This window comes from Daucus carota, chromosome 7 (genome assembly GCF_001625215.2).
Source record: "Daucus carota subsp. sativus chromosome 7, DH1 v3.0, whole genome shotgun sequence".
Taxonomy (NCBI): Eukaryota; Viridiplantae; Streptophyta; class Magnoliopsida; order Apiales; family Apiaceae; genus Daucus; species Daucus carota.
The window spans coordinates 30,501,715-30,573,419 of NC_030387.2; the positions used below are offsets into that span (position 1 = coordinate 30,501,715).

At 33.1% G+C, this 71,705-nt stretch overlaps 6 protein-coding genes and 1 long non-coding RNA gene across 12 annotated transcripts in view; 3 read left to right on the forward strand and 4 right to left on the reverse strand.

The window, feature by feature from the left end:
* The first annotated feature begins 2,802 nt into the window (after positions 1-2,802).
* LOC108193759 (uncharacterized) lies at positions 2,803-8,730 on the forward strand. 3 transcript variants are annotated; one of them, XM_017360570.2, is made up of 4 exons: positions 2,803-2,912; positions 2,990-3,150; positions 4,129-4,244; positions 8,224-8,730. In XM_017360570.2, exons 2-4 carry the CDS (start codon positions 3,040-3,042, stop codon positions 8,594-8,596), a joined length of 600 nt encoding a protein of 199 aa, XP_017216059.2. In that variant the 5' UTR covers positions 2,803-2,912; positions 2,990-3,039; the 3' UTR covers positions 8,597-8,730. The 3 variants fall into 3 exon arrangements, with proteins under 3 accessions (XP_017216059.2, XP_017216060.2, XP_017216062.2); XM_017360571.2 differs by having other exon boundaries at positions 2,814-2,912; positions 2,982-3,150; XM_017360573.2 differs by having other exon boundaries at positions 2,815-2,912; positions 2,997-3,150.
* Positions 8,731-23,640: 14,910 nt separating this feature from the next.
* LOC108193868 (uncharacterized) lies at positions 23,641-26,875 on the forward strand. Of its 2 annotated transcripts, XM_017360706.2 has the most exons (3): positions 23,641-23,836; positions 25,394-26,271; positions 26,540-26,875. In XM_017360706.2, the coding sequence occupies exons 1-2, from the start codon at positions 23,767-23,769 to the stop codon at positions 26,254-26,256; spliced, it is 933 nt and encodes a 310-aa protein (XP_017216195.1). In that variant the 5' UTR covers positions 23,641-23,766; the 3' UTR covers positions 26,257-26,271; positions 26,540-26,875. The 2 variants fall into 2 exon arrangements, with proteins under 2 accessions (XP_017216195.1, XP_017216194.1); XM_017360705.2 differs by lacking the exon at positions 26,540-26,875 and having other exon boundaries at positions 23,642-23,836; positions 25,394-26,373.
* LOC108193867 (uncharacterized) lies at positions 26,587-28,837 on the reverse strand. Its single transcript, XM_017360704.2, has 7 exons — positions 28,565-28,837; positions 28,138-28,223; positions 27,631-27,777; positions 27,441-27,549; positions 27,227-27,350; positions 26,862-27,132; positions 26,587-26,727 (listed from the first exon to the last, which is right to left on the reverse strand). Exons 1-7 carry the CDS (start codon positions 28,683-28,685, stop codon positions 26,629-26,631), a joined length of 957 nt encoding a protein of 318 aa, XP_017216193.1. The 5' UTR covers positions 28,686-28,837; the 3' UTR covers positions 26,587-26,628.
* A 2,616-nt stretch (positions 28,838-31,453) lies between these two features.
* LOC108196372 (protein SEMI-ROLLED LEAF 2) lies at positions 31,454-43,123 on the reverse strand. Of its 2 annotated transcripts, XM_017363629.2 has the most exons (20): positions 42,921-43,123; positions 42,321-42,459; positions 41,679-41,753; positions 41,450-41,565; positions 39,785-39,899; positions 39,040-39,168; positions 38,854-38,901; positions 38,018-38,220; positions 37,706-37,902; positions 37,083-37,366; positions 36,859-37,002; positions 35,198-35,614; positions 34,963-35,112; positions 34,648-34,726; positions 34,433-34,557; positions 33,709-33,900; positions 33,404-33,544; positions 33,128-33,265; positions 32,121-32,327; positions 31,454-31,818 (listed from the first exon to the last, which is right to left on the reverse strand). In XM_017363629.2, the coding sequence occupies exons 2-20, from the start codon at positions 42,453-42,455 to the stop codon at positions 31,699-31,701; spliced, it is 3,015 nt and encodes a 1,004-aa protein (XP_017219118.1). In that variant the 5' UTR covers positions 42,456-42,459; positions 42,921-43,123; the 3' UTR covers positions 31,454-31,698. The 2 variants fall into 2 exon arrangements, with proteins under 2 accessions (XP_017219118.1, XP_063937421.1); XM_064081351.1 differs by lacking the exon at positions 41,679-41,753 and having other exon boundaries at positions 42,921-43,063.
* Positions 43,124-46,407: 3,284 nt separating this feature from the next.
* On the reverse strand, positions 46,408-47,988 carry LOC108195664 (uncharacterized). 2 transcript variants are annotated; one of them, XR_001801562.2, is made up of 5 exons: positions 47,709-47,985; positions 47,460-47,541; positions 47,045-47,310; positions 46,838-46,960; positions 46,408-46,747 (listed from the first exon to the last, which is right to left on the reverse strand). It is a non-coding gene; the product is annotated as an uncharacterized LOC108195664 (long non-coding RNA). The 2 variants fall into 2 exon arrangements; XR_001801561.2 differs by having other exon boundaries at positions 47,045-47,541; positions 47,709-47,988.
* Positions 47,989-55,323: 7,335 nt separating this feature from the next.
* On the reverse strand, positions 55,324-59,131 carry LOC108194279 (acyl-CoA-binding domain-containing protein 5). Its single transcript, XM_017361232.2, has 9 exons — positions 58,837-59,131; positions 57,545-58,072; positions 57,374-57,439; positions 57,115-57,281; positions 56,830-56,986; positions 56,637-56,730; positions 56,130-56,542; positions 55,916-56,020; positions 55,324-55,760 (listed from the first exon to the last, which is right to left on the reverse strand). Exons 1-9 carry the CDS (start codon positions 58,969-58,971, stop codon positions 55,461-55,463), a joined length of 1,965 nt encoding a protein of 654 aa, XP_017216721.1. The 5' UTR covers positions 58,972-59,131; the 3' UTR covers positions 55,324-55,460.
* An 11,311-nt stretch (positions 59,132-70,442) lies between these two features.
* Positions 70,443-71,705, forward strand: part of LOC108194906 (high mobility group B protein 10) — a 4,125-nt gene continuing 2,862 nt past the window's right edge. The window contains exons 1-2 of the mRNA XM_017361846.2: positions 70,443-70,624; positions 70,719-70,794. Of these exons, the coding sequence (XP_017217335.1) occupies positions 70,455-70,624; positions 70,719-70,794 (246 nt within the window). The 5' untranslated portion in view covers positions 70,443-70,454. The remainder of the gene's footprint in view (positions 70,625-70,718; positions 70,795-71,705) is intronic.

Here is a 71,705-nt window from a genome sequence, read left to right on the forward strand (position 1 = left end):
TAATTTTGTTCTCAATCTTTGAAACGTTTTAATTATAACATATTCGAAACTACGATGTAGTTTTTGTTTTTCGTTATATAGAATTAAAAAAGTTCATGCAATTTTCTTATAAAAAAGTATGAATGTGACGAAGTTAATTCTGATTTTCACAATAATTTATTATATTAATTAGAAATTTTTTTTCATTTCTATAGTTCAGAAACTTTCTTCAAATAAATATTTTTTTAAAATTGTCTTTATAGTTTCGTTTCAAACAATTCGTAAATGAAAGTAGGCGGTTTTAATTTTTTTGGTATGATATTTTAATACATTAGAAACTTGCTTACAACATATTCGAAATACAAACATTAAAAATTAATATAATATTTAAATCGTTGTTATTAATGTTTTTAGTGTTGATTAATCTCAAGAAACAACCATCCTCACCACCTTCTCTACGTTGGTCGCGCTCCGACGAGACCTTAGTTAATCCCATCCTTCACTTACAACATTTACCGCAATTTCGGAGATACCGACAGACTCTTTAGATTGTTTATTGTGATTTATCACCTGCGAAGTTGTGATGGTGAAAGAGGAAGATGGAGATGCATGTTGAAAATCGAGGTGTATGTTTAAGAGGGAGGGAAGGGTGGTGAGGGTGGTTGATGAAGATGGAAGAGATGGAGGATGGATGTTGAATAATTGGGAATAGATCTAGTAATTGCATTGTGTACTTTCACATTTCGTGCACATATCCGATCGGTTTCAAATTGGTGTACCTAATCCCATACCCATGCCCATTTCAAATTTTGTAGTTTACTTTTCGTATAGTTTTTTGGACATTTAATATTAATAAAATTTTATTAAAGTATACTTTAAAATACATTTTTTATGTACTATATAATGATATATATACATATATTAAAGTTTTATATTGGTATATAATTATGTACAAATTTATACATGTATATTATATAGGGGAATTATGTTGTATATTGTTTTTTCAATCTTATTTTCAAAAATACTACCTTTTTGAAAATATTGTCCAAAAATACGGTGGTTGCATATGCAACCATATATGCAACTACAAATCCTGATTTCAAATTTCAGTTTTCAAATGTCATTTTCGACCTCATCTTTGGAGTCGTTATATATATATATATATATATATATATATATATATATAGATTCCAAATATGAGGTCGAAAATGACATTTGAAAACTGGAACTCGAAATCAGGAATTCAGTTGCATATATAGTTGCATATGGTTGTATTCAGTTGCATATGGTTGCATTCAGTTGATTCTATTGCAATCTAATGGCCCCGCCAGGGGCACACCATACATCCGTTGCAACTTACAGTTTTCAGTTGCATTTAGTTGCATATGAGGTTGCATTTAGTTGCCTATGAGGTTGCATTCAGTTGATTCTATTGCAATCTAATGGCCCCGCCAGGGGCACCCATACTTCAGTTGGAACTTACAGTTTTCAGTTGCATTTAGTTGCATATGAGGTTGCATTTAGTTGCATATGAGGTTGCATTCAGTTGATTCTATTGCAATCTAATGGCCCCGCCAGGGGCACCCATACATCATTTGGAACTTACAGTTTTCAGTTGCATTTAGTTGCATATGAGGTTGCATGCAACCTCATATGCAACCGAAACTGTAAGTTGCAACTGATGTATGGGTGCCCCTGCGGGGCCATTAGATTACAATAGAATCAACTGAATACAACCTCATATGCAACCACAGTATTTTTGAAAATATTTTAGAGAAGGTAGTATTTTTGAAAATAAGATTGGATAAGGTAGTATTTTTAGAAATAAGATTGAAATCGTGGTTATGAATAAAAAAAGCCCTATTATATATACATATATACATGAATATATGTTTTTTTTTAAAATGTATATTTATATAGTGTACTTTGCGTATATAAAAAAAAAATCCGAACCCGAGACTACATTCGATGTGTATATTCATGTTCATGTATCAAATATTCAAAACCAAACTCAAACTTTTAGTGTTGTGTTCGCGTCGTATTTTCGTGTCGTTTATTAAATTGACAAGTGTAGGAGAGGATGGTGGTGAAGGTGATTGCGGTCGGAAGGAGGAGAAGGAATGGAGCGACGTCGTTTATCTCTGTTCGAATAAATATTACCATCTTAATATATTTTTTCTAGAATATTTATAGTTCGGGAAAAGGATATACTTCCAAATTATCATCGTAGGTAGTTTTAAAATAAATGTTTGTCAAGTATAATTTTTTTCTAAGATTTCTAAGATTTCTAAAATTATAAAAAATAAATTTAATATTATCTTTCCTACATGGCTATATTGATTTTAATGAAAAAGTGAAACAGAGCCTGAGGTGGGATCTGCTGATTGTACAAATTTATAATTTTGACCACTTAGTAGCATGGGCTTCATTGAATAACTATAGACATAGAATGGGCCAGATCATGGAAAAACAGACCGAACGCATCGAAAATGAAGCTTGCCAAAATGTATCTGTTAAATTGGAAGAAGACAACATATGTATTATTTATTTATTTTTGATAAACAAAACATGCTTCGAAAGATACAATGACTTCACAAGTCATACATAAGTTTTCTTTTAAAAAAAAAAGTCATGCATAAAAAATTTTGGGAAAATAGCGGTAAAAAATGTGTTGTCAAAAAAATTAGATAATTTTATTAAATATTAAAAAAAAATCCAATTGTTTGATTCCTACAAATATTATATAATAAAAAATTATTAAAATAACTAAATTATATTTTATTATTTTATAAACTCGGTCGAGCTTGGACATAATCAAATATAACATATTTGAAAATCGACATGAAATTACCCGGTCCCGTTCTATTTTTCGGTCTCTACGAAATCAATCAGCGCAAAGAAATCAAGCGGAGACTGGAGGGAGCTAACCGCCGGTAACTCCAAAAACCCTAATTGCTTCTCACTCTATTTATTATCCACAATATTGTTTTGAATCTGCTCAGTTGATTAGAAAATAGAAATTGAATTATAATTATCGGAGAATACTGGAAGAAGAAGAAGATGAGTGAAGAGGCGTCGGTGATATCGCCGGACGATGTATTGCAGACGTTGATGAATGATGGGACAATCGATGCCATTCGGTTGAAGATTATTACGCAGCTTAAAGCCAATGTAATCCCCCTCTTTTACATTTCCTTAATTTACTTGCTTTTTTATGCTGCGCCGTAACTCTTATTATTGCGTAATTGTTGTCTTAGTGTTCTAAGTTCTGAGTCATAAATTGCGGTAATTATTGCAAGATAATGTTTTAGGAAGGAGATGTATTTATGCACGACGAATTAAGATTTGTCATTTGGATGAAGTATATTGGATGATGCTGTATTATAGTTACGTGTAAACCGTCATAAACATCTTATTTCTTTGAGCTTGATTCATTTGCTTAGTTTCCTCATCAGTTCTGTGTTTCCTTCTTTCCGTGTGCTTCTGGTATATGGAAAGGATCGAGTCTTACGTGAAATGGTTTGAATTTGGTCTTTGTCATTGCAGAACTGATTGTGATAATCATCTTTATCATGGCAACATTGACCATGGTAGTCTTGCTTTTTTTTGTTTTTGTTTTTCTTTTTCTAAATATGTTAAAGAGTAATGGGCGTCAGACTCATGTATAGATATTGTGTAACTCTGTATTTTGAGTTGGTGGGAAGAAGTTCAGTCCATCTGCTATCAGAGATTTGTTTTTTGTGGTTATGAGGGTCTGGAGCGAGGAAGAACAGTGTCCTGTTTTGGAAGTGAATGTTCGATTTTTCCAGGGTATCTAATAAGCCATATGTGACCATATTGTAGTGTATTTTTGCCCCTTAAAAATGGAGTTTCTTCACAGACTCCACCAGGGCATTCTATTGAGCTGTAGATATTGAGGAGCAAGCAGTCTTGTTTTCTTTTTCACTCATTATTCAAACAAAGTGGGTGAATTAATTTCCTATCAACTCTCCCTTTTATTTAAAAAACTCATCTTATGTCATGCAGAATACGATGCCGAGACATGTTGCAATTGTTATATGCAATAGTGTCCTACTATTACAATGTTGAAGTTTAAAATTCTGTTTTGAGTGATAAACCTTGTCCAATAGTGTGTATCACTTGTTTTAGGAAGAGCTGAAGAATAACACCATAAAAATGGTGGAGCAGAGCAAGGTTCTTAACACTCCTGGAGCAGAGAAGCAAACTAAAAGAGAGCTATTTGACGCTCTTCGGCAGGAACTAGAGTAAGAATCAGTCTTAATTTTACATTGTAGCTGCATGTTCATATACGTCTCCAACTTGTAGTTCCTGCTATATTCTAGGTCATGCTTTACTTTCTACAAAGCTTGGTAGATAATGTTTTTACTTTCAAGAAATCAGTTCACTGTACTAGCTTGACTCTTTAATATAAACAAGTGACAAATCTGCATGCAATAATGAAGTAAATAAGATTTTAATTGTTCAAACTGTAACACCCCAACTTTCTTATACTTTTTATTAACTAAAGCATGACATTAAAACACTTACATTACCTTGAGAACACTCTCAATAGCTGCTTCCATCTCTAAGTTAGCCTTCTAAGTCTTACAACAACATCACTCGCATCTCAGCTACAAACTTCTTGTTTTGCTAGGCTGATACTTACATCTTCTCGTACCTTTTCTCCTTAACTTCTTTAAACGGTCAAGTAACAAGAATAACAAAAAATTTACGAGTGAGTAAATAATGCCCAACAAGTTCCTACTATAGCTCATAAAACTGAATTGATATAAAATTCAAGCAAATTTAATTAATTTATTTTGAGTAACGTCATAAAGAGACGCAAGGGAGAAGGCTAACACAATTCTCAATATGTAGAATATAAATCTGGAAGACAAGGAGGGCCGCAGTAGTAACGGCAAAGAAATGAATCTCCTCCAAAAAGCTATAAATTCTGTGAAAAATAAAAATTCCCTAAATGAATATCATCTCCAAGAATATACGACTATCGATACATTGAGAAATTACAAAAGAAAACGAAAAATATGAATACAAAGTGAAAAAAATTGTATTTCTCACCAACAACCAACTAATAAAATTCAACACAACATACACTTCATACAAAGAATACAACAGTTTTTTTAATATAGAAATTCATTAATCCCCATGGTATTTCTCAAGAATCAGAAATCCCCAAGAATAAACATTGAACCAATAAAAATGAGTTGAACATTCTTCGATTTTCACTACAAGTCCATTATTCAGGAGAAGAGCTAACAAAACAAACAGAGTGATATCTTGTAGTTCAATACTAAACAGTAACTGCCTGACTACAAGATCCCAGAAAATACACATACCCGAATTACCTAATATTCTCACACTGGATACCACCAAAAATTAACTCAAGAATTAGATCAAATACCTTAGTGGCAGCCTTGTAAATCTGTATGAGTTGTCATTGGAGGTAGAAAAATAATAGAAATTAAATATTAATTTGAACTTTAGGATTTGTCCTTAAATTAGGTGAGTGAATTTTCTGTACATATATAGGAGAAGTTAATCGGGAATTATTGCCCAAGAGTGTTTGTATGAGTTCAACAGGTTTAGGGATCTTAAGAAAGAGAAAGTGTGTATAATAATGAGCATCACGTAACACCTGTTCAATTATCAGCAGTAGACTCCTGCAAGGTATGAGTCTACTCCATCATTCCTCTGGTTCTCTCCTTTTTCTTCTGTCTTCACAGTTTTTATTCTAGTTTCCCCTTTAATAGTCTCGAAGTATTATGGAGTAGAAGACTATATGCAAGATATTCTAGAAGTATGTGGACTTTGCCTTCTCGAGAAAAGACAAAAAAAAATACTTCTGTACTAATTATATGTCCCTGCCTTGTTTTCTGTACGTATAAACAATATTTACTTATTTAGTAACTAGCAATATTCCCGTGCTTCGCACATGGAAAATTATTTATAAATTAATTATTTAGAATATTTTCGGTGAATATGTTGCAATTAAATTTTTATAAAATGTTTCGTGTAGTCAAAAAAAGAAAGACGTGTCGTCGGAAAAATATTATATTAAATCTCTTTTTTTTTACATTCCTTTTTCTAATGTAATTAAAACAATTTGTAATTGTAATTTGTTTTATGGATTTGACCAATAATGACTTCAGCAGGGCGATGAAAAACTATTTCAATCCATAATATAGTCAAAAATCTGAGATGATCCTTTGATAGTTTCTGTTATGCTGACTAAATTCAGTCCATAGATGTAGAAAAGGAATAAACTTTGCCCCTTTTCATTAAGTCAACCTCTTGGGGTGATGAAAAAAATCTGGAAAATTTGATATCCGTCCGAAATATCTTTGTTTGTATCCAAATTCCAAAATAAAGAGGATGTCATCCATAATAAGTGAATATCATCCGATAAAATCTGAACTCAAAAATGAAAATTTGATATATAATATTTGTAATTAGAATATAATATGATCAATTAATAATGCAAATATCTCTTTTCATTAATTAATATATTTTTCAGATGTATATCAAGTGTATATATTTTTTAATAAATATATAATATGGATACATTATATTATTTCATATATTTATTGATAACTTCCTTTTTATTTTTAATATCTCTTTTATCTTTTTGTTGTGCTTTAAAATAGATCCTATTTTGTAGCGTACATCCCATTTTCCTTCAATCCTTACATTGTTTCTCACAACTTCTATTTTCTTTCGAAGTCACTAACTGATTGTTATATCCGCTCTCTAGACTGACATGTTGTCACTGATAGTTAAGATATGTGATAACCACATGTCCACATATACCTATCAACAAATCAGATTAACATATCATCGGTTACGTGTAACATTTTACAAAGGATGAATCCTTATTGTATGAATAGTTTAATTATTATGAAATTATATTTTTTTTTAATATATATATATATATATATCTGAACTAATTATTGCTAGCGCAACGTGTGTTTCAAATAAATTATAATAGAATTCTTTTTTAAGAATTATATATTATATATAAATATTATGCCTACTCTACTATGAATTTAAGTATTAATTGTTTTTCATAAATATGTTTGCAAGTTTCAATACTATTGATTTGTGACACATATTCGTAACTAAAAATTCTTAGAAAGAAAAATAATCTCTTCTTTCCTATATTTTATTCTTTATCCATTCAAATTAAACTTAAATCTTGTATTATTAAATCAAAACTAAATATATGTATTAGCTTTTAGAGAAGATTAAATTTTAGTTAAGTCCTATATAAGATAAAATTCATAATTATATTAATATTTAAAAAGACCATTCTCTCCGGAAGTTACAACTTACAATAGTGGATATAAAATACCATTCTCTCCGGAATAATGAAGGAACTAAGGATGGACCAATGTTACAAGGAACGCGGAACGTTTTAGAGAATCTCGAACCAGTTCGTCCGTATCGGAACATGGTTCGATTCCAACCAGATCATCGCCGGTTCGCGTTCCAGTTCATATTTTCCGGCGATCCACAGTATCCGACGACCAAGATATTTCCAAAAAGAAGAACGAAGAAGAGAAGGATAGTAGACTTGGATCTTGATGGTGGAAAGGAAAATTATAGTGAAGTAAAATAGATCGTGTAGATAGGAGATAAATAGAGATGATGAAGAAGACAGATACCTCGATTTTGGTGAAAGTCAAAACAAAGCTGGATGCATGTATATTTGTCACTTATCAGTTTAACGTATTTAAGTTAATTCAAAATAATTGTTTACTCCTTTCAAAAAAAAATTGTTTACTATTTGAATTTATTTTATTTTATATTATTATTTTTTTTAACGTAGGAACCCGCAGCCGCTACCCTTCGGGTGCGCACGGGGTAAACCCACGAGCTCACGCAATAGCCTGCAATATTCTTTTATTATGGTAAATATTAAATATAATGAGAACTAATTCATCGCCCGGTATTGAACCGTATCCCGTCCCATGTAACTATGGGATGGACGAGTCAGTAATTAACAGGTTTCCCTTAAATCTCTTGAGACAGATAGAAAATTCATCTGAAGTATTTCTGCAGCAACTTCGCTGATGCTTTGTTGAATGTTGCTGGTTGCAGTAGGATTTTGTGTCGAACAATTATAGGTCTCTCAGGCTCAGCGTATATTTTTCTATTGAATTTGAAGTGTCACCTTCAGTAATACTTTTAATTGTTTGACTTCAACTTCTTATAAATGTTGTGCAGAAGTTCAGTGCTCGAGAAAGCCTCCAAATCGGTTTGGGAGATTATTTTGGATCAGAAGGGGATAGGAAAGGATATAAATGAAACAGTTGAGAAAGTGTTCTGTCGATTAAGTGGTCGGGAACCTCCATTATTTCCTTCAATAGTTGAATCCGGACCACAGGCAGAGAAAGAGAAAACTAATGAACCAGAGAAAGAGATAACTAAAGAGAAAACTAAAGAGAAAGAAACGGAGACGAAGAGAGAGACTGACAAAGAGAGACCAGAAAAGAAAGGCAAAGAGAAGGAAAATTCAGATACTATAAGGAAAAGAAAATATATCGATACCAATACAGAAGAGGATGGCGATGAAGGTGCAAGCAGATCTAGTATTTGATTGGTAATATTGTCACATTTATGAGGATCAATGTTTGAATTTTCAAGTCTTGTGTTAGTCTTTTGTGAGACAGGTTTCAGGAAACTTAAGCTATTTGATATTGAAGTTAACGATCTTCTCGGGTTTGCTTGTTATATGCTAGTTGATAATGCTCACACACAAAAGCGAGGGGATGCGCGCGCACACACACACACACATATATGTGTGTGTGTGTGTGTGTGTGTGTGTGTGTGATAGAATGTCATAAATGCAAATATCAATTGGCACTCCCTTATCTAGAGGGGAAAATGTTTAATATTTGATTTTGCAGTTTTATATTGTTTTCTTCTTCTTGAAGAGGTAAATGACATTGTTCAAAAAAACGACGATGAGGTAGACACGTAGATGTTGGAAAGTAGTCTCTAGCTGTATATTTATATTTTAAGGAATCCGTAGGTTGCATCTTTAGGAAATTGTACATATGGTGTCTGTTGTAATGTTCCAAACTCTACCAATTTGATATAAGCCTGGTGATATAAAGCTAATTCGGTTGTGCATGGTGTAAATGAATGTAGTCCTGGTTTGTATGTCTTCCTGGAGAATTTAATGGCAGTGGATTTATTGTTTGTATTGCTCATGCAACAATACTCAGTATGTTTTAAACAAACACAAACACCCTTGGTTACTCAAGAACTCATATTGCAGAGGAGATTTACTGATGCTTGCATGTGTGAAGATTAGATATTCACCTTAAGGTCAAGTTGAGTGGCACCAAGCTCTAGCTTCTCCATAGACATTAGACAATATTATTAATCTTCAAAGCCTAGTCCTTTCTTACACTGTAGTTTTATTCTCATTCTTTTTAACTTTGAAAGCATCTTTCTTTGAGCATTTCTTGACTGTTTTGGGGTTTATCACCAGCTCTTTCCTTGAATAGTAACCCAAACACAAACAAGTTTAAAATGAAATTGATTATTGAACCCCGAAGATTGATGTTAGATTCTTGATTTTGTTTGAAACAAATCTTGAATAAAGACCCATAAAAATAGATCACAGATTATACTGAAGCTATGGATTTTGAAAACAACGAAATACAATATTTTCTTTCTGGCCTCGTCATTCTCAGTTTCTCAGGTATATACATAGTTATATATACTATATTTGCAAATTTTGATGTGTTTGCACAAAGTTTTTTTTTGTTTTTCTTTATAAATATTTGCAACAATTGCTTGTGAAAATACTAAAAGTTCAGCTAATGGGACATCCTGTAAATTTGGTTGTAGAACCTAGAAAATAAATTTTAGGTTTTCCAAGGACAATACATCAAGATAAATGCAATTCTTGAAAGCTGGAGAGTGATAAAAGCTCCAGCTTTGCAGAAAAGCTAACCATAACTACTAAACTATTGTAACAGACAAAAAATGCATAATGCTATGAGCATCTGCATCCTAATTCCTAACCTACCCTCAACTACCCCTTGGAACAGAAGTTGTTACATAAGTATTTCAGATAATATGCCTACAAGTGAATTCCTAATGTTCAAAAATGATTCAGAACCATTTGCTAACTCCCTCCAACCAACAGTATCATCCCAAGTGATGAACATCGGTTGGAGTCTGAGTTTCAACAGCTTGCTGCATTGGTTCGTCGAAGACATGATAAGGGTGCAACGAGAGGTTTGTTGTAGTTGCATTTGATTCTTGAGAAGGCAGCCAGGAGAGTTGCTTTGGCATGAGCATCCAACCATTTCCTTCACAATACTGATCAATAGCTTGCTTTGAACCAACATGATTATTTGTCATAAAAAATTGCTGTTCATGATTCATCGCTTTATTTGCAAAAATGCTGTTAGTGTTTGGGTTCACTCCTTGTTCTGGAAGTAAAGCTGTGTCACCAAGTTTGTTGCTTGCAATTTGAGCAAACGACATTTCACTAGTATACCTAGGGGGATTGCCCATGCCTGCTTCCTCCCCGTCAAGATGTTGGTAAAGAAAGCCCGAATCGACTTGTTGTGGTGATATGTTAACCATTGAAGATGGCCCTTGAATGATGTTCGTGCCTTGACTATAAAAACCGGTGCTCTGATTCTTACTGACAAAATTTGTTTCCGTTTCATCTGCATATAGAAATTTAGGCAACCGTTACAGGGACGTACATATATATTACCGTTACTAAGGATGTATGACCATTTACCTCGAATTAAGGTTAGATCCACCACACCAGGATGTGGATTAGGTCTTCTTCGCAGGTTCTGCAGGTGACGAGGAAGTCCAGCAGGGGAACAAAAATTCTGGTTGTGATATTGGAGCATAGGAGCAGCACCTTGGGTGGTTGAATCAATGGAACTGCGGGGAAGAGGAGCATTTGCCGCTGCTTCCATGTTTTGGGCATGCCGCTGTTGGCTCCAAGGTGCGGGGAACTTCTGAACCTGATAATGCTGCATTTCATGAGAAACAAGTTCACTGACATGATTTCTGTTGAGATTGCAAGGGTGTTCTGATAATCTATACAAGTTATTTGAGTCGAAATAAGGGTGAGGTAGAGTTGGAAAAGTTTTTCGGCTTAGTTCAAGCAATCTTTGATCACATTGCAGAAGCTTCTCATAGTGCTTATCTAGGATTCCAGGAGGAAATGAGATGAAGTGCCTCCTGCAAAAACAATATTTTTGAATAAAATATCAACTTCTTGTTGCAGATTCATCACCATTTTCTTAGTTATTTTTTTTATTACCAATATGACTTATAACGTTATAATTGAGTATCATGGCTTGGTATTACATAGCATAAACTCTTAACCACTTGACTTGTTCAATCGTGCTCTTCTTAGTTACATTTTAAGTAATATATCTATAATTAAACCTTTGCATTCTCTGCAAATGTGGTCTATTTTGTCTTTCCACTCCTTTCAAAAATAACTGTGAAACTAAAAGTAGTTGTGGGCACTAAGGCTGCGTTCACTTGAATGGAATGAAATGAGAGGAGAATGGAATGAAAAATTATAAGAAAAGTTTTAAGAAAAAATAAGAAATTATGAGACAACAGTCACTAAACATGAGCAAGTCAAAATTTTTATGATAAAGATTTTAAGCAAAAAAGAAGTGAAATGATCATTCTTCCCAAAACATAGGATTTAGATTTCATGCTCAAATCATTTGGAATGGAATAAGTAAAGGAATTAAAATTTTCAACATTCTCTATAATCACTCTAAATTTGTAGTAAAAGTTTCATTCCATTCTCCCATCATTCCATTCCATCCAAGTGACTGCAGCCTAATTATGAACCTTCGTGAAATGGCAAAAGATGGAGCTGTGGAGAAAGCAATACGATCACCTGAAGCTGGGAGCCTGCCCTCCGGTAAAATCTGATGCCGTCTGCCAAAGAGTATGCTTTCGCGGCTGTGGATTCGTTTCAAGGAAGTATGTAGGTGGATGCTTCAACTGCAAATTAGTATACATGTATTGGTGCCATTCATTCAACAAGCATAAACAAACTAAAACAAACACTTGATGATTAAGCAAAAACAGATTGAACCTCAAGTTCCAAGATTCCAGGTCTATCTTCACCCACAATAGCTTTGATACCAATAATATCAGACCACTGGACTTCAATCTTTCTCTTTAGAGCTCCCTCAAGAATTTCCCAAACAATCTTCTTTTTCGCGTAGTAGCATTTGGCTACCAGATCACCTTCATTCCTACACGGCCGCTGTGAGAACTTTATATCCAAATATGCACTTCACACCATAAAAAAGAAAATCAAAAAAACAATAAAAGTTTTAAGTAATCAAGCGAATATTTTCATGCATACCACCCAAGAGCCAATTTGAAGCAGTCTAGCGGGAAAGTTGGATGCTTTCAACTTCTCATGATCCAGTTTTGCATCTCTTTTCCTTGCTTCTAATAACTTCATTTCAATGGAGTTTATCAACGATGGAGTCTTCTGTAATTTCAAACCCAGTGGACTCCTGTCTTTGTATAACATTATATCCGTCTCCTGTGGAAACAACAACAAATAACATTTTCATACAAGAATGTGTTTGTATAATAACATTATATCCGTCTCGTGTAGAAACAACAACAAATAACATTTTCAAACAAGAATAAATAACATTCTCATTACTAGAAAACTTTCTCTCCCTCTCCTCTAGAAACAACAATATATAATATTTTCATTTTTATTATGACAAGACCTATTCAATGACGAGAAGGGACGGAAGCCCTATTCAGTGATGGGCTATAAGTTACCTCGACTCAGACACGGATCTAGACACAAAATCTTAGGGGGGCACCAAGCAAATTTTCGGAAAACACCTATATATTTTCAAATTTTGGGGGGCACTTCTATAATTTTGTAAAATTTAGAATGGTGAAAAAATGTAAAAAAAATAAAATTAGGGGGGCATGTGTCCCCCGTGCCTCTTCCTAGATCCGTCTCTGGCTGGACTCGGTTAAAAGTGTCCAACATGAATACGTGTCCGAGTGTCGGACTCGGCAATAATTTGAAAATTTTACATGTTTTTGGCTTAAAATAAGTATCTGAGTCTCCACACCTGAGTGTCCGACACTGATACTCGATACAAAATGGAGAGTCCGAATAACATAGGTCACGGGAAGGGACAGAGCCCAGCAATGACAAGACCTATTCATTGACGGGCAGGCCCGAGCAAGGGGGGCAATGGATACTTACCCCGATTAATCCTAGCACTTTGGATAGGCCCGAGCCACAGACTGATTTCTATATACATGCTCTGATTTCTATACAATTTTATTGTCCTTCCATGATGAACCCTATGATATTGTCAACACTGTCACCACAGTAGTAGATCTGTACATGCTAAACCAACAAATAAAACAAACCTCGAGATCTATTATCTCCTTCGCCAGCCTGATTTTCTTCGATAAACCAGCGTCGGAAGCGGAACTATCAGCAGAACTAGCATGACGCTTGTTGACGTGTTCATGAGTAGCATTAACCGCAAGAACCTGGTCAGCGCCGTACTTATCTTTCTCAATAAAAAGATAAATCTCATTAGAAGAATCAGGATTTCCCACAAGAATCATAACCATCAACACTTTATATAAAAAGCTCATGCTCGTATACCTACTATACTTGTAGGTATAAATATCTAGTTTTATCTGTTCCGCGGGCTGGGGATGCAACTCAGCAGGAGAATGCGGAGTTAGCGGATGGAGAAGTAAAAGTGTACAACGCTAAGTTGCTAACAAAAACAGAAAATGAATTATAAATCAGTTATATAATAAGTTGCATCCGTAGACTCCGTTACAGCAAGGACTCTTCTCTAACCTAAATTCCAGGTACTCTAACTAAACACGTCATCAGAATTCCTATATACACTGTAGTTTGCTGCGCTACGTCAATGACATGGCAATTGAGGTGAGAAATTTACGTAAATATAGACGTATTCTAATTAAAATTTTAACATATGAAAATTCGTATCCCATTTTAAAAATTTATAAAACAAATCAACACCCAACAAATATATAAAGATAAATTGGCTAGACTCAAAATTTTATAGGTTCGGCTCCAGGGAAAACGCACAAATGCTTGTAAAAATTCATATTATCTGTATTATTAATACATATTTTAATTGAATTATTTTATATATATAATAGCGTGAAATATTTTCATGTAATTATTTTGTTTATCTACCTAATTTATTTATTTTTAAATCTTAATGAATAAAATGTTTAGTTTGATGTTCAATATATTCTTGTGTTGTACATTTAAATTAAGTTGTCTATATTTTAATTTTGAGATTTAAATTTCTAATCTTTTTATTTTGATCAATAAAAATAATTTACAAATGTCGATGCAAAAATATTAAAACAAATTGTTCGATTTCGCAAAATAATTTTATGTGTGTTATCTAGTTTATCAGTTTGAAATATTAGAAAAATCCTTTATGATTAAAAAATTAATTGAATATTCAATATTAATTTTTATATGTTTAACTTAAGGTTTTTATATTTTTATTATGTGATTTTACTTTTTTAGGTTGGTAAAGCTGAAACATTTACATATGTCAGTGCAAAATTAGTTTTGTGTGTCTTATTTAATTTTATAGTTTGAAATTTTTAAGAAGTCGCCATCATGAAATATTAGTTTTTTAATTCATGTTTGTTTAATTTATGTTTTTAGTATCTTTATACGAATATTTTAATTTCTTTTTAATTATTATTATTATTTTGTTGATGCAAAAGATTTATAAATGTTATATTGCAAATAAATTCACCATAACCTATAATATTTCACATAGAGTTAATAATGGTATTTTCATATTATTATGTGCCAGAGACTAATCAGCTAATTAATTATTAATCTAACTATACTTTAGTTTACACAATGTAATAAATAAATTGTTTTTTTTTAAGGTAAATAAATAAATTGTTATTTAAAATTAATTAATTTAATAGATTAATTCTTCAGAGTTACAAACATTCATACACTCCGAGATAATTTCTTATGCCAATTGAATTATAGTTGACAAACACTCGTTACAACTCAAACTCCAACTATAACACGATTTCATATATCAACTAAATATAAATTCCTGACACAAATTGATTAGCCTCTTAACCTTAATTCTCTCTCTCCTAGCATTTTCATGGGTGGAAAGCCCGAATCAGTTAATTATTTTTTTTTCTTAGTTTTTGAATAATACTTTTTCTTGAGAAATTTAGATCGAAAACCATAGAAGATTTCGTTGTCTCTCTTCCAAATGGGTAGATCCGATTTCTCTTGTTTTTATGGTTTTGCTCCGTATCCATTCTCGGGAGAATTCTTAGATCTAAAACCATCGGAGATTTCGCTGTCTTTCTTCTTTGTTTCAAGCGGGTGGAATTTCAGTCCGATTTCTCTTGTTTCTGTGGTTTCTCTTCAGATCTAATTTTTTTATCATTAGTTATTATTTTGATTTGGTTTAGTCTCTCCTTGGTTAGAGTTAGGTTTTTAATGAGTTTAGTAATATATCGAGCCCATTGTGGTGACTTGGAGCATCTCCAACCATTGAAATCCCTTAACTAAAATGTGAGTTAGCATACTAAAAATAAAAAATTTAGCCAACCTCTCGAAAAATTCATACTCCAACCATATCCAGCTGTTGTCTATAATTTTAGTCAACCTCCTGTGGATGGCTAAATTTGTCGAACCTTTACAGGTCTATAAGAAATCTGTAAGAAAGATTACACATCATTTATTACCATATTGAACTGATATATTATATTTTAACAATTTAAAATTTTAAAAAATGCTATTTTTAAATTATAGCCAACCAATATGGGAAATACCATTGAAGCAAAATGTCTTACAGGTTCAGCAAATTTCACATAATGTCTTGGAACATCTCCAACGGGGTTGGCTATAATCGTTGGCTAAATGGGACCTGTAATACATTATGTAAAATTTGCTGAACCTGTAAGAGCATCTCCAACGGCGTTGGCTATAATCGTTGGCTAAATTGGATCTGTAAGAGCATCTCCAACCATCTAAAGTCCGTGGCTAAAAGGTGAGTTGGCTTACTTAAAATAAAAAAAAATTAGCCAACAGCTCCAAAAACTCAACTCCAACCATGCTCACCTGTTGTCTATAAATTTAGCCAACCTCCTATGGATGGCTAAATTTGTCGAACCTCTACAGGTCTGTAAGAAAATCTGTAGGAAGATTGTACATCATTTATTACCATATTGAACTGATATATTCTATTTTAACAATTTAAAATATTAATAATATACTGTTTTTAAATTATAGCCAACCAATATAGCCAGTACCATTGAAGCAAAATGTATTACAGGTTCAACAAATTTTACATAATGTCTTACAGGTCCAATTTAGCCAACGATTATAGCCAACGCCGTTGGAGATGCTCTAAGACATTATGTAAAATTTGCTGAACCAGTATGACATTTTGCTTCAACGGTACTGGCTATATTGGTTGGTTATAATTTAAAAATAGTATGTTATTAATATTTTAAATTGTTAAAATAGAATATATCAGTTCAATATGGTAATAAATGATGTACAATCTTGCTACAGATTTTCTTACAGACCTGTAGAGGTTCGACAAATTTAGTCATCCATAGGAGGTTGGCTAAATTTATAGACAATAGCTAAGCATGGTTGGAGTTGAGTTTTTGAAACTGTTGGCTAAATTTTTTTATTTTAAGTATGCCAACTCACCTTTTTGCCAAGGGCTTTAGATGGTTGGAGATGCTCTAAGACATTTGGCTTCAATGGTATTGGCTATATTGGTTGGCTATAATTTAAAAATAGTATATTATTAATATTTTCGATTGTTAAAGCATCTCCAATGGCGTTATCTATAATCGTTGGCTAAATTGGACCTGTAAGACATTATGTAAAATTTGCTGAACCTATAAGAGCGTCTCCAATCATACAAAACCTTTAGCTAAAAAATGAGTTGGCATTCCAAATATAAAAAATTTTAGCCAACCTCTTGAAAAAATGACACTCCAACCACGTGAAGCTGTTGTCTATAATTTTAGCTAATCTCCTATGGATGGCTATATTTGTCAAACCTCTACAGGTCTGTAACAAATCTGTAGGATGATTGCACATCATTTATTAACGTATTGAACTGATATATTCTATTTTAACAAACTAAAATATTAATAACATTCTATTTTTAAATTATAGCCAACCAATATAGCCAATACCATTGAAGTACAATGTCTTACAGGTTCAGCAAATTTTACATAATGTCTTACAGATTCAATTTAGCCAACGATTATAGCCAACGTCGTTGGAGATGCTCTAAGTCATTGTGCTTAAATGGTATTGGCTGGCTATAATTTAAAAATAGTATGTTATTAATATTTAGATTGTTATAAATAGAATATATCAGTTTAATATAGTAATAAATAATATGTAATCAGCGGGGAGGAGGAAAATAAATTGCGGGAGATGACGTGGAATTCACTACAGATCTGTAGTGATTCGACAAATATAGCCATGCATAGGCGGATAACTATAATTATACATAAGGGCTTGTTATGGTTGGAGTGATGTTATTTGTTGACATTGGCTATAAATTTTAATTTTGGTAAGCCACCTAGACTTTTAGCTAAGGGTTTCTCATGGTTGGAGATGCTCTTAAAATAGAATATATCAGTTCAATATGGTAATAAATGATGTGCAATCTTCCTACAGATTTCTTACAGACCTGTAGAGGTTTGACAAATTTAGTCATCCATAGGAGGTTGGCTAAAATTATAGATAACAACTGAGTATGGTTGGAGTTGAGTTTTTTGAGATGTTGGCTAAAATTTTGTATTTTTAGTACGTCAAGTCACCTTTTAGCTAAGGGTTTTCAATGGCTGGAGTTGCTCTACAGGTCCAATTTAGCCAACAATTATAACCAATGTCGTTGGAGATGCTCTTAGAGCATCTTCAACCGTTAGAAACCCTTAGTTAAAAGCTTAGTTGGCATACCAAAAATAATAATTAAAGCCAACACTTTCAAAAAACGACATTCCAACCACAGCCACCCCTTATTTATAATTATAGCCAAGCAACCCCTTGTCTATAATTATAGTCAACCTCCTATAGATGATTATATTTGTCGATCCACTACAGATTTGTAAGAAATCTGTAATTACACATCACTTATTACCATATTAAAGTGATAGATTATATGTATAACAATCTAAAATATTAAATAACATATTATTTTGAAATTATAGCCAGCCAATATAACCAATACTGCCAATACCATCAAAGCAAAATGTCTTACAGATTCGGGAAATTTACATAATGTCCTATAGGTCCAATTTAGCCAACCACTATATCTAAGAGCATCTTCAACGGTGTTGACTATAATCATTGGCTAAATTGGACCTGTAAGACATTATGTAGAATTTGCTGAACCTGTAAGAAATTTTGCTTCAACGGTACTGGCTATATTGGTTGGCTATAATTTAAAAATAGTATGTTATTAATATTTTAAATTGTTAAAATAGAATATATCAGTTCAATATGGTAATAAATGATGTACAATCTTCCTACAGATTTTCTTACAGAACTGTAGAGGTTCGACAAATTTAGCCATCCACAGGAGGTTGGCTAAATTTATAGACAACGGCTGAGCATAGTTGGAGTTGAGTTTTTAAAGCTGTTGGCTAAATTTTTTTATTTTAAGTATGTCAACTCGCCTTTTAGCCAAGGGTTTTAAATGGTTGGAGATGCTCTAACACCGTTAGAGATGCTCTTAGTTGATTAATATTTTTCCACAAACAATTCTAACCAAACAAATATTTGTTTTCGATAAATATAAATCTTAACATACAAATATTTCTCCATACAAAATATAAGTTGAAATTATTAAAGAATATAAGTTAAATAATTCGGGTGGGGTTTGGGTACACTGGATCAACTTGAACCTGTCCCAAATTGTTTCGATAAAAAATTATCCAATCCAAAATATAAAATCTCCCACTCTAATTCGTATTTTTTCAAATCGGTTTCAGATTATGTTAGTTTTTGTCACGCCTAACCTTACTTGCAAAGATAGAAAGGTTTAATAATCATCAATATCAATATACTTATATAAAGAAGAAGCATGGTGCGTGTAGGTGGCGCCTCTCACATCGCTCCGTTCTATTTTTCTAATTTTCTGGAATTTTTGGAAGAAAAATATCAAATATTAGAACTACCTTTTTTAGTTCCAGATATATTAGAAGCAAATTTCAGAATCTGATTTTGTTTCAAATTATTTAATTATGGGAAAGAGTAACACACAAGTCTCTCTGCACCTATAAATACCTCTATAGATTGTAGAACCCTACCTCTTTCTGGTGATAGTTCTCTTGCTTGATTTCTAACTCGGTGGTGCCGTTTTTTAGGGGTGAGCAAAACCGGATATCCGGTCCGGTTATGAATTATAAACCGGATATCCGGTTTTTCGGATCACTAAATTTTCATTCCGGTTCCGGTTCCGGTTTAACCGGATATCCGGATATTCGGATATCCTTTTAAATCGGATCGGAAAACGGATTATCCGGATCCCGTTTTTTCTAAAAAAATATGTATTATTTTTCGATTCAAACAAGTTTGTCACGTTTAAGTTCACTTTTTTTATTAGTATAAAAGAAAAGCAAGGAGGATAAGTAGGCTGATAGTTCTAAACTTCCAGGTTCTTACTTAAGTCTCGACGTAATCAATAAATTATATGTTGCTAGGTGCTACAATGCTACAAGGCCAGTGACTCAATTCTCAGCAGTGTTGTAAAAAGCGCAAATCGGTCCTAAGCGGTGAGGTGACCTTGTAGCGCTTAAGCGGATAAGCGGACGCTTAAGCGGAATTTTAAGCGGGTGATTAAGCGGATTAATAATATATATTTAAAATTTTTTATATAATAATATTATATATATATAATTAAAATTATAAAATAATTAAGTAATAAGAATTTAAACATAAAATGTTTTTGATAAAAAAGATATTTTTAATTTTTTATTATAATTTTCATAATATTTATAAAAAAATATTTGTATTTATATATAAAAAATTAGCAAGTCAAAATCATTCTGACTGCTTAATCCGCTTAATGTCCGCTTAATCCGCTTAACAGGCCGCTTAATGTTAAAAAACGCTTAATCTCCCGCTTAATGTAAAATCGAAGCGTTTTACCCTCCGATTCCGCTTAAGCGCCCGCTTAGACGGCCGCTTAATGCGCTTTTTAGAACACTGATTCTCAGTAGTCAGTAGTTGTGATATACTGAAAGTGAGATGAAAAGTTTAAGAGAGCTGAACCAACACTGTAACTCTGTAACAGATAAGTAATAACAACAAATTCTTAATATTTTATATAAAAAATCAACAAAATAATAATATATTATTAATAAATATATATATTTTAATTAAAAATAATAATACCGGATCGGATCCGGATATCCGCTTTTTTACATATACGTGATCCGGATCCGAATCCGAATTTTAAGAAAAAAAGCGGATCGGATATCCGGTCCGGTTTATTCGGATCGGATATCCGAAGTTCCGGATTTTTTAAATCGGATACCGGACCGGAATATCGAATAATCCGAATTTCGGATTTTTATGCTCACCCCTACCGTTTTTCTACAACGATAAGTGAAGGTTGTTTATATAGTATTAAAAAAATAAAAGTGGCGCCTCTCACATCGCTCTGTTCTATTTTTCTAATTTTCTGGAATTTTTGGATGAAAAATATCAAAAACTAGAAATACTTTTTTTTAGTTTCGGGTATATTAAAGCAAGTCTCAAAATCTGATTTTGTTTCAAATTATTTATGGAATATAATAGCTTGAAAGTTTTAATCTAATTTTGTTTCAGATTATTTAACTATAGGAAATAGTAGCACACAAATCTCTCTGCACCTATAAATACCCCTATAGATTGTAGGGTTTTAGATCATCAAAACACAACCTCCTCTCTCTCAATACTACAATCTGACGGATTTAAGTTACATGTTTTTGTGCATAATCAATCCAAAAAAATTGGACGAAGGTGACAATGTAAGAACATGATTACTTTTCAAAAAAAAACAAAATAAAAATAAGTTTCGTCGTGCTTTAAATTGTTAATTACGTGTATAAATTTATTTTCATTTTTTCACTATGAATTATAGTCCAATTTTGCAATTTTATATATTAGTATTAGTATTACATCAAAAATTTTATAATATAAAATTTATTTTATCCTACAAATATTAAATTTGAAACATTAATATACTTTTTACAGACCACAACCCTACCTCTCTTTGGTGATATCTTTTATAGTATTTGTTTTGTTTTAATCATTAATATATTTTTTATAGACAGACACAAAATTATTGCATTCTACAAATATTAAAATTCAATCATTAATATAATATTGGGAATTTATCAAAAATACCACATTTTTTAAGTTTTTTTGTGATTTTACTATCTTTTGACAAAAATTGCAAAAATACTAACTTTTTAGAATATAATTACAAAAATACGGTCTGCAACTAGATGCAACCATATGCAACTTCAGTTAATTGGCCCCGCAGGGGTAGCAAATATGGTTGCAAGTATGGTTGCATGTGGTTGCATACAGTATTTTTGCAAATATTTTAAAAGTTTTGTATTTTTGCAATATCTTTAAAAGGGATGTAGTATTTTTGCAACAACAATTTTGGACTTGGGTATTTATAGGAGAAACTCTATAATATTTATAAGCGGGCCGCCGCAACGCTCGTTTCTCAACTAGTACTTATATAAAGGAGAATCGAGAGGCGTGTAGGTGGCGCCTCTCAGATAGCTCCGTCCTATTTTTTTAATTTTCTGGAATTTTCGGATGAAAATATCAAAAATAAAATGTATATCTTTGCATAAATTAATTTGATTCCGTTTCAAATTATTTATGGAATATAGTAACTTGCAAGTTTTTCAATCTAATTCTGTTTCAGATTATTTGGCATAATTTAACTTGATTCTGTTTCAGATTATTTATGGAATATAGTAGCTTGCAAGTTTTTTAATCTGATTTTGTTTCAGATTATTTGGCATAAATTAATCTGCTCTGGCATAATTTAATCTGATTTTGTTTAATTTGATTCTGTTTCAGATTATTTATGGAATATAGCAGCTTGCAAGTTTTTTAATCTGATTCTGTTTCAAATTATTTGGCATAACTTAATCTGATTCTGTTTCAGATTTTCTAATTTTCTTAAATTTTTATATAAAATATATCAAAAATAAAAAGTATATCTTGACATAAATTAATTTGATTATCTTTCAGATTATATACGGAATATAGTAGCTTGCAAGTTTTTTAATATGATTTTGTTTCAGAATTTGGCATAAATTAATCTGATTATGTTTCAAATTATTTATGGAATATAGTAGTTTGAAAGTTTTTTAATCTAATTCTGTTTCAAATTATTTAATTATGGAAAAGAGTAGCACACAAGCCTCTCTGCACCTATAAATACCCCTATAGGTTTTAGGTTTTTGGATCATCTAAACGCAACATACTCTCTCTCAATATCACGACCCTACGGTGAGGGGGCGAATATGTTTTATAAACAATTTTTCTTTGCCTATTTATATTCTCCATCTAATACAATAATGAGTTACACTATGATATATGTTTGAATGGCGATAGAGATAATTGATTGACAAAGGTAAGAGTTTGTCGGATGTGGGAGTAGACTGTTATGACTTGAATTTAAATGATGTTTTTGCGGACAACTAATCCTAAGAAATTAGAGTAAGGAGTCACTAATATACAACTGCATGGATTGGAATTCAAACGTCCCGACATGATTAATGTTTGTATAACTAGAACATAATATTTATCCTTATTAAAACTGGAGATGGTTTCGGAGTTGCATCTCAATATTTTTTTGACTTTTACGCACTTATGTTCTTGCAAGTTTACTGTCTGTTTTATTGTCAATCAATGTATATCATTAGATGTCATCAATCAGTTTTGTTAAAGAGCTGTATTCTTTTTATACATAGGACATGGTATATATGTCAAATAAGTAGTGTTTGGAAATTAGTGACAATGTTAGTGAAAAATATGATTATTTTAAAAAAACACAACTAAAATTAGATTCGTCATACTTTAAATCGTTAATTATATGTAAAAATTTATTTTCATTTTTCACTCATGAATTATAGTCCAATTTTGTAATTTTATATATTAATATTTATTGCATCGAGATGTTTATAATATAAAATTTATTTTATTCTACAAATATTAATTTTGAATTATTAATATAATTTTTAGAGATTATCACACATTTATTTTATCTTACAAATACTAATTTTGAATCATTAATTAATATAATTTTTATAGGCCGCCGCCGCAGCTTTTCAACCGGTTACATTGATAACTGAATATAAATAAGACCCTCTTACTTTATGAATAAATTTGTATGGTTGATCGGGAAAAAGAAACTAACGGGGTCGTTAAAAGGACAAAACACGACGCTTGGCGGCTTTTGGTGACGTTTCTGGAATTTGGTCTGCCAATCAGTCAATCTGGACATGCCCATGTACATGTACAGTAATAAAAGCAAACAAAAATAAAAAAGGTTAAAAACGAGAACTTGATTATTGAGCCCAAACACGTTGTAAGATTCTTGATTTTGTTTGAGACAAATCTTGAATAAAGACCCATAAAAATAGATCACAGATTCTACTGAAGCTATGAATTTTGAAAACAACAAAATACAACTTGGTCTCTTCCTTTCTGGCCTCATCATTCTCAGTTTCTCAGGTATATGCATATTTATACTATATTTGCAAAAAATTTATGCCTCTGCACAATTTTTGTTTTGTTTTCGTATAATTAAACATAAGCACGCTTCTTTGACAAGGTTCGAACCATCGACTTTCAGAGCTATCATTGAGCCAGGAGTTCGGTGGTTTACATGCTTAGTTCAAAGTATTATAGTTAAACTTGGCCAATTGTTAGATGCATGGGGTGATTTTAGTTAAACTTGGCTGTTTTTGATGTGTTTTGTTGGGTGAGAGATATTTTATGATGAATGAATTCCAGTTTAATAAATACTTGAATCCATGACTTTGGTTTTCTTGGGGAGGTGGGAATGAGTGTCTGACACTAGACTATCAACGAATCTTCGACAAATTAACTTATTGTTAGATGAACTAAAAAAAAGTAGAAATGCTACATTTTATTTAGTTTTCAAAGTTTTCATTAGAATTATTTGAATATATATGGAGTTTAGATAAAATTACAACTATTATTTTTAGACATAGTTACAGGATTTTTGACTGCTGGAAATATCTTACTTGATTTCATCATTTGGGTCTGTTTTGGTTGGATTTACTTTTTCTGGGAAGTGTATCCAGGATCGAGGTGTGAGATTACTTGGAGATGTGCAGAAAAAGTTTGATACAAAAGTATCAACCGCTTATGGGTAGTGAGTACTACTGCTTTGGACACTAGACAATGTGTATCAATAATACTCTAAATTATGAACTTCTACTATATAGATGGCAGAATTGATGTGCAGAATGGCGGAAGTAGTGAGGACGTGCTACTATTATACTACTACACCTTTAGCGAGACTTGAGTCTATGTCACTGATTTCTTTTGAAAGTAGTAGATGATTATGACCCTTCACCCTAACGGTAGTCATAAGCCCATGGCTTTGCAACGAGAGTTGTTTGTGTGTTGCAGTCTTGCAGAGCATCCCTCAGAATGGTGTGATTGAGTGCTTTTAGTGGGAGTGCTGCAGCGAGAATTGCTAAATTGGTAGGCGTCCAGTTAGGACTTAGGGGTAACCATGTATTGGTCGGTCTGTCACATAGTTGATGAAAACTTCTGCTAATATAGTATGAAATACTAATGTAATATAGTATGAAATACTAATGTAAATGCTGTAAATTTGAAATTTACAACATATGTGCTTGAAATTATATAGAGGAGAAAAGTCTACTTGTTTCATGGATGTACTTCTACTTTAAGGAAGTACCAGGAAATGAATTTAAAGTATCGACAGCTTACACAAGTGTACCTACCTGATCTGGATCCTGTAAACTCTGAAATATGTTGTTTTAAAGTGTACGGTGTTATCATTCAAATTGTAGTTGTGAGAGCAATTAAATTATTTCTTATCTACGAACCAACAGGCTCCCAGAACTTTTTGTTGATGCAATCACGTGTGTATGTGGAGTGTATCACTGGCTCAAAATGCTAATTATGGAGTCTTAAGTGCATTCTTTCTACAATTTCTAGTATTATATTCTTATATCGCCTCTTATCGTTGGAAAGAAAAAATTAACTGTGTTCACGGTCTTTTCATTGAAGCTGAAAAATGTAGGCAGTTGGTTGGTGAAGAGGCCTCCTCACAGAGTGGCAAGTTTACTTTCTTGAATTGTTTCGATGGGAGCACTGGAACAATGGCGTGTGCCGTGAAGGAGGGTGTGAAGCTTTATGTCTACACCATCAGATCATCTCATGTCGAACGAGCCAGGCATAAAGCAATTGAGGCTGCACTAGTTGATGCACTGTCACAAGGCTTAAACGCTAAAGAGGCAGCTCAACAAGCCCAGCAAGAAGGAAAAAAAGCTGCCAAACTTGCAACTCGACAGGCCAAGCGCATCATAGGCCCCATCATTTCGTCTGGGTGGGATTTTTTCGAAGCAGTATACTACGGGGGTACAATGACAGAAGGGTTACTTAGGGGAACAGGGACTCTTTTTGGAACTTATGCTGTTGGATTCCTTGGTGAGCAGAAGTTTGGAAGAGTTGGTTATCTGCTAGGTAGCCATCTTGGAAGTTGGGTTGGAGGAAGGGTTGGGCTAATGGTATACGATGTGGCAAATGGCATAAGCATCCTCCTTCAGTTTACTGAGACCATAGAGACTATATCTTCAGACGGTATTTCAGAGTCAGAAGCCAAAGATTATGTCACGTCTGTGCTCGACACTGTACAACCACCTGAAGGGGGGAATGTCTTGATTGATATAATCTCTAAAATCGCCTCTCAGATATTTCCAAGTACATCTGATTCAAGTGAATATCAAACATATGGAACTGAAAGTTCCGAACCTTCTGAGGATTCATATGGTTATGAAACCCCTACCTATACGAGCTCTGAAACTCCTGAGGACGCCAATGTTTATGAGTCTGCAGACTATGAAAGCCCTGACATGCACGAAGAGCTTTAGATAATAGGAATCCAGGTGAGTCTATTCTTTTTTTTTAGATTTCTGTCGATGAGTGAGTTTAAACTGGATTTGCGAACTCTTGATTTCCATTTATATAGAAAATTGAGGATAGTCGTATACTCGTATCTTAAAATATTTGAGGCCTGACCATTTATTGCATTTTTTTAAGTCTTTATCTGACAAACCTGCTATCATAAAATTTATAAAATATATATATCTTAATCATAAAAAAAAAAAAAAAAAAAAAGAGTTCTGATTCTGAATGTAAGTGCAATCCATGCAGAATTGTTTAATTATATTCGGATTCAGCACAACCCAGACAGGTTTGGTAAACTTTTTCCCATCCTCTCCACAAGCAGACATTCACCAATTTCACAGAAGACCTAGTGTTTCCAGTTGTTGAACATGCTCGGGTGGGAGAGCTGGCGGAGATCCTCCCATTTCATCGTCAACATCTTCAACTATGTATTCCTATCGAGCAAACGACAATTTATTTGATAGATCAGGAAACTTGAACGAAGGTAGCGGGTGAGATTAGTTTTTATATTATTAAATTTTAGACCGAGGGAGTACATAAGATAATTGAATTCCAGAAATTTACTCACTTTCGTTAGGGACATTTTTGCCAGTATATGGTAATGTCGCTGCCAGATTCTTTGCGCAACCATTGTAGCCACCAATACGCTGTAGAATATGCCTATCACTGCAAACACTACCAGCACAATCAAAGCCATTGTCAATACTAATGGTAACCCAGATTCACCACCACCACCACTCGCGCAATCACATTCACTTTCGAAGCATGTAGTACAGCCAGACTCAGTTCCTGTACAAAGGGGACCTGGCAAATGGCAGTTTACAGACTCCGCACAGATCCTGTACCGATGATAAATTAGGAGTTATGCACCAAAATTATATGACATTCGGGACTATAAAGAAATGAGAGGGACGGAGGGAGTATATTTCATACCCGCTCTGGCAGCAACAAAGGCATAATTCCTTGCATGGTTGAGCCAGATCATCCTGCACACTTGGATCATACCAGGTTATCAAGCATCCAGACAGTCCCACAAGTGCGAAAAACAATAGGGCTCCTGCACATACCAACAACAACTTCATTCAATTTATTTTCAAACGAGTTAAAGTTGTACTAACAATTGTATAACAAGTTTTAGAGCCATAACCACATGTGTAGTAGAAACTAGCTGCACTTTCAGATCCCCACTCAAGACGGAGCCAGAACTTCTGGTATCCATCGACTACGTACACCAAATATGCCAACGAAGAAATCACCTGGAAAAATATACGAGACATATAAGTCAGACTGTCATAGAAGTGAAAAAAAGTTACTTATAAACAGAGGAAATGACCTACAAGTTGAACAGAGAGAAAGATAAACAAAATGTCTCTGGTAACAAAGAATCGGAATTTCAAGGTCCTCCATTTCCTATCAGCAAGAACATTAAGTCTCAAACGATACGGACTCTTGCACGTTGTACAATGAGCAAATGCAAATCCTTCCTGCAGAATGATATATAATGTGGTGATTCCCCGAGTAACTAAAAAATAAAAAGCAAATTCTATTAACGTCGAAACACAGATCTGTTCAATATCATCATAGCAATTATGTATGGAAATTTTTGATTTTACATAATCATAAATTCTTTAACAAAATAATTATATGAAATAAATGAGTCTGAAATCTGAATTTTTCTTTTTCTTGCTAAAGTGAAATCTGAATTGTTGCAATAAGCAGGGACCTCTTTCAATGCTTGCCTCTCAACGAATTGCTGCTCAAATAAAATACCAAAGCACGACCTAGATACGAAGAAACTTGATACATCAAGCGCGCCTCAGGCCGTGACCTTGGTTTATACGTACCTTCACAGCACGCCAATGATCAAGACAATCGCGGTGAACATACTTTGAAGTCCCTTTGCACTTGCAAGGAGCAATCAAATCCTCGCCTGATACGGATGAAATAATCATAGTTAGATAGCATAGTCTAGTGTCCAAGCAAACAAAATCAAAAAACTTCTGAGACACTATGTATAGTTAGTAATAACTGGTTTGTGCAGTTTTTTTACTTTGTTTGTCATGAGACTTTCGTGTCAATGAATTGTACTGAAATACAATATAAAAAGGAATATCTTCTTTCATATATGAAATTTTTTTCATCTAACCAGAAAGTATGCAGAGATATCCCATTAAAATTTAGATAAAAACTTTGATATCTAGAAAAAAGCACCCGAAAGAAAAAAAAACAAAATCTACGGAACTAAGAAAGAAAAGAGAAATATACAAGTACCTTGACTCTCAAGGCAAATTCGACAGAGAATATGTACCGAAGAACCTGCTTCGAGGTCCATATCATGAACATCAGCTAGCAAAGGAGGAAGAAGAGTAGTAGACTCGGCCAGATCATCCATTACAGACTTGAACACAGAATTATTTTCTTTTGCAAATAATTTTGTTAAAAAAATTGATGAGTGTATTTGGACGCATATCTATTGGATTTTAAAAGACTACGGTCGTGTTCAACTAGAACTTGGTCATCACTCTGTATTCCTGTTAGTAGACTGTAGGAATTGTACAAGATAGTAGGCTTTTTAGTAGTTTTTTTTATTTTTGAATTTTTAAGATTTGAATATACGTGTTTTATTCTAAGAGCCAAGGCGTTGAATGTTGTGTGAAAAATTAATTAAAAGTCAATCTCAAGCTTTGATAGACCGCGTGGAGATGACATTACTTAAGGTATTGGTATCATGTATAAAATATAAAGGGAAAATAGATTTTTTTGCCACCCAACTTATTATTTGTTTAGAAACCTACCACTGAACTATAATTTTTTTCTTTTTTGTCACTAATGTTAGGTTCGGACTTTTTTTTGTCACTAACGTTAGGTTCGGATTTGATTATTAACACTATGTTATTTTTTTGGTATTATTAAAATATAGTGTTAGTATGCAAAGCGATCTGATATGTGTTTATATCTTTATGTAGTGTCTTGGGTAGTTTACATTGAAAGACGAGAGTTGGACACGCATTTTGAGACTCCAAAAAATTTCAAAAATTATTTTATTTTATTTTTTCCGAATAAAATTTAATGTTGTTTTTTTTTCCTTAAAAAAACGTTGGATTTTTTTTGTCACTAACATTATGTTTTGATTTGATTATTAACAATATGTTATTTTTTTAGCATTATAAAAACATAGTGGTAGTCTGCAATATTATGGTGATATGATATGTATTTATAACATTATATACAGTCATCTATATGTCCCTTAGCTAGTTTACCTTGAAGTATGAGGGCATTTTAAGAAACTAAAAAATTTAGTTTTATGAATTATTTTAAGACTCCACAAATATATAGTATAAGAGCATCTCCAAGAGGCTCTTTATTTAGGCTCCTAACTTGAGATTTGAGGAGGGAGAGGAAAAATGTTGCTCCAAGAGACTCTTAAGTGGCTCCTAAATCTTAAGAGCCTCTTGTTTCTCTCTCCTCTCTCCTCAAAGTTAAGAGCCACCACATGGCTCCTAACTTATTTTTTTACAATAAAAAAATCTTTCCCTCCAATTCATCTCCATCTTTCACTCTCTTTTGTTGTAGTGGAGCCCAATATATGAATAAAATATTAAATAGAGAAGAGATGTAGAGAGTATTGTTGGAGTTTACACTCTTAACTTTGTTCTAAAGTGCTAAGAGCCACATTTTTTATATTATATTTAGGAGCCAACAAGGAGGCTCTTGGAGATGCTCTTACTTTATAGTTCTTTACCACTACTTGTCACGTATTTTAAGGTTCCCATTTTTTATAAATATAGTTCCATAAGTTAATTTTGAGATTTCCTTTCTGAGTAAAAAAATCCGTACTCTCGTTCTCTAAGATAAAATAGCTATGACACATAAAGAAACGTCTTTACTCGGCTACAAAATTTATTTTATATACAGCGGGGGGTTCCGTTTTTCTCTTAATGGGAGTTTTGGGTGTCGGTTTATATGGTTCTACTGAGCCGACATTAAACTTTGCAACATTAGTTAATCAGTCATATCCTGTGGCGTTGGAAATAATATTATATATTGGATTTTTTATTGCTTTTGCTGTCAAATCGCCGATTATACCTCTACATACATGGTTACCAGATGGAGTACTACATATAAAGATATAGACACATATCACTATTATATTGCAGACTACCGAAAAATAGATTTCCGAAAAATATCGTTTAGATGGTCGGAAAATTTAAATAAAAGTCTGATTTTAATTAAATATAATAAAATTTCTCAAAATGCCTCTTCAAAAGTTAACGATAAGTCGATAACGGCAGAAGATAATGAAAAGGATGCAAAGTGTCTACGGGTTAAAAGTAAGGGGCTGCATAGTGTTTATTCCAAAACTATTAGGTGCAATGTGCAACATGTTGAAATCAAAGGGGTGCCGAATGCAATTAACTCTAAAAAAAATAACATAGTGTTAATAATCAAATCCGAACCTAACGTTAGTGACAAAAAAAAATCCGAACCTAACATTAGTGACAAAAAAGAATCCGAACCTAACATTAGTGACAAAAAAGAAAAAAATTATAGTTCAGTGGTAGGTTTCTAAACAAATAATAAGTTAGGTGGCAAAAAATCTATTTTCCCAAATATAAATCATGTTTGATTTTAAAATATTAATAATGTTTGATTTTAAAATATAAATAATGTTTGATCTTAAGTATACGATTGCAAATCCCCTTCTTCTTTCTTCGCATCTTCATCAATAGGAGGATAAAAACCAACGAGGATAACTTCGATATTTATTCATTCATCATAACTCTAAGGTTGTGTTCACTTCATGGAATGAGGAGAGAATGGAATGAAAAATTATATACAAGTTTTAAGGAGAAAAAAGAAAGTATGAGATAATTCATAATAGTGACAAACTATGAGTGTAGTTAATTTTTTTATGAGAAAAATTGTTAAGAGACATGATGTTGAAATAGAATGAGCATTCAACATGTGAGTTAGAGTTATAGTTAAAATAGTAATGTTGGAATGATTGAAGGAATGAAAATTATATACAGTTTTTTTGATCAACACCAATTTCGAGTACAAAATTCATTTCATTCTCCCTCCGTTCCGTTCACTCCAAATGAACACAACCTAAGAGAGTGATGCATACCTTTTCTATGAATAATTTGTGCAATAAGAAAATTAAAAGGTCAAATTTTAATATTTCAGATACATAAAATCTAATATATTTAAATTTTATACAAACAGCTAAATTTGTCCTAAGCTCAAGTTCTGCATTAAATCAGGATAATACAAGCAACAAGTTAGAATTTCAGGATGTCGAATACAGGGCTAAGACAGCTAGTGCAACGTGATAAAAAGGACTATACAACTAATTGACTGGAGAAGTAATCTTGCAGAGTTAAAGGTGGATTGAGCCTCTACTTCTAGTGCTGTCTAGCTGCTCTAAGGAAGTTGTCGAAAGGACTAGCAGGAGGCAACCTCAGAGCCAACCTCGACTCCATTGTCAACAAAGCTCCACCAACAGGTTCGTCTTCACCCATTATCTGCACGTATTGACGATTAAATGAGACCATATATAACAGAAACGGAGTATATGCTGTAAATATTTTTAAATCATGTGTAGCTTTGCATCCTGAGATTGTAGAACTTTTGGAAAACCACAAAAATTTAAAGTCTATTACAGAGTATATATAACTAAAAACTATTTTATATACTAGGAGCACCATATTAATTGATCTGAACATTATTGACTGCATCTCTAGCTTTAACAAATTGAACATAAAAAAAAAAAAAAAACTATTGCCATTGCAGATTTGCAACTGCAAGGCTTAATTCAATATATTACCTTGCTAAATGAAGATTGCTCATCAACAGGAATCGTTGTAATAGGAGAAATTGATTTCATCTGCTGATGATTCTCACTAGATAGCCAGTTCGTGAGCTTTTTTCTTGTGTCTGTACCCAGAGTTTGACATTGGCTAGCCATGGCACTGAACGGAAGGGGTGAAGTTGAGACGGTTGTTCCAGCAACTTGACCAGCTACTTCAAGTGCCTGAAACCACGTTAAACCATAATATTGACAACAATTGCTTGTGAAAATACAAGTTCAGCTAATGGGACATCTCCTAAATTTGGCTGTAGAACCTACAAAATAAATTTTAGGTCTTTGAAGGACAATATATCGAACAGAACTAAGTGTAATGTAGTATCATGCAGTTGGCACTTCAGATAATTTTGTAGAGCAAGCACAAAGAATATATGACTGCTTGATTAAACTACAAAAATAGATGTATAGCAGAAGCCAATCAGATCGACTTCACTATATATGAAAAAAATCTGAAGTTACAACTTATGTTATCTGTTCTGTTCTATGCACCTGCTCAAATACTAAGCTATGAACCCAAAAACAAATAAAGATTAATTTTAGCTAAATGAGCGCGTCCAGATATATATTTCTTCAAATTTATTTGGTCCCAACCATTGTCTCAATCCTCAGACAGATCAACATATACTAAGAACATAAAATGCAATTAATTTCTCGTTAGCTACAAGTAGTGAACCAAACACTGTCTTGTTGCAACCATAAACAGAAACACTTGTGTATAACAATGGCAATTGGCCAGGTGAAACTGTAATTGAATCACATTAAACATCAGTTACCTTCCAGGCATAGTGTATGTCAAACACATTAATCAATTACTCACAGCTGAGACTAGTTGCCGCGCAAGAAATTCTAAAAATATTTCTAAAGCAGATATACCATTGTTTTTACTTACTTCTAATGAATCTAATGAATAATCTAATTGAGTAACATGCATAAATAAGAGATGGGAAATAGAAGAAAGGAGTTACCGATTCCAAAAGCTGCCCAATGCTGATAATGTGAGACATGGAAGGGGAAGCAGGCAATTTGGGTATAAAATTGGTGAAGTCAGCAACAGAGGATTCACTTGTTACATCATCGTCACCTGATGAATCGCTGGGAAAATCCTGCAACATAAGGGACAAATGCATAAGCGACTGATACTTATATACAGTATGTGTGAAAGATGAATCAGGTCTAAGGCATAGCACTTCAACCCATTGTTTGACAATTTTACTTAAGAGCATAGAGAACTTAATGTATACCCCATCAAAAGAAAGGGATCCCTTCGAACGTGCAAATGCCTGAACATGATCCATGTCAATCATAGATTGTGGACCAAACATGAATGTGTCATCGGGTACAAACCCTTCTGAAAGCTGCTGGACAAGGTCATTTGCCTCCATCTAAGAAAACCATGTATAGACGTAAGTATTATATATTTCATATTTGACACCGACAAGAATAGGATAGAAAATTTTATGCTTGATTTTAATGCTGCCCTTCAAGCGATATTTCCTATCCTATTCTCAGATATAAACGAAGAATTTATGATAAACTTCCTCCAGACCTTGGTAATTTTAGATAAACTCTGGGATAGAATATCCAGCATAATATTCTCAGATTCAAATATATTCTTCCGTAACTCAGACAGCAAAAAGGAAGCTCCTTGATTATCACCGGAAGACCCATATTCACCCACATTAACCAGAGGCTTTACGAAGACTTGAAAGTCATTACTGATACCGACATATGGGTCAACCTGTATACAAGCAAGGTAGATACTGAGTTTGCAGATTGCAATAGATAATACACATAACATTAGCCCAATTACTTCAATTAATATCAAGAACCCAGCAGAAAAGCAAATACAGCACACATGCACACAACGAATTGTATAGATTCTTGACTAATACATTCTCGTAAATTCAAGATAAAATATTACATCACCATAGAAGAAATAAGACGTGAACAAAATGCGAGCGGAATTTAGCCTATGAACAATATTAAAGTTTGTTCGCAATGAGACAATTATATCTTTAGTTTCGTCATTACTAGGCAGTCTTCTGTTCTGTGGTACAATAAATATCCATGCAACTTCCTAGTAACTAACTGAATCTCTGGTTGTTCAAATCCTACAATTAACTTGTGTGCATCTAACTAGTAATTCAAAGTGTAAAAGTCTAAAAGTGATGACAAAAGATAAAACCTCAAACTAAAAACATAAAAATATCTCCACCATGCTACAGAATTATAGTGAAGACATGTTGCTTTTGATCTGTAATTAAACATACATCGTATCTCAGAGACGACTTTAGTAGATCATTCACATGAGGAATCTGATAAAGTTTCGCAGCAAGTTGCAACATTGCAGTTGACAAAATCAGGAGTGATCTCTGGTAAACCGAAGAAAAGATTCCTGAGAAAATATTAAAAAGGGTCAAAGGTATATATCATTTTTTTATAAAAAATTCTAAAAGTTGGTGAATACAGATGCAATTTCAATTACCATGGTCGGGGTCTAGTGATAACTTCCTAAGTGATAGAGGGAGCTGAAAGAAGCGAACCACAAGATTGCCACTGGAGCTCTGTAAATTAACAAGTTAAGACACTTAAGAAGACTATTGATATCAATGGAGAAAGAAGAGTATAATATACTACAAAAAAAAATCACCATGAGAGTGGCAACCTCCAACAAGAAAAAAAAAAGGTCAATACTGATTACATGGAACCATGGTCCGGATCCATTTCTCCGTTTAACATTACTTTGTGAAATACACAGGCAAAATATATAAATATTTTTGACGTGGTCAAAAAGGTTTACCTTGAGGCGAGATGATAGAAGCGTCAAGCAGAACGAGTGGGCTATTGCTTCAATATCTGAAGGTAAATTATCCGAGAGATTTGCTTGTAGGAAAAAAGCAGATAACAACTGAGTTATTTGATCCTCATTCAATGTCACGACAGGTGGTTCCTGTATTGAAAAAAAAAAATTGTGTTATTGCATCAAGTCACGCACTACAATAATCCTAAAACTACAAAAGGAGAAAGAAGCTTACTGCCTCTGCCGAGCTATTCGACCCAGCAGTCCTGTCGATAATAGTGCTCAAAGTGTGCAAATTAGGGGAATTCTTGCGAGCCCATCCCTGTTTCCAATCTTCTTCAGCATTGTCTCTTTCCTTTAAACAATCTTGAGCATTACTTCCTTGCTTTTCTACTTTATTTCCATCCTTTTCACCTTTATTTCCATCCTTTTCTCTTCTTAGCTTCTCAAGTAGACTTGAAATTGAAGCCGAAGCAGAAGCAGATTCAGTACTAGAACGCCATCTCCTTGTGCGAGTAGAATTATCATATCCATGATGGTTCGACTTAGGGATGAGCAAAACAGAAAATATATGGTGTGCTCCCACACGAACTTCAAGATCTGCATGCAACATCGCTTTCAAAAGTTGAACAAGAAGAGCCTCCGGAAACACCTATAAAGAAACAAAGTGAAAAAAGACATTAAATTGTTGTACCGAAGAAGCAATTTCACAGGTTAATGAGGACCTACAAACGAAGATAGTCATCCAAATAAATTATAGATAGCCACATAAAATCAATGAAGTATTAGAAGCATTTCTTGAATGGCACACATATGAGCTGATAAAGAATAATATTAAAGGGTGAATGACTGTTATTCTGACAAGTTACAAGGCCATAGGTTTTTTTCAGTGATATTAAGTCTTACATATTCTTTTAGTGTGTAAGTTGTTACTAACTATTAAGAATGTTGAAACTTGACAATAAAACCAAAAGATTGTAACTTAATTGTAGGAAATAGAAATTGCTCAGCTCGTATCACAATATAACATAATCAAGGGGACTTTATTAGCCTGGTAAGGAATACTATGATCCATTAACAATATTCTTTCATTTTGCGTCTTCATATTTAGCTAAGCTAATAACATCACAAAAATTGTAATGAGGTGTACTCATGAGCAGTTGATCACACACTTATGTTCATTACAGTGTGCATCCACCATCATGTTCTAAGTTAGAGTCGTTAAAAGCCGAGAAGGAATTAAGTGTTTAGGTTACAGCATCTCAGCATCAATAACCACAAAGAAACCTTAGAAGTAATCATATATATACTATAGATAAAAAAAAAAATTATAGAGATTATGTGAAAAGAATCAACTCCAATGGGGCCTTCCCCTTATCTGAAGTTTTAGTCAACCTCCTCATGTTGGATATATTTGTCGAACCTCTAGGGCCTCTTAAGAAGATTCCACATCATTTCTTACCATATTAAAGCGATATATTCTATTTATAACAACCTAAAATATTGATACCAATCAATATAGTCAGTACCATCGAACCACAATGTCTTACGGATTCGACAAACTTGACATAATCAGTATTTACTATAATTTTAGCAAACCATCTTAGCCAACCTCATTGGAGATGCTCTTATTGTCCAAACTAAACCACTAAGAAAGAGGCTTGAAACGTGAAAAAAAATGCATATGGCATTTATTGACATGGAGAATAAATGGGATGCATCTTATTGGGCAAGAGATATGATGCATCTTGTTACATTTATTACATATGTAAAAGAACTTAATGCATTGATCTAGTTGTAATTAACCTATACAAGAGGCATAACCATCAAGTGTCACTTTCGTATGCTTTTTAATTGATTGTATCAATTTTACGTGCCAAGACAGGCTTATCTTACTTGCTGTGATTTTGAAGTTGCTAATGATATCATATCCGCAACAACCATTAAGGATCGAATTGTTGCCCTTGCATAAACCCTAGTTATTGGAAGACTCTCCAGACTTATCGCCATCATGTCAAATAGTGGCCGCACATCAGCGATCTGATAGAGATATTCGAAAAAATAAGTAATTAGAATTTTTAAGCAAGGGAAAATAATGTATAAATTGTAATGGTGTATACCCCTCTGGCTGTTTCAAGTAAGCAATCCTCAATAGAATTTTGTAGGATGATATTCAAGTTTAACTCTTGTTCCCCCACTGAATCCACTGATGCTTGAAGGCTTTTCCTCATATGCCTGCAGAGGTCATTCACAAAACCAATGTCCGAAAGTACAACACTGGACCTAATTTGCCGAGCCAAAGCAGTAGCAGTTTGGATGATATCAGATTTAATTTTGGGATCATGCGAGACATTTTTATGGTCCAAATGACGAACAACAGCAGTTAAAAGAAATTGCTGATGCCCTGCAATGAAAAACGAGCATCAAAATAATATATCCAGGTCAAGATCCTTAAAACGCCACAAGTAAATTAGTTTGATCCTGAACACAAACAAAGTTGTTCAAACACCATAAACTAGCAGTTTCAAGGAGGATTAATCAAACCAGTATAAGTAGTTTAACTACCATAAACCAGCAGGCTCTATAACTTGATGAGGATAAGAATTAGGAGGCAATCAAACATTTAAAAGCAAAGTGTGCTTTTAATTACATATATTTTATTTAAAAAGGAAAAATCAAGACTACACTTTGGTCTTGGCATATCAATTAAATGTAAGCAACACAGAACATATAAATAACTTACCTGGATACTCCATATAGTATGACATATCAGACAGAACCATCAGGGCTAATCCATGTCTACCAACCCAATGCTGACCCATGTCAAAATAGACAAACATTGGATCCAAAATTAGCCGCATTGTTGTACTCTCTTTCGCCAGTTCAACCATCCGTTGCAGACATATTTGAACCCATACTTTTGGAGTCTCAACCTCTTCTCTGCAGAGGATAAGATATAACTATATCAAGAACCATAAGCAGGCTTCAAAGAATGACATGTATGCATACTTTTTGGCATGGAGAGGTTATAAATCTAGGTTAACATGACTCTGACCTAGTTAAAAGACAAGGGTCTCTCTTTTCTGGTCGAGGCCTGATGATCACACAGCTAGCATTTATTTCATTTCCAGCTCCAGCACCACCTTGTCCTTCACATCGAACAACTTCATTCACCCAATTATGATTTGCCTCCCTTCTAGCAACATCTCCTTCACTACTTCTATCAGTCTCATAGTTATCCAAAATAGCTTTTACAATCTGCAGTTTAAACAATAGACATCAGTGAAGATGCTACAAGATCCACAATTCCACATAGGATTTATAAGGTAATGAGGCTGAAAGCATAATTTTATTTAAATAAGATTGTAATTAGGAAATAAAAAGCAGATTATACAGTATATACAAACTCCGCAACTTTAATGTTCTCTTTTCTTTTTAGCTTAATGAATGCCCCAACACAATACTCAGGCCAAGTAAACAGTTGTCGTGACGAGCTATATCTTAAAGACATAATGCAACCCAACTAGCGCAGCATTGCAGAATATACACTTTTTGCAGCAGGTTAATGTAACATTTTAATATCCTACTAGCATCATTTACTCGTTAGATTAAGCAGATTCTACAACCATATATTTATTTAGTAAAAGAATAAATGACAAATCTCACCAAATGATTTACAAAGACCTTAATAAAACAAATTAGGTATGAAAGAGTTTATGTAATATATTGGAAACAAGGCATCAATTTGGCACTCTAAATTTTGTGAGGAAATACGAACTACTATTTTGATGACATATTAACTTTCATAGTCAGAGTGTTCCTTCGTCGAAGTATCTACAGATTAGTAAACGGATTCAATGATAATAGGTAATCAAAATAAAATACACAAACCTTATCAAATTCGACAAAAATGTGTGAAAATTCTGCCATATACCAAACCTGCAGAGGAAAAATGCCAGATAAGCATGTACATAATGATGATAGCAGCAGCAAAACAAGTGACGAAAATGAAGTAGGCATTAAGGCTACTTCAGTACTTCACCAGTAAACAGTAAAAAATCTCTAGCTTGTAGGTACCATTGATGAAATGCACTGTAAGCTTGATGCCTGCAAACAGCGGTTTTGATGTTCTTCACTAGTCTGATGTGCAAGTAAACATACTTTGGGTACCAAACTCTCAATATTATGTGTGTATGTTCCATCCACCTGCCCACACATGACAAAATTTCAAATAAAGTTCAAATAGAGCTAATCTATCAGTTTTTACACATGAATACCTCTATCGTTTAAGATGAAGTACAAACAATTACAATGTATTATATTTATTTACTATTATTCATTATATGAATTACAAAGCCTGATTTGCAACACTTGTCTAAAACACGTAAATGAGAAATCTGCCCTGCATATCAGGAGAAGTGCATACTTGGTCTAAGTATGAGTGCGTGCAGTGAGAGACTGGACTATTAAGCATCAATTGTACATATAATTTTCATATAACACTTTCAGAGTCAGGCCTTCATAATGTGCTTTTCATGGCATCCAATAATTATTCCACTAAATTCTAAAAGAGAAGAAAATCAAAATATGTCTGATTTTTGCCATTAACATGTAGATGTGATATGGACTCCAGCATGTGGTACTATAAAGTTAAACTCTTTAATATAATAATGATAAAGAAAAAGTAGTTGAGGATAAAATGTTTAGAGATCATAAATGTTGATACTAGCAGAACATTTTGCCAAGTTATATAAACATACATCAGTTGTCTAGAACCTACCCAAGAAAAATTATTAAAACAAAACATAGGTGACACTTTTACCTGACTATATATGAATCTTGTCAAGGTTTGACATCCAATCATCTGAACCATATTCCGTTTAGAGTTATCCAACAGTTCAATTACTAGATTCAGTAAATTGACAGCAAAATACGCCCTGCAAAATATTAAACATAATAGAATCAGAACATCCTTGATCGGCACTTCATTATTGAGTTTATTAGATAAGGAATAAATTAGGCAAGGTTAAGATTTCAATGTGATAAATTTCATGTCAACTGATAGTCAATGCTCCCTGCAACTTTTCATCTCTTGCTATATGTTTTAGATTGTGAGATTGTACCTTTGTTAGATCTGAAAAAGTGGGGTTTAAAAATTGAAAAATATTAATAATGAAACTATCTGCAATTGCTATCTCAAAATTTTCTCTATTTATAATCTCCTCTGTTCAATATATACCTCCTAATTGACCGTGAAAACCTCTTCAGCAATACTTTTAACAACAAAGTACCATTTCCGACCACTCTAAATGCACTTTATTTCCCTTCGGTACCGCAACAGGGCATTCCAAAAATTAACACTTTTTTTATTTACGTAAGTGCTAAGCATGCTTGATCGAGTAAGGATTTCAAATAAAACAGTGTTAAGTAGTTGTTTTGTCTTCTAATATCCGTACACGATATGCGGTTGTGTTCATTGAATGTCTGCATATAATCAGACACTTCTTATAGCACTCTGCATTATATCATTTCACCGAACAGCCATACTCATATAACAGTTCTTAATAAAAATATACATACTTGAACGCAACACATAATCATAATTAAATCTCATCTCTAGTTTCAGTTTCCAAACAGAACCAAGTGACTGGAGATAACGTTATTAGAGTAAAACTTTGTATTTATAATATTATTGTTTTATCATTAATTTTAAATTTATGCTTCATAGGTTGTCTTTTATATTTATAATCATGCAGTTAACAGAAAAATGGACTCGGGTCTGCAAATGACGTCAATCATACAGTGAAGATCTACTCTCATATACAAATTTAAGAACATAATCCACATAGGTCATAGCTCCAATGTTCGCAAGGCCCCATGAGCAACTGGTGTTGTGAATTTCAGCATAAAAAGTCTTACCTTCTGTTGTTTACTAAAATTTGAACATGTGACCTAGCCAATAGCAAATACACACTTCACCATCGTACCAAGTGCAACATTCGCTTTGGTTTCTTCATTGTTCAAACTAATGCTAAAGATGCATCAGAAGTGTTTTGTAAGTTTTAACTTTTAAGATGTCAATATCGTAATAACCCAATGACATCTGTTCACCTAGTTTCTTCTTATTTTAATTTTTGCTCTCATGTTATTTATTTAATTAATTTACTTGTTGCATTTTCTTGGACAAATAATTTACTAATTTGAGTTTGTGTTTTATGTGGTTTAACTTGGCCTTCACTACGAACTTAAGTACACCTGTGCACTGTTTATTTATTGTTTTATTACTTTCTGGAGGTATTCATTGCTAACAAAGTGTGCTTACATGAAGAGTATACAAACAAAATGTTAGGTGAAGCTCAAATTTGAGTAGATGCTTGATACTACAACAGCTGAACAAGCATCCCACTTCTCAGGCCTTCCTTAAGCAACGAGTACAAGAAACCAGAAGTAAAACTAAAGCAACCATTTAAGGAACAGCATAACTTACATTTGCTCCTTGCAAATGGAGAGCAATTTATTGTACACCTCTGACACGATTTTGACATATTTAATGTGCTCGGACCGCAATTCTTTGCAGCATCTTTCTTCGAGATATTTTGCAATCTAGTAGAGACAAACAATGTGAACAAATCATTAGCAGTGCAATTTAATTTCATTATTGCCAAAAAAATTAATTCACTATGTTTAGAGTAAGATGCTAAAAATAGCATTTATACTTTCGGGATCCTGAAAGGGTTTTTTGCAGCATATTCACATAACTTGAGAATTTTGCGATCATTAGGAGAGGCATCCTGCACATCAAAGTGTATATATGAAATCGACGAGTTGAAATATAATAACATCAATATAAGCTCTACTTTCAGAAGTAGCGAAGAATGCATGTGAAGCATTCTGGAACCCGTGATGAATGTCCTCTGTCCACAATCTAGATAACCCGTCAAGCCTCCAAGTGTTAGTAATATAGCCTATTTACAACTAACACCCGATAAAAACAATGCCAAAGTAGTAAAGGGCCATGTGAACCAACCAGTAGTTACAGCATTACCAACTCCACAGTTCTGAGTACATGGTTTTTTGTGCTAGAATACACCATAGCGTGATGTGCATGTGATTCTAAAGCTCTTTTCTTTTTCTTTGGAGAAGGGGGGGATGTTACATATATTTCAGTAAGTTTTTAGTTATACGGGTAGGTGGCATGAGGATGAAGGAATGGAATAATTGGTGCCACTAGGCTATTGACAAATCCTCCTTGTTCCCGAAGACAGAGATAGACATGACATATTGACATGTTTAAAACATGGCAATGGAAGCAGAATCTAAGACTGTACTTCAAAGAAATTAACAATGTGCATACTCACAGGTGATTTAGGGAAGATCTCAGCAAGCAACTTCTTGTATCTCTTAACTGGTTGTCGAGATCGTGATCTCAAAGCCGGGCAACAAACACACATGTTCCCACATGCTGGGAATATCTTCTGAGACATAAAACCCATTCTCCTAAATTTCCAACAAAATAAAGAATTTAATGACTTTCAGATAACTTCAAAACATCATAAAGGAGCAATTACAAAAATAAATAACAGTAGACATTTGGCTACACCACCGCTTTTAAACTTTATAACAAGTTAACAACCCATAAGCTCAAAATGTAAGTTACTGATCCATAACAGACAAATGCAGTAAATAACAAAGTACCAAAACATAAATTAAAGTCACAAGAAAAATTAACTTAAATACAAAGATCTCACAAATGCACATAACTACACCTACCCACAACAGCAAATCCAGCTACTAATCACAATAAACCCTTAAAAAGTGCACAAAAACACAAATTCTCACATACCCACATGCCAGAACTTCACGAATTGAGCACAAAAAAGGTCAAAATTCAAAAATTTAAACAAAACCCAACAACCCACAAGACTGAATAACATAATGAGAAGAGAAAAAACACATACCTAGCAGTGTAAAGGCAGATCTGGGGAGTGAAAAACACCAAACGGTAAAAAGGGTTTATAAAAAGTGTGATAAATTCCAGCAGGAGAGAATAAACAGTACTCCTAGAGTTAAGAGATCATAATAGAGTATGTGTGTGTTTGTGTGTGAGCGCGTAAATCCATACAAAAATTGAAACAAAGACAAGAAAAGTGGGGACACAAATGGGTCGTGATCACGTGAGTGATTCTCAGTTTATCAGGCAAGGAAAAGAGTCTTCTTTTTTCGAGTGCTTGTCAGAACTTTGTGCAGGGTAAGAGCAAGTCCAAGAGTGCCCTATATTAATGTCCTAAATCAAAATATAAGGCATGTGAAGCAAATCAATGCTCCAACAATGTCCTAGTGGTGCCTTAAAACACTAGGACATGTAACAATTGCCTTATTTTTGAGGCACCAATATGCATGCCCTATTCAATAAAAAAATAGTTTCCTACCATTCCACTACATCTCTCTCTTCTCTCCTTTTCATTTCCCTCCAATAACAATTTAAATATATTAATATTTTAATAATAAGGCACAATAATGAGGCATGTTGTTGGAGTTGATATATGAAGATGATGTCCTAAATCACTAGGACACATTATTTTATTATATTTATAGGGCATTTGCTAGGACATTGTTGGACTTGCTCTAAGACCATTCTCAAACTCTTTACATAGAGTAATTTATTACAGTGTTTCTCAATGTACCTGGTCTTTAGGTTTGATTTCAATTTTGTCTCCTGTTTTTTAATTTTTTTTCTGCTACACTTGACTAAATCAAGATAATCATGGGTAACTAAAATAAGATATTTTTAATAATTTTAATCTTACGAATAATAATGATCTTTTAACACACAGAGTTTCAACAATTAATAATTAAAAAAAATAGTGTTGTATTTTGTCACGAACACTTAGTAGAACACCTAAGTTCCTAACCTTTCACTCGTTCTGCATTTGGATCTATGAGTTAAAATCACTTATTTGTATCGTTTGTGTAAAAAGTCAAAAAGAATTTGTAAAGAGTTAAAAATGTTAACTTTTATTTCACGACTTATATTTATTTTCCAAACACTTTAATCACTTATAAATCTTAATTTGTTTCTCACTAATATTTCCGTTTATTTTAAATTCAGATAAGTTACCTAAAGTCGTAGCTGGTGTTTGGGAAGTGAACTTCTGAGCTTTTAAGCTCAGAAGCCCACTCTTTTTCTTCTACTGGCAATTGATCACAGTCACTTAAAAAAAGTAGAAAAAGCCCGGAAAAAAGCTACTGAGTATGGCTTTTTTTCGTTGCTCAGCTTATACTTCATCCGCTGCTTCCTTTTGATTTCTTTTGTTTTTTTTATTCCTCTGCTCATGTTATCTCCTTCCAGATGTGATTGAATATATGATTTTTTTATTTAAATTTTTGTCTTCAATTTTATAAAATACTCAAATATATTTATATCAAAATGAGAAACAAAGCAAACCATAAATCATTTTTTATATAATAAATATTAATCTAATAATATTTTCATCAATTTATTTCGTAAATATCAAATAATTATATTACAAAACTATGAAACTATACCAACTTATAGGTTAAGTTATCCAAACACTTAAAAAACTTATAAAACTTATAAGTCACGGTATCCAAACACTTATAATAACTTATAAATCTTAAACCAACTTCTCATTTTTAATCCACTTCTTTACTTTAATCAACTAGCTTTATGCCCGTGCTTCGCACACGAAATTTTTTTATGCTCTATTCAGTTTAATTATATTTATATTTGAATGACAAAAAATTATATTAGTGAGAGATATCACAGTCATAAATTATTTCTCATAATAATATGTAAATAATTAATTATTAGGCATCACACATATAACTCAAAGTAGTGTGGACACATATCAATTCAAATAAGATAAAATAATGTCTAACAAATCAGCTGCAAACTTTGTCGAAAACACGTAGAAATAAAATATAACAAAACTTTTATCATCACACTACGGCAATCATTTTCCGAAAACAATCATGGACCTATTCAAATGAAAAAAAATAGACAAATAATAAAAAAAAAATCCTTCATAGGTTCTACCCCTCAAAATGGAGAATTGTGATGTTGTTAGGTGCCATCTTCATCCTTAGATTTCTTGGAAGAATAAAGTGGTATAGTCACCATAGAATTACGTCAAGAAACGTAATCATGCAAAATTTAAAAAAAAAATAAAAAATAATTTAATCATTTTAATTTTTTTGGTGCACAATTCGTGAAATCTGTCGACTTTTCCACTACCATCTCAAAAAATCAAACTCTGCCCATCAAACATGTACCATAAATTTTGTAGACTGGTACGAATAAAAAAAAATGAAGAATTAAAAAATATAACATACAATGTCTAGTATTTTCTTTATGCTCTTTATTTTCATGACATGTTTGTTTTTTTATTTATGTTTTTTATATAAAATAAGTTGTAAGTATTTTAAATAAAAAATATATTTATTTACATATTATAGATATAAATTTTAAAAAAGAAACTAAAATTATATAAAATACGGAACATAAATTTTTCCCAAATATAAATAAATAATTTATTTATTAGTTAAATATATCATAAGTGATTTCTCACCATCTTGTTAGCAACATCTCGCATATCCTATACAACGCGATTCAATTTTAATTAAGCTATTTTTTTTATTGAAATAATATATAATCTATGTTTTAACTAATGAATGTGTGTATCGAAGTTGAGAATTTTTCATTTTCTAAGACCCACATGCTTCATCAAAATTCCAGAACGTCAATAGAGTTGAAGTATTATCAAAAATAACTTAAGTATCACATTTTTTAGCTCTTATATGAAAATAAAATAATGAATCTACAAAATAATAATTATTATGAAAAATAATTTTAATATTTGGCTATCTTATATTTGTTCAAGTATTAAATTATAACTTATACTCGAGATTAAAAATTTAAATAATCACACATTATTGATATTATTTTGGTAAAATATATTGGATTGAAAATACTAAGTAGAGAAACATAGTAAAGTCATAAATAATTCTCAAACTTTATCATCAAAATATCATATAAAATTATGTTACTTATATTTTCAAATATTAAAGGCACTTCAATATTAAAAATGTATTGTATTCAAAATTATTGAATAACTTAATGCAATAAATTACAAATTTTTCCTTTAATTGATGATAATTCAATTATATTTATAAATTTAAAATTATTTATTTTCATTATATGAAAAATATAATTATATGATGAATAGAACTAACAAATCGTGCATTAAGAAAACGTGAACATGAAAATATCAATTTACAAATAGTATTATCTGTTGCAGGCTGATGCTCGAACTCGGACTACTTCAGCATCAACGAAAAGAACAGAGCTTATACTCATCTGAATACTTTAAAATTCTTTCCTTTAAAAACCTTACGGACTATATTATAAAAATGGGTCGGTCTGGATATATCATTCAACAGAAAACTTGCTCCCATCAATGATATAAAATAAACTGAATTAAATACAATGAACATGTGTTTTATGGATGGATGGATAGACTACAAAAGTGACTGGGAATGGTGAGAAATAGCATAAAATTTTATTACCAAGTTAGATCCATGCTGCAAGAAAGTGCAGAAGCAAGTCTCGTCAGATTGTGACCAAAGTTGTAAGCATACTTCAAGTCACCAAGAAATGTGGCAAGCCTTCTATCTTTGCAGGAAATGTGGTAGGACCCCGTCGCCACGCCATTCCTGGGTGCGAGATGATCATGCAGCTGGAATGATCTACCAGAAGAGCATACATCTACAATGGAGCACAAACAAAAATTCCCATTAGAACTCATGTACATTTCATTTGTTAAACGATGAATGAACAATATACATGCTTTACAACCTGATGGAGTATGTTGCTATATGTCTCTACGTGCGTACTTGAGGGAAGGGAATGCTGCTTATTAATTTTACTTGCTCTTTGTTCCAAAATTCTACCCAGAGAGAGGTCTGTTATAGGTATTTCCTGACATAATATTATTGTAGTTTGTATGTCACCGTAATATAAACGCGAACCATGATAAAATGATAACAGGCAATGTAGACAAACCTGAAGATTGTAGAGCACGTAGCTTCCACTGCGGTGGAGTCAAAAATGAGCCTTCATCCGTGACTATGCTTTCATATCCTATTCAATACAATGGACAGAGGATCGGGTTACGCAACCATGCACCAATTTGAACATCAACCATAGACATGGAGTTAACAATCTAAAACACCAGATGTTCACGTGACTTGGCGATGACGATAGACCGCTACTGAAAGCATATGGGGAATGAGCTTTATACAGAGAAGGTGTGTTAAGGCTAGACAATCCTGTTATACACGCCGTGCAGATTTCCAAAACATAATAAATTGGCATCAGAGTTTAAATGTATATACTCATTAATCAACAACATAACCTGCATGATGCTCCAATGAGACACATCATAGAATGTGAAGCCAAGAAAGATTGATCGTAAAACCTGATGTTCGAATGTTGGGATTCGCGTTTTCTGAAATTGTGCCTTTGATCTGCACGTCACCGTTGCTCAGGCCGACGTTTTTCTGACAACAAAGAACACACAGATGACATTATTAGAAGATAATGAAGATCGTATGCAGTAGACTAACTATTACTCCCGGAAGGAGACAAAAGACGGAGTGGACGTTGAGATCATCAGTGTGTGAAGGAAGATGATATAAATGTGAACTGTGGAAGGCAAATAACCAACCGGACATGTTGATGAAGAAGCCGGCAAGGACGCCACCGGAAAGTGTTGCAACCAAGGCTACGATTGGAAGGTATCAAATCAAGCCTCCACGAATCAAGGAATTTGAATTTCAAACTGATAGAGAAGATAATAGTGTTGTGCGTGAAAGGTGGCAGTTGGAGAAAAATAAGATGAAAGTTACGTGCTTTTTTAAAACTGTTATAACCCGTATGGTCACGGATAATCCAACCCAAGCACTAAAAAGAACTGAAATAGATATGGGTTCTACCCATTTGTAGGTGGATGATCCAAGGATAAGTAAAATGTCTAAAATACACATGTAGTCTAACTGTAAGTAAAGAGAAGGAAGGGTAAGATCGGTCTTTTGGAAGGGCCGGAAGAAACTCAATGCTAGCACAAATTTAGAATATGTTGATAAGTCACTTCTTTTAAACTCAGCCAAACGGCTCCGTAGTACTAAAAATCAAGCCCAACCCAAAGGATCCATCTGTATTCTCATGTACTATAAACACATACAGTCACTGTCATCTGCCCCACAAGAACGTGGACGTTCCGGTGGTTGAATTGAAGATATCAATGAAAAATTGTGAATTTCCAGCAAGCATGGGTTTTTTATCAATTTAAAGGACATGTTTCATAAATACCAGCATGGCAGCATTTAGCAAAAGAGTGCCCTCTGACTTTACTAAAGGACATGGTTATTTTCGTAATACTCCCTGCATCCCAAATTAGATGAGCGTTTTGCAAAAAATTTGATCCAGAATAATTGAGCTTCTCCCTTTTCAATGCATATTTATCCACTATCTTTCATCTTTACCCTCTCATATTTATTTTTCCAATGTACCACTACCTAATATACAAAATAAGTCAACACAATAAATATGGGCAAAGATGAAAAAAGAAACAACCATTTAATACTTTTTAATATGTGTGAAATGAGCAAAAGTCTCATCTAAATTGGGGTGGAGGGAGTAATATTCAAAACGATGTTAACATGTCAATTGATGCTCTTTTTTACTGCTCCCTCTGTTTTTAACTGATGACGTATGATTTTTTGACATATTTTTAAGTGTTTTGATCGGATTGTTAAAATTATTATTTTTAAAAAAAATTCTAAATAAAAATATATAATCAAAATTTTAATTCAAAAAAAAGTTAAAAATAATAATTTTTACTGTCTGGTCAACCCACTTAAAGGTACGTGCCCAAGTCAAAAGTGACATATAAAAAAACAAAGGGAGTGCTAAAAAAAATAATTAAAATAATGTTAGGTTATCATCTAACTTATTGATATAATTTTTTATTCATATTGTTATATCATGAAAATTTACTAAAGTCTAACTTCAAACATAATTTTGAGAAAAGAAAAAAACTAATCATCCCATATTATGAAATTTAAAGATACTATATTAATGAATTAAATAACTTTTTAAATTTTGAGAAAAGTCTAACTTATGCAAATACCAGTACATAATATAAATTCTTGATAATTAGTTACATTACATGAAGAGCACTCAAAATAAAATTATAGTATACATTTTGCCTTAAAAAATTATTTTTAACACAATTGATTAATTTTAATTATTCCGTATTTAACAATTGTGTTAGTAGTTTACAGTAAATCAGAGAAATATCATCTTTTTTTTTTTTAGGAAAAGGAGATAATTCAATAAATAATGGCCATACAGCATCTACAAGAATGATCGAGTCGAATAAACATAGAAAAAATTAACATGCCTGTCTTCCTATCTAAGAATATCATCTCTTTTTGTTCATGAGGTGTTTTCCTATCTAAGAATATCATCTCTTTTTGTTCGAGGTCTTTTCGTAACAGTCAAATTCAAGAAAATTTATTTACATATACAAAATTTGGGGCCCTTGGTCCAATGGATCTTGTCCGAGCGCGCGGCTGCACAGGATACTTCAAGTTGGGCTTTGGTGGGATCTCGGTGAGGTCTTTTTGATGGGCCTGCGAGAAGACATGTTCAGTGAACATGGTTGTGTGACTTGTGAGGCATGTTTAAAGTCCAAGACGAGGGCAGCGAACACAGGCATAACTGAAAGCGGGCCTGTTGATAAACAAGGTGGGTGTGTAGATTTCTATTTATTTTCTATTTTAATTAGTTTTATTTAATAATACATATAAATATAAGAATTCCAATATAATCAATCATCATCAATCATCAATCAATATACTTATATAAAGAAGAAACGAGGGGCGTGTAGGTGGCGCCTCTCACATCGCTCCATTCTATTTTCTAATTTTCTGGAATTTTTGGATGAAAAATATCAAAAATTAGAACTGCCTTTTTTAGTTTCGGATGTATTAGTAGCAAGTTTCAGAATCCGATTTTATTTCAGATTATTTATGGAATATAGCAGCTTGAAAGTTTTAATCTGATTTTGTTTTAGATTATTAATATCAAAAATTAGAACTACCTTTTTTAGTTTCGGATATATTAGTAGCAAGTTTCTTAAAAGTTTTAATCTGATTTTGTTTCAGATTATTAATATCAAAAATTAAAACTACCTTTTTTAGTTTCGGATATATTAGTAGCAAGTTTCAGAATCTGATTTTGTTTCAGATTATTTTTGGAATATATCAGTTTGAAAGTTTTAATCTGATTTTGTTTCAGATTATTTAATTATGGGAAAGAGTAGCACACAAGTCTCTCTGCAACTATAAATACCCCTATATGTTGTCGGGTTTTGGATCATTTAAACACAACCTTCTCTCTCTCAATACCACAACCCTACCTCTGTCGGGTGATAATTCTCTTATAAGTGAAGGCTATTTATACGATATTAAAAAAAGATTGCAAGCAAAGGTAGTTATGGATCACTATGTGGGAGTCGACAAATCCAAATACGGGAGAAGAATATAGTCCTGACATGATATTGATGGATGATATCAATAAATTAACTATCAGTGATGTATGTTTATTGGTTATTCTTTTATAATATTTGTTTTGTTCATCGAACATGTTTGTTGTTGTTAATTTTTATATGATTTACTTTGTACACGGGATTCATGCATTATTTTTTTGCTTCCTTCAAACAACTTTTAAGTGAAGACTGTTCATATGGTATTAAAAAAAAAGATTATTACAAATAAGGGTAGTTATAGAACCGATATCTCACGGATTTAAGTTAGATGTTTTTGTGCACAATCAATCCAAAAAAATTGGAGGAAGGTGACAATGTACAAATATTATTGCATTCTTAATATTATTAGAGGAAGGTGACAATGTACAAATATTATTTTATCCTACAAATATTCATTTTTAATCATTAATATACTTTTTATAGGCCGCCGCAACGCGCGGATTATCAACTAGTTAACTTAATAGTCGGATACATCACGATGTGTGCGCAAAATATTTTTCAAATTTTTTATTTTTTTATTTTAATATTTCGGTCCGACTTGTCTGGGCTTTAGAAGTAGTAGTACATAAAGTGGGATTTGATTTGATGGATAATGAATTTCCTAGTGCAACTATTAATTGATGGGCATAAACCTTGGCGCCTTTAAAACAGTCTCTTCAATTTGGAGTAGTGTCCAAATGAAAGCCCATTTTAAAGGGCCTAAATGTCATTATGCAGATCCAAACCCAGTATGCTAAACATTTCAACATTATTAATAGTACTCCCTCCGTCTCAATTTATAGGTCCATTTTGGAATAAACACACATATTAAGAAAAAAATTGGTTAGATGGAATCTTATCTCATGTATCATTAATTAGTGTATTGATAAATGAGAATATTGTTGAGTTTCAAAAAAATCACAATAAATATAGGAATTTAGTGCATTGAGAAATGAGAATAATGTTGAGTTTCAAAAAAATCACAATTAATATGTAGATAAATTTGTATTGAAAGAAGTGAGGGACAAGTATTTTGGGACAATTTTTTTTTCCAAACTGGACTTATAAATTGAGACGGAGGGAGTACATGCCAAGCATCAAGCATTGTTTCCCGGGTCCTGTCCCGGGCAACCATGCGTCGGGGACCGTTTATATAATACACACTACCAGGACCGTCGAATTTCTATTTGAAGGGTCCGGATTGAAGCATTTTTTTTTTAGCGATCCGCTATAATTTTCCGCGAATCGGAGAAAAACTCCGATCCGCGAAAAATTATAACAGATCGGTAAAAAAAAAGATTTCATCTCCATCATTAAGACACAGATCTAAAAGTTTTTAAACTGTGTGTGTGTTAGATAAAAGCTCCTTAACACTCACATGTTATGGACCAAAACCCTCTTTCCTGCTCGTACTCTAGTATTATGCTAGTAAAACAAAGAGTTTTAAAGTAAGATTTATACTCCCTCCGTCCCCCTCAATTGTTTACATTGGAGGGGGACACGGAGACCAAGACAATGTATGGAAAATGAGTAAAGTTAGATGAAAAGTGGGTAAAGTGGTGGGACCTATCAATATTTAATAATAGATTTGAGATAGTGGAGGAAAGTAGTGGGTGTAATAGTAGTTTTTATTGTTAAATATGAGATAGTGGGGGAAGATAGTGGGTGTAATGATGAGAAAAACTTGCTATTTATAGTAACGTAAAGAAATGAGAGGGACATCCCAAAATAGTAACTGTAAAGAAATGAGAGGGACAGAGGGAGTATTGATAAGGTTAAGAAGGATAAGTGAAGTGTACATGTTAAAATGAATCTGACAGGAGTGAGCAGTAGCAGCTGAAATGGAGGATGGGGGTCGTGGGTGACGTGAGCAAAAGGGTCTGGAGAAATGTCATTTCTGATTGAAACAGACATAAATTGAGGGATAGACGGCTGACCTTCCACTCTCACATCATCCCCGCACCCCAACTAAGACCTACCTTCACTGTGGAAATTAAGACTCCGAGTTTAAAATAAGTGATTCTTACTTAAAATAAAAAAGAGGAGTAAAAGTTAGAAACAAGTTAAAATTTATAAGTGATTAGAGTGTTTGAGAAAAAAACAAAAATTCTGAAACAAAAAAGAGCATTCCTAATTTTTATTTTATTCGAATGAAAAAATTATTTAAAATTATAAGTTAAGATTTATAAGTGATTAATTTTAAATGTTGATAAAATTAATCATAAATAATAATTATATAAATTATATTCGAATGAAAAAATTATTTGAAATTAAGTGTGAAATAAAATTATAAAAGGTCAAGAATGGGCAACTTATTTTTGAAGAGAAGAAAAGGGCAAGGAAAAGGAGTCATGTCAAGGGACAGAAAAGGAGACGTTGGTAGTTGATGCTCATTCATAAACGTACTGAAACAGATAAGACTCGGAGTCCGACACGGGACAAGACGCGCGGGGAACACGCGAGACCTCCTTTGCTTTCATTTTATTCTTCTTACACTCTTGCTGTCTTTTCATCCTCCTAGACTACATGTGAACAAACTAGGACTAGTTTGCATTTTCTCGTAAGTGTTTTTAAAGCTACCGATTACTCCATCCGCCCCCCTGAGTTATATACATTGGGGGACGGGGACGCGGCACGGACTTTAATGCTCCTGTAAAGTATAGTTTTATAACTTATTTTTAGGATTTTTCTTTTCTGAATAAAAGTTTGAATGTTATATTTTTATTCAGAAAAAGAAAATTTTAAAAATAAGTTATAGAACTATGTTTTATAAGAGCATTGAAGTGCGTGTCGAACAGTGAAAAAGAAACGTATAGAATTAAATGGGATAGAGGGAGTAATTGGTTAAATAAGGGGTTGTTTAGTTAACTTAAAAGAAATGACTTCTTACTTAAATAAAAAAAGTGGAGTAGAACTGAGAAGTAAATAAGTAAATAAAATGTGTGAAAAAGAAGCAGAAGTTCTGAGAGAGAAGTTAGAGCAAGTCCAACAGTTGCCCTATTTAGTGTCCTAAGTCATAATATAAGGCATTTGATGAAAAATCTTGATCCAACAATGTCCTAGTGATGCCCTATATCACTAGGACAATCCATTCAAGCCCTATTTTTGAGGCACTCTCTCTCCTTGCCCTATCCCATTTTTTATAATAAATTTTTACCAACATTCTCTTTCTCTCTCAATTTTATATTATGTTTTAATGATAAAATATTAAATATATAGTGAAAGTAAGGCACATTGTTGGAGTTGGAGTTAGTAGAATATGTCCTAAACTACTAAGACATAATTTTTTATATTATATTTAGGGCTCCAACTAAGACACTGTTGGACTTGCTCTTAGCATTCTCGGCATCTTATAAGTGCTTTTACGTCTTTACACCAATATGTCAGGAAAAACAGAAGTCAGCAGCAGCTCCGGCTTCTGCTAAACAAATACTCCCTCTGTCCCCCTCAATCAATTGTTTACATTGGAGGGGGACACGGAGACCAAGACAATGTATGAAAAATGAGTAAAGTTAGATGAAAAATGGGTAAAGTGGTGGGACCCAACAATATTTAATAATAGATTTGAGATAGTGGAGGAAAGTAGTGGGTGTAATAGTAGTTTTTATTGTTAAATATGAGATAGTGGGGAAAGATAGTGGGTGTAATGATGGAAAAAACTTACTATTTATGGTAACGTAAAGAAATGAGAGGGACATCCCAAAATAGTAACTGTAAAGAAATGAGAGGGACAGAGGGAGTAGGCATTAAGTGTTTTTAAAGCTAATTATTTTTAAATATTTTTTTAATAATTTGTATTAAAATAATATTTAATAAAAATGTAAAATCTTTCAACTCAAAAGTCACAGACATGACGGAAAGGATGAGAGAATCATTTGCGTATCAAATAGTGCTTTGTACCTACTACTTTGAGGCCTGAAACTGAATTGACTTTCTTACAGTTCTCCTAAGCCATGTACTAGCTTTTTCTCATTTCTGACCATTCTTTACTTCTTTAAAGCATGAAAACTATCCAATCTTTCTTTTAAAAAAGTAAAAATAAAGTTAAAGCTTCGAAAAGTGTGGTAATATCCACTGTTCAAGAGCTGCCAAATAAATAATCCCAAATCAAAATTCGTACTTAATCCAATTTTTATTTCTATTTTATAGACGGTCCCGTCCATCTTTATAATATATATCGCTGAGAAAAATTAAGACAAAAATTTAGAATGTCACACCGTACTCAAATTTAATAAGATTCTAATAAAACGGCATATCTTTTAAGGTTTTCAACAATACAGTGCTATAAAAATAGTGTTAAGTGTCGGACATGCATACGAAAGTACTCTTCAATGTACCCGGACATGCATTCCAAAGTCTTCAATGTAAGTGGATTGCATCTGAAAATCTTAAAAAAATAGTGTTAAGAGTCAGACATGGATACAAAGATTTTTATGATATCTACAAGATTCGAGCATTATGAAAATAGCGAAAATAGTGTCAAAAAGTCGGACATGCATACAAAGGTCTTTAACATCTCCAAAAATGGTCCAAGAATCGAGCAATGCTTACGAAAGTCTCCAATATCTCCAAAATGCATCCCAAAATCTTCAATATCTCATTCAAGATTTATGCGGCTAGAGACGATGATTGAAAGCTTTACATCATAATTTGTGTTAACTGTTAAGAGTACCATTTATAAAGTTCACGTAAATATGGATTTGGCCGGAGATGTTCTTAGCTGACAAGGAGTCTGATATCAAGATCATCATGCATACAAGATCCAGTAGCATTAAGATAAAGATTAGAACACATGTTCATCTCATATATACAAAGTGTTGATCAGAGATAATATCAGCTGAGGCGTTCTGGGAAGCATGCAACTAGTTCCAGCATGCTTCTATTTATCTAGGAGCTGCCAATACTTCCTGGACCTCCTAGGGTAAGAACCACGCCTTGCAGTTCACTGCGGATGTTCATATCTCTGTTTGCCGTGCTCTGGACAACCGGAGATGGTCTGTTCATGTGCGTTTGTCGTAAGTTTTGAACTGGCTCCGATGAATGTAGTGATACAGGCTGCAGTGAGTGCTTCGGAAATAAGGAGCTCAAGTGACTGACGTGTGAGTTTGTTGGTCGGATAATCTGTCTTGGCGAAGATAAAAATTGCTGATTGTGTGTAGCAGCAGGTCTTGAAATAACTTCAGGTCCCTGATTTATAAAAATATAATCAGAACATTAACTTCATGTAAAATTTCCTACACTGTCTAAATTAAGATGCCACAGTTTCTAAAGTTTTGTGGTTGAATTTGCTTTTTTATGTTTATATATGAAGAATAGTTGAAAGATCAATTAGGTCAGTTTACCTGAGCAAACAAAACCCCTCGGAATACTCTTCCATTAACCATTGCAGTCATCAAATAGCCCGAGTCGAAAGCACCATCGACTTTGCCTTGAACATCAGCTCCAATCTGCAGAAGTTCAAACGAGAAAAGGCATTTAGGTAAATATGGAAGATATGAGAAATTCATAAGCGTGAACCAATAACAATGTCAGTAGAGAATTGCACGACAAACATACCACATTTTGAAAATGAGGTGCTTCTGATGATTTAACTTCTGCAGCTACATAAGGTGCTTCATGTCTACCATTGCGAACACCACGATGAAATGATAGAGGATTTGGATGATTCATACGTTCTCCTAACACATATAAATCTTGTGGAGGATTGTTGATCATGGTTCTCGACTTCTGTCGGTTACCAGGGACATGATCCGATGGAGTATTGCTTAAAACTGGACTTTGGTTCTTTATAAACGGAAATAATTGAGATGCTTTAACAGAACTAGTTGCTCTGTTAACATGATTTTGATCTTGATCAGATTGAGACGGAGATGAATGCTGGGAGAGAGAAAGTGAATGCTCCTCTGGCTCTGATTCTATCTCGCATATTCTTGAATTGATCGATTTTCTTCGCTTACGATGCAATGTATCTGAAATATCAGCCAGGAACAGAAGTTAGACAGGATTACATTTTCACCATGCTGTCAAGATTTTCTAATGTTACTAGAATTTCATAAAATTAACCTGCATTTAACTGTAACGAGAGCTTAGACTCTAATTCAGTTTCTCTGGCTTTATTCCTTATAAAATTCAGATTAGCACCCAAGATTGTTGTTTTCTGTCACAAGACACGTTAAAATAAGCTCTCATGTACTATAATAAAATATCATATTCTGGCGGAGTTAATAGAGACCACAGTGTTTCTGTAACCATATACCTGTTTGTTATGTGAATCTTCCTTTGACATTTTCAAATCCTGATTAAACTGTCTTCCAAAATTTTTGCAAATGGAAATGTTATAACGGCCATTTGGATGTTCAGCTCCAAGCTGTAAGATGAGAAACTCATTCAAAGGCCGTTCATTTTCTCCACATCTAAGCAATAAACAAATGAGAAAGCTCAATATCAAAATCACATGCTAGGAATAAAGAGTCTATGTCAAAAGCGGACAACTACACGAAAACATTATTTAGCTTCTTGACAGCGTATAATGAAGACTTACCCTCCATAAATTGCTATGTCGGTGTCTGTTGCGATAGCTGTATGAGAAAACCTCCCCTGTGGTTGTTGGCCACATATTTCAAGCTGATTCCACGAACAAGAACATGTATCAAGTACCCATACATCATTGTAATAATGTTTGTTACCAACACCACCAATTACATATACCTGCAAATCATAAAGGATACTGGTTATTTACCCTACATAAAACACTATTCTATCTCATCTTGTACTGGAGGCACATTATCATTAAGACTTACTTTTGTTCCGAAATTTACTGTAGTGTGACCTGCTCGAATACCTGGCGAGGGTCCTTGAACACCCAACTGCAGGACATGATTTATATAAGAAAAAGTACAGCAATGGGAAATTTTCCAAATATTCAATATGACATTGTAAATACTCGACTTAGTTTAATGTATAAATTATACCTTTGCCCAAGTCATGGTATCAATGTCAAGCACATGAACATCGCCTTGGTAACGGTCACCACAATCGCCACCATACACAAAAAGCTTACTTCCTACTGCCACAGAACTATGACTGTCCCGTGGAATAGGAACATCTCCCTTTACTTCAGGTGAAGTCCACTGCATAGCTATAAGATCTAAAACATGCAAATCGTTCAGATAATTTGCGCCACCTTCTCCACTTCCACCAAATATGAGTAATTTATCGCCACCAACCAGTGTGGCAGTGTGACTTTCGCGAGGGCAAGGAGCTACGCCTTGACAGATGGGCTGCGACCATTCTGTAGTTCCAAGGTCCAATATATGAATACTGTTCACCTTTTTTGTGCCATTAGAGCCCCCAAATACTATCATCCTGTTCTCAACAAGAACTGCACTATGGCTGTCTCTTGGCCCAGGACTCGTTCCTGAGGTCACAAGATTGTTCCACGCCATTGTATCAAGATTTAGCACAAGCACGTCGCTGAAATGCAAACCTCCACAGCATCCCTGAAACAGGTAAATATCTTCCATCAATGTGGTGCTAGAATATAAACAAAGAGCACAACATTCACAAAACAAAATGCAATGCTAAAGGTTTATTGTCAATGGTTTTGAATTTCCATTTCCCCAATAAATTCAAAGAAACAAGTAAACTGGTAGTATCATTATTCTTCTTTCCGCATTCTGTACTTATAAATAAATCTAATACTGTAGAAGATATAAGTATAAATGTACCGACAAAAAAATATTGAAGCTGAATCGACGATGTATTGTGGCTCTCATACTCTAATACTCCTAAGTAGAAGTAGAGAACTTTATTAAGCTGGAAACACTTGCTTTATTCTGTATACAATTTAGCAAGGTTTTTAACATTCTGCATAGTGATTTTTATTGCCATAAAGAAATCAAATAATACAGGCGCACAAGTTAAATAGCAGCACCAAACCAAGAGAACAAGATATTCAGGACTCAGAAGACACCATACTAAAGCACTAGCTATAGAATGTAATATATACAAGCAAAACAAATTTCAGCAGAACAACAAGAAACAAACAAGATTTAACAGTAGAGTAGAACTGAAACTACTGAAGAAAGGAACAAGTTCATCAACCACAAAGAACCCTACATCATGATAAAGAACTAAAGAAGCCTACCAACTTTACCAAAAATAAAAGCATTGAATATTTCATAATAATAAGTTACATGCTTCAATGCTTCAACAAGAACCTTGTTCATACACAATTTATATGAATACAAGTTATGTTACATACCCCATAAACATAGATGAATCCATTAGAGTAGCAAGATGAGTGACCCCATCTCTCAGGGGGATTAGAGCCCATGATCTTTGGATAGAGCCACATTGCACTCTTCTTTGCTGCATCTTCACCTCCAAAAGAACCCATCTTTCTCAAAGACTTGAACAAAGGTTAAAGCACAGAGCTTGCAAGATTGAAGATTAAAGAAGAAGAGGGTCAAATAAAGAGGACATGAACAAAAGCAAGGGGCATGTCAAGTATCAGTGTCAATGGACATGAAAAGATGGGATTTCAAGTCTAGCACATCACTATTGCACCACCAACAACAGAAGCTTTTATTGTGGTGTAAAAAAGTTTCACAACTTTTATGATACAAAAATTGTACTCCAGCTGTTTTTAAGGATTAAATCTTTGTGGGGTATTGAAAAATAAAACAGAAAATTCAGGATAGAGGTTAGTGATACTGTAGTGAACCAGGGATGAGAAGTGATGTTGAACAGTGAAACTGTGATAGTTATCTGAGAGATAATGCTGAAAATTGAGATCTTTTTAAGTAGAGTTAATTGCAATTGGCACCCTTTTGGTTTCGGCTTATTGCACATTGCACCTAATAGTTTTGGAAAATACACTTTGCAACCCCAGACTTTTAACCCGTAGACACTTTGCACCCTTTCCGTTAATTTATGCCGTTACCGTTAACTTTTGTATGGGCATTTTGGTAAATTTAATTAAATTTAATTAAAATCAGACTTTTATTTAAATTTTTTGACCATCTAAACGATATTTTTCGGAAAAACTTAAAGAACGAAAGTTGTAGAGAATAAAAAGATCTTTTTAGAACAATAAGGTTCAAAATTTAAATAGTTATTTAAAAATGATTGTTCATTTTTACAAGATTGCTAATTTTTGAATTTTTTAAAAATAATTATAAAAAGAATTACGAAAATTTTGAACCTTATAGTTCTAAGAAGATCCTTTTATTTTCTACAACTTTCGTTCTTTAAGTTTTTCCGAAAAATATCGTTTAGATGGTCAAAAAATTTAAATAAAGATATGATTTTAATTAAATATAATTAAATTTCCCAAAATGCCCCTGCAAAAGTTAACGGTAACGGCAGAATTTAACGGAAAGGGTGCAAAGTGTCTACGAGTTAAAAATCTGGGGATGCAAAGTGTATTTTCCAAAACTATTAGGTGCAATGTGCAATAAGCCGAAACCAAAGGGGTGCCAATTGCAATTAACTCTTTTAAGTATGTTGTTATCTTTTGATACCCGGGGACAAGGTGTAATTCGGGCCGAGCGAGCCGAGTTTCGAGCCGATGTTAATCGAGCCGAGCCTAACCAGCTCGTTTAACTAATCGAGCCTAAATGCCTGCCCGAACTCGACTCGTTTAATTTCACGAGTCGAGTCGAGCCGACTCGTATAACTAAACGAGCCGGTTTTAGCCAATCGGACGAGCAACTCATTTAATTTTACACTTAATCGAGCCTAAACCTTTACCTGAACTCGGCTCGTTTAATTTTACGAGTCGAGTCGAGCCGGCTCGTTTAATTAAACGAGCCGGAACCTTTGCCCGAGCTCGGCTCGTTTAGTTAAACGAGCCGAGTCGAGCCTACTTAAACGAGTTCGAGCCGGGCGAGCTCGCGAGCTGCCCAACTCGAATTACAGCTCTACACGGGGAGTCCTAGTATAAAGGCCCTCTTTAGATTTAATGATTATTTTTTCCTCTTTCGTTTAATTCTATACGTTTATTACTTGGAATGTATTTTAATACTTCTATAAAATATGATTCGATAACTTATTTTTAAAATTTTATCTAAAAAAAAATTAATAGTTAAATTTTTATTAAAAAATAAGTTATAGGACTATACCGAGGGGGAAACCGTTAGAGTAATTAATTGAAGTAGATGTTTTGACTAACGAATTGAATTAGCAGTTTTCAGCAAAACTGCTCGGTAAATATGTAATCAATTAGGTTTTGTGACGCAAATCAAAACTTCTAACTCAAAAAACTATTCAAAACAAGTTTTTCAAAATTAATTTTTTGAATCCAAACTTCTATTCTAACCGGCACCAAACACTAATATAAGCGGATTCTAGTGGTCAAATCTTTAATTATACCCAGAAACTCAAACAAATGCTTTTGTACATGCTACTCCCTCCGTCCCACGATACATGCCTATTTTAAAAAAAATTATACATATTAAGAAAATATTAATTAATTAGATAAAAATTACTCACTTGTACCCTTAATAAATGCACAAATGTAGACTCTTATTCAATCCTTATTAATTGTTATATAATATACAATTTTCAGGAAAGGTAATTTTAGAACAATATCAATATATTTGCATTGGAAACCAAAAGTGGACAAGTATTATGGGACAAAAATTTCTCCAAAAGAGACATGTATTGTGGGACGGAGGGAGTATGTATTTTCATACAGTAAAAATCGATTTTAACATTTATTTAATTTTAAATTTTAATTAGAAAATTTATTACCTCCTCCTTTTACTTGTGTACCTGAAAATGATGGAGTTTAGGAGCATTGGGCTGTGGGGAATGATGGGTAAGAGGTCTTTTTGACACTTGGGGAGTGGAGTCATTTGGCATTATAGACAAGTGTGCATATGTGTGTGTCAGGTGTTAATCTATGTAAACATGGTTAGTTTTCACCTTGATTTGTTCAAGAGATGATGTCTATGTGTCTCTCCACAAAAGAAAAAAGAGGGATCTTTTTGCTTTGTGGGGAGGGAAAGGAGGACAAACAATACTTGGGGTAGGAACTTAAAGGTGGTGAGGTTTTTGGAGCATTTGCCCAACTCTCAATGTGGTTTGGGGGCAATAAATCAAGATTATATAGCTCTACATGGGAGTCCTATAAATATCTTTTCTCAAGGCAGTCTGTATGGATGTGTGTGCTTGAATGCTGTTTTGATAACCGGGTCTCTAATTGTTTTTATCAATAGTGGGGAGGTTTTCTTGAACAATGGGACTCCATTAATATCTTCCCTGCATCACAAACAGTCAAACATCATGTAGGAGTGCAACTTTCCTTGAGGTAGTGGTTATGGTCAAATGTTGAAATATTTTTGGTTTACATAAGTTTATAAACACAGGAGAAAACAAGTCCACTTTCAAAAAGAAAATACATATATTGGTAGAATACAATTTTTTTAAAAAAATTTCATTTATAAACATATTTATTACATTATCAAATATAAAATGTGAGATTAATTAATTTTGAAAATATACATTACACATATGTGATATAAAATTGATCTTTAAATATGGATAAACTAATCTTGAATTTTCAACAATTTAAGTGTCAAATTTGAGGTTAAAGTTCTTCGATCCGCTCTTTTTTTTACAAATATGACTTATAGGTATTTAATCTCAGAATTTAGAATTTGGGACAACAAAAGATAACTCTTAACCACGGAGTTATCCAACCGCGCTCGATCCGCTCTTTTAATGTAGAGTTGCAGCGTTGGTTTGGGAGATTGTGAGACATTGAACAAGGAAATTAAACTTTATTTTCAGTTTTATTTTGAAGAGTATAAATTTTAAAAGACTGTTACATTCTGCCAAGAAAGTACAGATATACTTGTAAGTTATTCCTGCATTTTCTTAAAAAATGTACTCTCTCCGTCCCGATGAATAATATACATTGGGATTGGACACGGAGACCAAGAAAAAAGGTAAGAAATGAGTAAAGTTAGATGGAAAGTGAGTGAAGTGATGGATCCCACTTATTTTTAATATAGATTTGAGATAGGGGAGGAAAGTAGTGGATGTAATAATGTTTTTATTATTATCGAATGAAGATAGTGAAAGAAGGCAGTGGGTGTAATAGTGTTTTATATTATAAAAAGTTGTTATTTTGGGAATGTATAAAAATAATAGGACATCCAAAAAAAGAAACGGTATAATTGAATGGGACGGAGGACTACTAATTCACACACAATTCTATTGTACAGTACAACCTCAGTAACAAAAGTGCTTAGGGTGCACATTACGGAAGCAGGCATAATAGGACCTCACGTCGTCACCCATGAAGTCAAGTCTAGTGTGTTACTTTGTGTCAAAGCTTAATTTAAAGATTTCAAATCAGTTTTTATGCGTCAAAATCAATACTCATGAATAGTAATCACCCCTTTCCCCATTTTTTTTACACATATTTAAATATATAAAATATAAATAAATTTCAATACATAAATAATTTGTTATTGATCTAGATTTCGTATGATTTTTTATTTTTTAATTAACACTTTATTTCTAAAAAATAAAGAAAATAAAAAAATATATAAATAATTTAATCAGAAACGTGAAAGAAATAAAGGGAGAAAACAATGGCTCTAGAGAGTACCGGTAGAGCAGAGGATTCACGTAGTACTGCGCGCAATGAAGATTGTGTTAAGTGACGGTAGCTCACTAGCACAGTGTACGATATTTTGATGATTTGCACACTATTGTCATCGTTTCATTTTCGTTTTGATTGAATTATTTGGAAAAGAAAATAAACATGACTGAAAGACATCTATCTTATCCTCAACAACTAACGGACGACGTTTGATTTACCTTTTGTTTGACAATTTTTTCTTTTCTATCTTAATTACTCCCTCCGTTCCTATTTATCTGTCCACTTTGGAAGTAAAAATTTGTCTCTATTTATCTGTCTATTTATACTTTCAAAACTAATTTAATGATAATTTTTCAAATATATCTCCATAATTTCAATTTTCAAGGCTTGACTTATTTAAAACTTGGTTGAATTCATGTTTTCAAGACATAAAGTAGGGGTATTCCACCATTTTAAAGATGTTAATTGGAGGTAATTAATGAAAAAGTTTATACAATCAATTATTCCTTGGTATGTGTTTTTTTTTCCAAAATGGACAAATAAAAAGGGACGGAGGGAGTATAATAATCTTAACTACAAATCTATGTTTCCTCCTCCATTCTCCCTCAAATCATGGTTTTGAGAGTCGACTCCCAAAACTAGCCCTCACTTCTCCATTCTTCACCTTCGTCCTTTTCATCCACCAAATCATTTTCGCTCTCTCATCTTCTCCACTATTTACCAGTTTTTTGTTTTCAATAAAATCGAGTGTTGCTTAAACCTCGAAGATTACAATCGAGTTTTATTCTCGGATCTGTTTCGGATTTGAGTTTAGACTTGATTGTTTTATGAATAAATCAGATCTTTTGAAATCAAAGGTCCGATTGTGTTTTCCTGTCTCGCCTTTTGGCGTGTGTTGATTTAGTATCCCATTCTTGGGTGATTATGCGTTGTTATGTCTTTTTGTGTTATCAATGGGAATGATTGTAATGGAGTTTGGGGAGATCTGGGTTATCGCATCATTATTACTTTCGGCATGTCTATAGCTGGCTCCCGGCATATAGATAGCTGGGATATGCTTGGAACGGTGGCGATCGCATGTGCTCACCTTTTACAAATTATAGTTGTTCATTATTCGAGAACCCTTGTTCCTCATTGCTTAGTTTTTACAACTGAGTCGTCTGAACACCGCAACAGCCATGGAACTATTGTGAAGGTCAATTGTGAAGCTACCATTTTCGGGATTGATGTAGGCTGGATTACTCGAGAAGCCTTTGTATTCGTTTTCAATTTCAAGAATCCTTGGATTCAGTTTGTTAAGTAGTCTGGAAACAATGCGGCTATTTGTTTAGCTCGTTTTATTGTTTATCAACCTGATTGCATTGTTAGTTTGGGATTTATCCCGACTAGACTTGTTTTAATTTAATGAAATGGATTTGCATTTTGTCAAAAAAAAAAAAAACTACAAATCTATGTTCCGGTTTTTAATTTACTCCCTCTACGGCTCTACCCAAATTATGTAAGTCAGTTGATTTTGAACATTTAACTTAAGTTATACTCCCCGATTCTCGTGGTTGTTTCCGTAAGATTGTTCTACGCATTTTGAGATTTTTATAAAGTATAGTTGTATAATTATTTTTTTTAAAATTTTTTTTTCAATAAAAATTTAAACATCGAACTTTTATTCAGAGAAAAAAATTTTAAATAATATATTATGTAACTATACTTTAAATGAGCGTAGAAAAACGTACCAAAAAATAACGTAAAGAAATGAGAGGGACGGAGGGAGTAATAACAGTCTACTTCTGAAATATATTTTAACTTTTTTTAAAACAAATAATTATACTCTATAATGATGTAATTTTTTATATTTTATTAATTATAATTACCTAAATATCAATCAAATTTTCCTATATATGACCATTTAATGGTCAAATAATCTGAGCCGGAGTAATAATTTTTTTCCATTACCTCTCATGATTCATGAAAGAAGGGAGAAATGAGATTAGTAAAGTTAAGTTGAGGGATTCAAGAACTCTGATTCCTCTTTGTTCCTGGGGTACCACAAAGTTCTTTTTTATTGGAATCTTAAACAGCACCGTGACGGATACGTGCCGCTGAGCAGAACGCTATCCTAGATGTTGATGCTTTTTATTCGTACCGATTTTGATGTTATCAGTACTTAATTACATGTTCATTTTAATTTTTAAAATATAAAATTGATTATTTTTGTCTAAATATTATAAATTATCACAGTACAAAATATTTATTTTATAGTATGGGCTTATGTCGGAAAACCAGTTGGTTTAAAGTACTTGAACATATTTTGGTTGATGGAGGAGTTCATCATATGTTTGTAATAACTTATTACTAATAAGGCCTTTATTTTTTGGCAAAAAAAAATAAGGCCTTTATTTTGGGCCCTAAATCCTATTTATTTTTTAATAAATAAGCACGATTTTGTTAAAAACTTGAGCTTAGACAAGAACCCAATTAAGCAAGCACACCCTACATACTTGACAAAGAAAGACTCAAACCTAAGCAGACAAAAGGAACCAAGCTTAACTAGAATTAAAACTGAACCTAAGCATTATTCGAAACATATAACTGCACCTGGGCTAGCCCAGAAGGTAGGGGAGTAAAGAAACTAAACATTACTCCCTCCGTTTCAATTTACATGTCTACTTTCAAAAAAAAAATTTGTTTCAAATTACTCGTCTACTTCAACTTTCAATGCAAAATCATATTTCTAAAACCAATTCTACTCCACACATCTTTTATTAATATTTCTTAAATCAATTGCATTAGTTTATGAACATCCATTTTTCTTAAACTGTGTGATTTTTTTAAAGTGGATATCTGATTTGAAACGGAGGGAGTAATCGATATCCTCGGCAGGAGGATCACCAGCAAATAAGTGGCATGGCTTCATTATTTCACAATTCTTTGTTTTTTAAAACGGCTTCTCCCAAGTGGACAAGTGGTTGGACCTTTCATTTTTTTTGTTCTGTAAACTCTCGCTTCCCCTTATATGATTTAGATAAGGGAAAATGAATTTTTTTACCACTTAACTATTTAGCTTTTTAGAAAATTACCACCCAATTATATATTGATATGTTTATGCCACTAACGTTATATGTGGATTTGAATATTAGCACTCCGTTACATTCTGCACACTTCCGTTAATTAAGTTGCCAGCCTGGAGTACTGCAATGCCAACGTGTTCACTATTCATCTTATATTTATTACTCCCTCCTTCCCATATTAATAGTCCACTTTGTCAAAAAAAAAATTCCCATATTATTTGTCCATCTTCTTTGTCCAATACAAATTATAACAAGTTTCAATGTTAACATTACTAGTTTACACAATTTTCATCATTTACGATGCAAATTATGTTGACTTTTAATCAAAATGAATGAAAACTTAGTACTTCTTAATGCATGACAATGATAACAACATAATACATTTAATACTTCTTAATTTGTGTGATTTATGCAAAGTGGACAATTAAAATGGGAAGGAGGGAGTAATATTTATATATAACGCAATTTTCATGTTTTATTAACGGATCCTTCACTCTAATTATATTACTTCCTCCGTTCCTATTTACTTATCACTTTGACTTTTTGCACGTAACTTAAGATGATTGAAAAACATAATTCCGCTCATTATTTTTAAATTTTTTTCTATGAATAAAAATATAAATTATAAACTTTAATTCAGAAAAAGAAAATTTTAAAAATAATAAGTAGAAGTATGTTTTTTAATCACCTTAAATTACATGAAAAAATATCAAAAGTGACAAGTAAAAAAGGACGGAGGTAGTATTAGATAGAAAATTATTAGAATACTAGAAGACGGTCACCTCCAACTTTCTTGTGTTTTTAAAAATTTATGAAATTTCTCAAGCTAGTGCATATGACAAAAAATAACAAAAAGAAAACCTGCTATAGTGGCATCAGAAGCATCATTCGTAGAACCATGCAACCATTCTGGCCTTTATCAGTTTAAGCTTGAGGTCTTTTTCTTATATCAAATATGGCATAATGCAGCATATTGTTACTAGCGAGTATAAACCTGTACAGACCAAACCTATGTTTAGGAACTAGATAACTGCAATGATGAACCAGACTCTTACAGAACTGATCATACCAGCTTTCAATTTCTGGCCGGGAGAAGTAAATACATCAAAGCATGCATTACTAGTATTTTACTTTGCAAATCCTACCTTCTACCAGCATACTACTTCGAGACCAAATTTGAGGATGGAAAGACCCGCAGCTTCAATTAAATAATAAAAAAGGTACATTACAGAAATATCAGTGCAACACTAATACTCAGTAAAACACACAGTAGTAATAATTTGGAAAAGAAACAATATGAAATGAACAAGAGATAGACAGAAGACAGAGAAATATCAGCAGATATCAAGTCTAATACTCATATTCTTCTAATAATTACTTCTTTGCTTTTTTTAAGAAACGCTCTAATAAAAGGTCATTAATCTCAACCCCGTAGATGGTATCGCATTTACCTCCCTTGTAGTAATATATTCCTTCCCTTGTTTTGAATTCACCCTCATGATATATCTCAAGCTTGATAGTGTCCATTAAACCTGTGACAAAATAAATTAGGGAAATGGTTAAGAAAATAACAGATTGATTTTGATTCTGTCAAATAGCAACGAGATAGGTATGTGTATGACTTGATCATACCTTAGTTTCCTCTGATCAGTGCTTCGCTGCAGCGGGTTGTTTTAGCAGGAAGAGCCCTGGACTCCCATGTATGAATATAACAGAGGTTTTTTTGTTGATCGTGGCAGTGAGGGTTACTAACCTTCTTTTATTTTATTTTGTTTTGTTATTGATATGGATTATAAATATATTATCATTTACACGTAATCAGCCACGTAGTCCACTCCTTAACGTCTGTTAATTGTTTTTAACAGAATGCTTAGTTACTAATTATAAAATTAGTTGAATATTAATTTTGAGAAGCTTTTAGTTAAGTGGTAATTTTCTAAAAAGCTACTCCCTCCGTCCCCCTCAATAGTTTACATTGGAGGGGGACACGGAGACCAAGACAATGTATGAAAAATGAGTAAAGTTAGATGAAAAGTGGGTAAAGTGGTGGGACCTACCAATATTTAATAGTAGATTTGAGATAGTGGAGGAAAATAGTGGGTGTAATAGTAGTTTTTATTGTTAAATATGAGATAGTGGAGGAAGATAGTGGGTGTAATGATGAGAAAAACTTACTATTTATAGTAACGTAAAGAAATGAGAGGGACATCCCAAAATAGTAACTGTAAAGAAATGAGAGGGACAGAGGGAGTAAATAGTTTAGTGTTATAAAAATTCATTTTCCCTTTAGATAAACAAGCGAGCGGGTCTATTTTAAAATTTAGGCATAAATCAACTGTAATTTTAATCTCATATACACTCTTCAAAACACAATTTCAAGTTGAGTTTTACATTTTTCAAAAAACACAACATGAAATCACGTTTTGACATTTTCATATTTGAAATAAAGATTTAATGACTAGAAACGTAACACGAAGTTACCTGGAGTGTATAACCTGTTAATTTATTCCTTAGAGTAAGAAGTCCGAACATTATATTTTCATTAAATAATAATTTTTGATATTTTTATTAATTTTAGAATATTAACTTTTTAATAAATTTTTTTAGGGAATTTGACAAAAATGCCTCTTTTTCCCATGTTATTTGCAAAATTACTACATGCCTTGAATCATTACGAAAATACATTTCCTTTACAGTTTCAATTAGAACATTTGCACAAATTCGAGTTTGTTCTCGCGGGTTGCCATCTTCATCTTCTCATCACATCATCGAGGTCAGTTGTCCTCTCCTCTCACTATCCTCTCGCTCTTTTAATCTCTCTCTCTCTTTCTCTCTATCCTCGCCATCTTCTCCTCTTCTCTATCTCGTGTCTCTCTCCACAACCTCAGGAAGGAGTTGGGGGCCGGATAAAGAGAGGTGAAAATGGATTCTAATGGTGACAGTGGGTAGTGACGGGGATGAAGCCAATACTCGACGGTGGCTGAAAGAACAGGTATAGGAGAGAGATAAGTGCGGAGAGGAAGAGAAGTGTGCTAGTTGGTTGCTTTTGAGTTAATTTCTAGTTTGTTGGTTATAATATTTGTTGATTTTGTTTTTATGATTGTTTTTGTGTTATTGTTATCGGCCACGTAGATGCCGTTATTTTTACCCATTTGCAACTAGTTGCCACTTATCATGCATCTCAACGTAAATTTCAAAAGATTTTTTCAAAATTGCATTTGTGATTGCTTATATAATTGCTAGAAATTGCAGATATGGTTGCATATGCAACCTCCGTATTTTTGTAAATATATTTTAAAATATAATATTTTTATAATTTGTTTTAAAAAGTAACAGTAATTTTTCAAAAATCATTTAAACTTGGGTATTTATGAAAAAAGTCCATAAATTTATATTAAGCTTCGAAGCTATAGTTGTTGCATTTTCAAATATAAATTAATCATAATATATGTTTTAAAATCCTGAATTTATAACTAAAATTCTATGTATTAATATAATTTCACATTTAAAAAATTAATATTTAATAATATGAATTAAATCATAAATTTAAATTACTAGACATTCTAGTACATCATCAAGATCCTTTAATAATTTAAATTCAATTACTTATTTTAATCAGTGTTACAGAAATCGGGAATCGGACCTAATCGGTTGAACTACCGATTCAAGGATTAATCGGAAATCGGGGATTAATCAGAAGGATTAATCGATGTGAAGATCAGATTTATTTTAATATTAAAATATTATTTAATATTTAGTTATTATTATATTAGCTATTTAGTAATTAATATATTTAATATATTCATAAACTTTATAATTCATATTTAAAGTAATATAGTATTTTAATTCTAATAATTTATCATATATACTTCAATTAAGAAATATAAGAATTAATCGGATTTCAAAAATCGGATCGGTGGCCGACCTTGCAGGGGATTAATCGGTTAAATCGGGGATTTTTAGAAGACTGATTTTAATAAATAAAAATCCTCTACTGGACTTGATAAACGGGCCTTCAATATGGTGAAACTTCCACAATCCACACTTGGAATTCCAAATTCATAACACGTGTGCACTACAGGCGGCCCCACACAGATGTCGTGGCAAAATCTGGTAATAGAAACCCGAACTCCCCAAGTCCTAAAAGTAAATAATGTCCCCTCCACAACACTGCTGTACAAACTCAAACTCCATAGCAAAATGCAAGAAAATCAAGAGGAATACAAGGGGGCAGTGCAAGCAAAAACCCAAATGGACGGCTGTGATGAGTCGGTGGCGGTGCGTAAGATGATGAACATGAAGCTCTCTTCTTCCGATGATTTCTATGAAAAGCTTACGAGGTTTCACCACTCATCTGGACTTACTTTAATGTGAGTACATCACAAAATATATGTCTTTTTTTTAAGATTAGATTTAGCTGCAAAAGAGTATTAGTGTAAGATTAATTAATAAAAAAAATGACAGCTTTGATTTCCGGAAGACTAAAGTGGACCTGTATCGTTTTTATAAAGATGTGACTAAAAGAGGAGGATACCATGAGGTACATGATGTTCATCGTCTATTTTTGAGAATGTTTTTCTTAACAATTTATATGTAAGTTTGAACATTCTTGTTGAAATTCTAATATCCTTTCGAAATTGTGTTGATCATTTTCTGCGTATAATACCCTCATGTTAAGTGTTAGTCAAAGTTTAACATTTAAATGTCGTAGACTAGTTCTTTAACAAATAGTGGCCTATAATTTTTCCTAGAGCAGGGGAACCATTTATACTAAAGAAAATCTCCTAGGTCCCGTTTGTTGGGCATAAGATATTACGTTTTGAAAGATTCGAACCAAAGTCTTGACCTTCGATTGAGCTAACAACACGAGCGAGTAGGTAGGCGGCTGGGGGGCTGCCTTTTCAATCAATCTCCGACCGCTTGTTTATCCAAGTTAATTCATCCGTCCCAATCAATGTTATACAGTTTTTAATGATTCTATTTATCTTGACTTTGGTAATGTTCAAATTTTTGTAAGAGGAGTTCTACTTTCTTCGAGAATTTATAATTATCGTCTTGAAAAATATTGTAAATGATAAAAAATAATTCAGTAGTTTACAGTAATAGGAGTGCATTATAATTGCACATGAGTGCATCTGCCAACTTTTCTGATCATCCTAAATATGAAACAGGGCATCATTGCAGGAATTATAATAGCTACTTTTATCCTTTATTATAACATCGTAACTACATACAACTCTTCGGTCACCTAGACTTTGTTTTGCAATGGAACAAATTAAGTTTTATTGTTAATAACTATATCTTGAGTTTTTTAATTAGCTCTTCTACGGCCCATCTTTGACATGACCATATGCACTGGGCTTCCTTTCTTTGACAAGTTTTCTAGTTCTAGATTTTTGCATTGCGCCCCTTAATTTCGTGTTTCATTATATTTCGGTCACGTTGGCTTAA

Coding starts and splice junctions, on each gene's coding strand:
- LOC108193759 (XM_017360570.2), top strand. CDS start 3,040: ATGAGTGAAGAGGCGTCGGTGATATCGCCGGACGATGTATTGCAGACG. Junction 3,151..4,128: donor TTACGCAGCTTAAAGCCAAT/GTAATCCCCCTC, acceptor CACTTGTTTTAG/GAAGAGCTGAAGAATAACAC. Junction 4,245..8,223: donor GCTCTTCGGCAGGAACTAGA/GTAAGAATCAGT, acceptor AATGTTGTGCAG/AAGTTCAGTGCTCGAGAAAG.
- LOC108193868 (XM_017360706.2), top strand. CDS start 23,767: ATGAATTTTGAAAACAACAAAATACAACTTGGTCTCTTCCTTTCTGGC. Junction 23,837..25,393: donor CATCATTCTCAGTTTCTCAG/GTATATGCATAT, acceptor TTTTCATTGAAG/CTGAAAAATGTAGGCAGTTG.
- LOC108193867 (XM_017360704.2), bottom strand. CDS start 28,685: ATGGATGATCTGGCCGAGTCTACTACTCTTCTTCCTCCTTTGCTAGCT. Junction 27,778..28,137: donor ATCATTGGCGTGCTGTGAAG/GTACGTATAAAC, acceptor ATCATTCTGCAG/GAAGGATTTGCATTTGCTCA. Junction 27,133..27,226: donor CTTTGTTGCTGCCAGAGCGG/GTATGAAATATA, acceptor TCATCGGTACAG/GATCTGTGCGGAGTCTGTAA.
- LOC108196372 (XM_017363629.2), bottom strand. CDS start 42,455: ATGGGTTTTATGTCTCAGAAGATATTCCCAGCATGTGGGAACATGTGT. Junction 35,113..35,197: donor CGAATAGCTCGGCAGAGGCA/GTAAGCTTCTTT, acceptor TTTTCAATACAG/GAACCACCTGTCGTGACATT. Junction 34,727..34,962: donor TTCTATCATCTCGCCTCAAG/GTAAACCTTTTT, acceptor GTTAATTTACAG/AGCTCCAGTGGCAATCTTGT.
- LOC108194279 (XM_017361232.2), bottom strand. CDS start 58,971: ATGGGTTCTTTTGGAGGTGAAGATGCAGCAAAGAAGAGTGCAATGTGG. Junction 56,987..57,114: donor GACATAGCAATTTATGGAGG/GTAAGTCTTCAT, acceptor TTTATTGCTTAG/ATGTGGAGAAAATGAACGGC. Junction 56,021..56,129: donor CACCTCATTTTCAAAATGTG/GTATGTTTGTCG, acceptor GAACTTCTGCAG/ATTGGAGCTGATGTTCAAGG.